General features: G+C 26.8%; 1 protein-coding gene across 4 annotated transcripts; it reads left to right on the forward strand.

Annotated features, from left to right (window-relative positions):
• Positions 1 to 17,039: 17,039 nt before the first annotated feature.
• On the forward strand, positions 17,040 to 45,388 carry LOC145840805 (DNA-directed RNA polymerase, mitochondrial-like). Of its 4 annotated transcripts, none has more exons than XM_082948178.1 (30): positions 17,040 to 17,144; positions 18,586 to 18,891; positions 20,742 to 20,918; positions 21,657 to 21,773; positions 22,595 to 22,696; positions 23,010 to 23,144; positions 23,405 to 23,503; positions 23,623 to 23,703; positions 23,822 to 23,887; positions 24,269 to 24,334; positions 24,943 to 25,005; positions 25,649 to 25,869; positions 26,238 to 26,386; positions 27,385 to 27,588; positions 29,110 to 29,286; positions 29,706 to 29,889; positions 30,818 to 30,989; positions 31,419 to 31,575; positions 32,038 to 32,182; positions 35,337 to 35,474; positions 35,630 to 35,796; positions 36,207 to 36,391; positions 36,824 to 36,972; positions 37,637 to 37,867; positions 38,213 to 38,391; positions 40,666 to 40,810; positions 41,461 to 41,597; positions 42,192 to 42,320; positions 42,507 to 42,614; positions 44,275 to 45,388. In XM_082948178.1, the coding sequence occupies exons 1-30, from the start codon at positions 17,084 to 17,086 to the stop codon at positions 44,438 to 44,440; spliced, it is 4,416 nt and encodes a 1,471-aa protein (XP_082804304.1). In that variant the 5' UTR covers positions 17,040 to 17,083; the 3' UTR covers positions 44,441 to 45,388. The 4 variants fall into 4 exon arrangements, with proteins under 4 accessions (XP_082804304.1, XP_082804379.1, XP_082804452.1 ...); XM_082948253.1 differs by having other exon boundaries at positions 25,652 to 25,869; XM_082948326.1 differs by lacking the exon at positions 23,822 to 23,887.
• Positions 45,389 to 72,089: the final 26,701 nt, after the last annotated feature.

The raw sequence follows: 72,089 nt of genomic DNA on the forward strand, positions 1-72,089 counted from the left end.
TACAAGTATAACTAACAAGTTTAACATTTAAAAAATGAACATTGACAATAAGGTAATATCATGGAAAAATAAAATTTTTTAGTAATAACTTTCTCGTTTTGGTTCGAATAAATAAAGTTATTAATTAAGTTATAATTATCAAAATAAAACCTGTTAAAGTATATTTTTATGAATTTTATAATTTTTTGACGTTTAATGGCATGTTTGCGATGCTCCATTGTGTCAATTATCAACATACTATAAAAGATGTAATATTTATTAATACTCTAAAATAATAATACTAAGATTCTATTGAAGACATCAAGAAATGTTACTGCTTAGTTATTTAAATGGTATTCAAATTTAATAGTTGTTTAGTTTTTTTTCTATGAAACAAAAGCGATGGACCACAATTAAAAGGAAACATAGTAGAACACTATTTGCTCAAAAACTCTTTGTAAAAAGATGTTCCACGGTGTTTAATTAAAGTATTTTAATGTTTGCTTTGTCTATAGATTGAAACCAACAATTTTATTTTCATCAAGTTTTATTTACTAATGCGATCAACGTTTAACGTTTTTAATAAGTTTAAAAAGATATACATGCTAATGACTATAAACTAAATGATTAAGAAAAGAATTTTCGCTTCAATTTAAAACTAAAATAAATCAAACTTATTACTGATCAAACTTATAAAACAACTTTAGCAAGTGTATTAAACGCAATAAAAACAAAAAAATACAATGTTAGTTTTAAATTTTTTATGTGTTTTTTTCAAAATGCTTCATTTACCAAAACTTGGTTCAAATGACTTCATTGGTTGGACTATTGATTGTACGTTATGTTGTTATTAGGTTTTAATTTTAGTATGATTCAGAATCCAGAAGTTTCTGATATTAAGATATTTGAAAACTTGATAAATGTTAATTGGTTTAACTTAAAACGTCACGCTCAAGTAAGCATGTGGCGATCATCTCGTAGAAATACTTGACACTTCTCTGTTACATAGAACGCTTTCATTTTAATCCTTAGTAAAATGTTTAATAGTTTGGTAAATTTTTGACTTTATTATAATTGTATTATAACAAAATTTATACATATAAACTGTTGTTAGGGGCTATTGATAAAACCAACTGAAACCAAAAGCAATCGACAGGTTATTTAGAAGTTTTATAAGTACAACTTGTGTATCTTATTAAAAACATTATGTTTGAAGTATAATGTTATTTATTTTATTTTGGTTTAAACGTAACTTTTTTAATTAACATATTGATAAAATTCAGTTGATCAAAAGTATTATTTAAGCTATCATAACCAAATGCAAAAAATATAATTATCGTAACACTATTTTATTAAAAGTTTATATCTTGCCACAGAACTAAATAGAAAAAAATATTTTATTCATACTGTTCTGAAAGATTAAAGCATTTATATCTTGTTTTTGTGTAATTAAATAAGTAACTGTTTGTTTTAACAAAAATATTGCTCAATTTATTGTAAAGTAAAGAAATAATTTTAACAAGAAAAGAGGTGCAAATTAAGTAATCTATTTATTAAATTGTTTCAGTGGATAAAGATTACAACATTGTCAAAGGTTTTATTAAACTAAAAATAAATTTGTAACTAAAGTAGAAACGAATAAAGTTAATTTACGAAAATCACATTAAAATAAAATATTTGTTTTAAAGATCACTTAAGGATTATAGTGAAAATGAAACTTATATAAGACTTTTCTAATTTACAAATTTATTGTTTCCTTTGTTTTATTTCTTTAAAGAATACTTTGCTTTTACAGTACTACTGTTAATTGTAAACAAAACCATTTCCATAAAACTATTTTTGTCATTTTCGCTTGCTTATTTGCTGTTAAGTCTTCATAATTGCCACAGCCTTTCAGGGTGGTAGAATAATTTAAAATAATTTAGAATTTATACTGACTAAGTGTTTTACTATGAACATTTGGGTTAATTTGGAAATTTTTTTATCTAAGTCAACTTTTTATATGTTTGAAACTTTTTTTGAATAGTTTAAGTTTTTGTATTAAGTATTTAGATTTTAGATGATAATTTGACATAACAAAGCCTACTAAAACAGATATTTATCAGAATTTGTTCTTATAAAAATTCATTATCACATTATCAATTCAGACTAGATTTTTGTCTATCAAGTAGAAGTTATTATTTAAAGATTAAAATCTATTATTTAATATTTCTAATGTAAAGGCAGGAATTTTTTAAGTAGCCATTGATATTAAGTTACTGGTTATAAAATTTAATTCCTACATACGTGACTTGAACAAGTTTTGTTTTATTTATAAAATATTCAAAAAAAATAACAATATTAAACTTAATTTTCCTGTCAGACAAATTAAAGTCTTGATTTCTTAAAATTAAAATTTCATTACAAAAAAAATATTTACCAAACATTGTAAACTGTTTTTGATAGTTTTTTAATTAAAACTAGTTAGAAATTTTTATAACAGGATTTCCCAAACTTTTTTTCAAAAGGCCCTTTTTGAAAAAATTAACAAAGCTTTGGCCCACCCCAAAAGATTTCTCATAATACTAATTTTAAAAATGCCCTAGGGCCTTGTTTTTTACTTTTTATCATCATCTCCAGAATATCTAGAATAATACTCAATTTATAGTTTGTGGCTCCCATTTTTACTGCTTATGGCCCCTAAATTTCCTGAAATTCCTCCACTATATTTACATGGTTCTCTCAAGGCATGATAATCTAAATAATCTCAATGCAGTTTTTTTTATCTAAAAATTTCAGGTAAATAATAAGATTTAGATAAAACTCAGGGATATATTTTTCTAGATCTATAATGAGATTTAGTTTGTCCAGTTTCAATATTTTGATTAAAAAAATTGTTTTATTAATTTTAAAGTGCTTATTTAGAAATGTTTTAGCCTTGCGGCTAGTTATTAAATATTCTTAAAGTTAACATTGTAATTTTTAAATAAACAATAACATTTTTTAGAATTTGAAAAAAAACTCAGGGAAGTTTAAGGTTACTCAGCGAAGATTTTTTGAATCAAAGAGTGGCAACCCTGCATTTAGTATAAATTTTAAAACTAATGGCCTCAGACCCTTTTTTTCTCTTCCTCTTCAACTCAAGAATATCGAGTTTAATTTTAAAATTATCACCTCCTGGACCCCTGTTGCCCCCTTTCTACCTGTATACCCCTTTGCGGTTTTTGGCCCCCAAGGAGGCCACTTGGTCCACTCTGAAAAACCCTGTTTTATAAAAGATGTTTTGAAAATAAATGAACTTATTTTTTACCAGATGACATAAAATACAAGTTGTTGATATTAAGTAAGCTAGGATTGGTTGTTTAAAATGTAAAATTGATAATGTATACAATACAATATATATATATAAGAGTTTAAGCTTTTAAATTAATTGCATTTGATGAATTTAAAGCATGTCTTTGTAAGTACTAAAAAATTCAAACCAATCTAAATAAACAGTAGTACAGTTCTAAACTTCTTTATTATTAATTTTTTTAGCTTTATAACAATGAGTTTATTTTAATAAATTTTAAACATTATTATAAAAATTAACTTAAGCTTTAGGTAAGATAAAACAACTTAAAAAAAGTGTTTATTTTATCTTTATTTTATTAACAGTTAAGTTTAGTTTGTATATGTTCGAAACTTAAAAGATTAAAGTTTTTTTAATATTATGTGTGGGATATAAAATTGATGATTTTGTTTTCTAATATAGTCATTGTATTGCTGGAAAAAAACAAACTGGACAAAAATTTTCAGCTTGATATTCATCTAAAACTTGTTATTTTCTAAAACCTGAACTGAACAATTTTTTGATTTATAAGCTTAAGCTAACTTTCAAAATATGAAACTTCAAGAGTTTAATTTTTAACTTAAAAAAAACTGATAATAAAACTATATAATAAAATATAATAATTAATTACATTGTACAAAAAGAAAATTTATTAAACTACACCTATTAAAAATTTAACGCTTTTTGTGAAGAACTTTTTGTGTTAAAATATTTTAATTATGTAAAAGCAAATATGGTTGTTTTTTAATAGTAAAGTTCAGAAAATTGGAAAATTTATAACACGTTACTGAAAACCATAACAAATCGTTTTAATAGTGTACACTTTGTTTCAAAAATAAATATAACATGTAATCAACTTTTAAAATTTTTAGTTTTAACAATTCGTTTTGAGTTATAAGAAACAGTAAATAGACAAAGTTTAATAAAAAGATGTGGTCTATAATCTACACTTAATATTTAACGGTGAGAAACTTTTATATCATTCTGTATCAAGCAATTTATTTAATTTTTGAGGTTTTCTTTTTATATATATTTTTAATTTTTCCTTTTAGTTTTTAATTTACTCTTTTTATACGTAATTTATAATTAATAAAAACAAATAAATATAATTTATTAATGTTTTTATATTTACAGTAATATTGTTAATAGTTCTTGTTTATATAATGTTAATAACAAACATACTTTTTTATATAATATTATCAGCTTTTATAAGTGAAAAAGTGTATTAAAGATTTTTTCTTTTAAAAGTTAGCTTCAGCTAATAAATTGAAAACTGTCCTGTTCAGGTTTTAGCAAATAACTAATTTTAGTCTAATACCAAGCTGAAAATTTCTGTCTAGTATTAAAACAACTATGTTTTCTAATAACTGAACATTTTAAACTTAAGTAAAACCTAAACAGGCTTATTTTCATTTTTGCTTTTCCATGTTCACTTATTTCTATTTTTTATGGCTTAAAATGTGATTTTGTTACTTTATTGTTAAGTTTTTTTTCTCATAAAATTAAATAGTTTGAAAAAATAGTTTTTTTATTATGTCACAGAATATAATTAGTTATTAAAATTTAGAAATAAGTTAATTAAATTTATTTTATAAGTTTTAAATAACTCTTTTTTATAATAAAATGCCTTATACTTTTACTAGTAAGCCATTAGTTGTTTTTAATTACATTGTTCAGATTATACCTTGATTTTTTAAATTAGGTCATGTTTTAGCTAATCAAGAAAACCCTGAATTTTACCTGTAAGTATAAATTCCTTAATAAACACAAAAATTTCAAGCATTTAACAATTAAATTTAAACTAAATTATAAAGAAAAAAACTTCAAATGTAGAAGTTGTAAATAGTATTTATTGTAACTATGAATACTAATAAGATTGTTTTATGTCAAAATATGTCAATTTTGGCAAATTTAATTAAACAACTATAAAATCTACATTTGAAGTTTTAGTCCATGTTATTAAAGTTTAAACTTACTAGTTATGTTATAAATTTGAATTTTTTGTCCCTGGTAAATTAATTTAAATGTTCTAGTTATATTAAGGGCTTTCTTTATAATCTACAATGCGGCTCATCTTTCATATGTCATTTATGGCTGAAGTTTTTGTATAATTGAAAAGTTTAACTTTTATTTTAAATTATCGATTTAATTACAATTTAAAAATAAAAAGAATTGCTTTGTAATGTGTTTTAAAAATGAATCTTACTTCATAAAACTAAATATATCTTGATAGTGCATTATAGTGGCATCGCGTGGTATTTTTGTTAGGGAGTAAACAGTAAAAAACTATTACAAACTATTTCATGACAAAAATTATACTTTTTTAATAACTATAACTAATTATCAAATAAAAACTATTCTTGTCCTAATCAAGTTACCCCTGCTCGACTGCTCCTGCTCGAATTGCGCCTATCCGAGTTGATCCAGCTTGAATTTTTCTGCTCGAATTGCCCTACTCGAGTTGTTCCTGCTCGCATTGTACCTGCTTGACTGCTCCTGCTCAAGTTGCCCCTGCTCGAATTACGCCTACCCGAGTTCCACTTGTTTGAATTTCGCCTGCTCAAGTTGCGCCTGCTCGAGTTGCTCCTGCTCAAATTGTGCATGCTCGAGTTGCTCCTGCTCGAGTTTTGCATGCTCGAGTTTCTCCTGCTCAAGTTGCTTTACTTGTGTTACTCCTACCTGAGTTTAAGTGAACTTTAATATCACTATAAAGTTTAACGCAATTCTACAAATTTTTGTATTAAAATTTTTCTACATTTAAGGTGCAGCTTCAATATTAAGAAGATATTGAAACTGAAATTAAAAAAAAAAAAGGAAATTTGGCAATAAAATTAATGGAGATCATGTATAAATTTGGCTATATTTTTATATAACTTCATGACTACAGAACTTTTTTTTTCAAGCTTATATAAGATATTTTGTATCACTTTAATAGTCTTTTCCTTAGCTTTTAAAAGAATTTCATTTAATTAAGTTTAGGATAGTACAGCAGAAGCAGGGTACGTTTAAACAGTATTGCCACTTTAAATGGAAACCTGGATAATACTTAAAGGTCTGTAATTTGATAATTTGGGCAAGAAAAACCTGGAAAAACCTAGAATTGGAGAAATTATGAAAAAAAAAACTGGAAAAACCTGGAATTTTGAACAAAATCACTAAAAAAAAATAAACTTCAACAATTTTCACATGTTTAGTCGTTTTGATTCAAAAAATCTATCATAAAATTAAAAAAGATTTTCGTCAATATCAAACATTTTTTTTATTAAAGAACATATTTAAAGTAGCTTTACAGTATCTTTTCAATGTTTTTATACTATTAAACACAGTTTCTTGACTTTAACTTAACTCTAAACTATAAATGGACTCAAAAATGTGTACTTTTAAATATCCTGGAACAAAAATTTAGAAAACCTGGAAAAAAAAAATGGAAAAAACGAGTGGCAACCTAGTTTAAAGCAGAGTCTTTAAAAGCTTAAACTCTCAAACTTTTTGTAAACTTTCTTTTTCTTTTGTTTATTTTAAGGTGGAGCAACAGCTCCAGCGTTTAACGCCATGCAACTCTGTTGGTGTATACTTTTAAATTAAGTTCAATAACAACTCGAGTTAAAACAAATCAACTAATTTGCTAGTTTAATCGTCTCTCAAGGCTGTTTAATACATTTTAAGTAATCAAAATCATTCAAAAAAAATATCATATGTCCTACGACTATTTATTATCAAAAGTGTACAGCGATAGGTAAACTATTGTTTATTATTTTTTTTTATAAAACAGATAATATCTTAAATAAAATGGAATTAAGATCAGGAAGAAGGAAAGGAAGAAATAGCATCAAGAGAGAGCCTGGTGTAAGTAGTTGTTGAAATGTATTATTAAAAAAACTATTGTTTATTCTCTTTTTGCTTTTGTTTTGTATAATATACAATAATAGTTTTAAAAACCTTGTATTTTGCTTTTCAGGTTCAAGATAATTATTTTTTAACAATTATTATGGACTTTTTATATTTACCTGGTTATAACAATCACTAATAGGTGTTTTTTGTTTATAACTAAATTTTTTTCTAAGTTTGATAACATTATTTCTAACTCTGAAAAAAGTTCTGGTAAAAAAGGTTTGCACTTTATGTAGGGGCCAATTCTAAGTTGAGTACAACATAATAAAATTATAACTTGGACAATTGTTTCAACGCTAAAGGTTTTTTGAGTTGTTGTTGGTATTACCAACCTAAAAACAGTAACTAAAACTGTGTTTATAAAGCTTTTCAATGTTGTTTACAATATACTTCTTATGCTATGTTATAAATGTCTTTTTAATTTTAGTTATACTACCTGTATAATTACTTTTCTACTGAAAAAAGTACCTGGCTGAAAGATGCATTTTTCCATGAAACAGCTGTCCAAGGCAAATTTTTATTCTGTTATACTAAATTTATATATTTATGTTTTATTCAATTAGTATTTTCAACTATTTTCTTAGCAAATTTACACACCTTTTAACTACTTCTAACTATCTTAGTCTTAAAAAATACATATCATTCTATCAGAAAAACTACTTTTAAAAATTTAACATTTTACTATTCAAACTACAGTATTTTAGTTTAACTAAAATTTACCAGAATATTCTAAAGACTTAAATCAAACTATATAATTATATTTTTGTTTTACTGTTAAGTTATAGTGCAATTACTGTATTTTCTAAGTTGAATTAGATAAACTAAATATGTCAAGCTATTTTTAAGTAGTAAGGAAAACTTAAAGTACTAAGAATTCATCACTAATTCAAGTAAACTATTTTATTCTTTAATTGTTGTTAACATATATTTATATATATATATATATATATATATGTCATAACTCAAAACTGATCTACAAACTTTACATTTAGGTGCAGGTTTTCAAGCTACAGAAAGCCCTTTAATGTCAAGTTTTTTTTCTTAATCTAATTATTAATTTTTTTATTGTAGGCTTGTTTGTATAATGTTTTTAGACTCTTTCTAAATAGGGGGTAGATCAGTTTTGCAAAAATACTTTTCTGCACGAGTTGTCACTTTTGCACGAATTTAACTACTTTAATTCAAGTTAAAATTAAAGTAAAACTCCAATTGAAAATAAAACAAGTACTAATCAACAAATAAAATTAAAAAGAAAAATTAAAAAAGAAAATAAGTTTAAAATACAGTTTCAAAAAACCTGAACAAAATATTTTTGAAAACCATTTTCTAAATAATTAAAAAGCCACTGAACACCGAAATATAAACTATTTTTAATTTTATTTAAAAATTTGATAACATGATAAACTTTCATAACTAAATTTAAAAATACATACGCAGAGTTTATAGAGATATTAAGTTTTTTTTTTAAATGCAGATTTAAAATAACTTAACTATTTTTTTAACTTTATCAAACATTGCTTGGTTTAATGCTTGTAAGCACTTTTTTTACTCCATAACAACTAAACTGTTCTTAAATGAAGTAGAAAACATAGCATTAGAATCTTTTAGTAGATAAAAGTTTAAATTTTTGGAGTTATTTCAAATTTTTTAGAGTGTAATTTTAAATAAAAGAGAACTATTAAAACTAATAATAAAAATGTTTTGTACAAAAATATTTCATTTGCAAAAAAGGTTATATAAATTAAATCTTTTAGTAGATAAAAGTTGAAAATTTGGGAGTTATTTCAACTTTTTTAGAGTATAATTTTAAATAAAAAGGAACAATTAGAAATAATATTAAAAATCGTTTGTACAAAAATATTTCATTTGTAATATAGGTTATATAATTTATAGTAAGTTTCATTCACCTTTCTTCCAACAATATTACTTCTTTTGAACGAGTAACGCTTCACTAATTACCACGACTGTTATTACTTTTACAAAGCGTTGACAGTTAACGAACTTGGTGTTGCTCACTGTGACTACTTAATTATTAATAAATGATAACAATTATTACAAATCAAAATGGGAGCAACAGGTTATTAATACGTTTAAGCATCAACATCGGATAAACAACTTTAAACTTCCCTAATTAACTATCATTTTAAAATATTATAATGCAATTAACATAGAAATTCTACAATAAAAAGCTTAAAGTTTTTTGTACATATAAACAACACAATAATGAAGATCCCTCATAACATTGAAATATTTTAAATAATCTCTTTAATATGTTTTTTGTCTTAAATAAAAAATATTGCTTAAATAATGTAATTTTATATGATTTTTGAATAATAGTATTAGTGCAATTAAAATTCTCATTTACTATTAGATTTTGATTAAAACAAAAGTCTTACTTTGCCATGTAATAAAAAATAGTAAACTGTAATCTATTATATTTGACAATCTGCTGAATAAATCTTTAAAAACTATTACAGAGCGATGGACAAGTTGTTCCTGCGGTTGATCGAGCTGCTCCAAAAAGGGTCAAAGTTGAGCCGGGATCCCGAAATGCGCGTCAGAAAAACAAGAGGTGCAAAAAGAAGTGCAAAAAACAGAAGATCGGACCGAGAAAGGGAAATGAACCGCAAGTGAAAACTGAAAATGATCTTTCCGCTCGTGCTCGGACACCTCCTGCAAGGTTAATATATATATATATTAAATATTATATTAATAACTATATATATATACTTGATAAATTTTTTAAGCGTATGTTGTTTAACTTGGTTTCCACTTAACAAAGCAACTGTTTTGAAAACTTAACGTTGCTACGCAACATGTTTAGTTGCAACGTTTTTAGCTGAGTGTCCAATGGAACTAAAGTTGGAAAACTTAAGAAATATTTTTACAGACCGAATGCAAATGATGCGGTCAGGCGGGAAACAGTCAACCAGCCTCAGAACGAGCCACAATCGCACCGAGCAGCTGGAAACAATCATGCCAGGTTTTACATTTTTAAACTTTTAACCAGTAAAACGTTAAACCTAGTTGAAACTCACTTGTACAAAAATACTTCTAATTGTTTTCAAAACATTTGAACTGTATATGAGGACTTATATTTACTATGTAAAGCTTGATACTTTTACATAAACTTTATATTTAGAGAAAAATTTTCTGAAAGACTTATTGATGAAAGACTAAGTTAATTGATGTATATGTGTAATGTCTATTATTTAGTACTTATTAATATCAATTACTGTATTTGTTATCTAGTATGATTTGTAATGTAAGCTGTAATCTCTTTACGTCATTTGTAAATTGCTATTCACTTAACACTTAAAAACCTTTAAATGTTTCAGATCACCTGCAGAAAACAATCTGGTGTTTCCTGACCCTCTGAATTACAGTTATCCCTATGGACAAGGGTATCTGTCCATGCTCTACCATGCCCTCATGGCGTCCGTAGGAAGGGAAGGAAGCATGGCCAACTACCTTAGAAACTACCACCTGCTAAACCAAATTGTAACAATGAACTACCACAACAACCCGGGAATTCGCCTCCTCCCCAACAACCGAACTGAAGAACGTAGGGTCTTGTTCGCCCCAATTTTTAGGAGCGTGTGGAGCAAAGGGGGCTTGTAGTTTTCGATTGTGTGTCGTTCAGCCCACTGAGCTCTATTTTAGTGTATACACAATAAATATCTAGAAATGAATTTATAAATTGAGTGTCTTCTTTTTATATATTTATTACTAATAGTTATAGTATTTAAGGTAGTTTATTCCAGTAAAAATATACTAGTAAAGTTGATCCTAAAAATAAAAGTTTTCTCACAGAATATTTAATTGTATGCAATTATTTTATATATAAAATCTCCACACTCATATTCATAAAAGTTTATCTGTAGTCCTAGGCCTTGAGTAGCTACTACCTTCAACTAGGGAAAGTCCCCTTTCTTTGTGCTATGCGCATTGAGCATTTAACTCTTAAGGGTTTTACTGAATTTACCTGACTCATTAGGTTTAACTCAGTAACTATTAAATATGCAATAAGCTCACTATATATAATTTCTTTAATCAAAATTTTTTTCTGAAAAGTGATAAACCACCTAATATATCAGTAAAATAAAACTGCGAAAATAAACACAAAAAACAACACAGATACTTTACAAGCTAAACATTTCTAAATTTTCTTAAAATGCTTGAATGACAAAATCTTAATTGTAAAAGTAAATCTTACTAATATTTTAGAGTCTTAGGTTGTTATGTGCTTCTTGCACAACTATGGCTAAACTGAGCACAATATATTACAATAATACAAACAAACACAAAAATTTATAAAATGAAAGTCATAAAAAAGTTCTTGAATTCAATTAGCGTCTTAAAGTTATTAAATTTTATGTGCCTTCCGCACGGTCATATGGCTAACCAAGCATAAAAACAAAGATTGTTAAATTTTGATATGTGATTTGATAAAAAATCATCAAATGCCCCTTTGCGGTTTTTAAAAAAACAAAATATACATTTTGTTACATATAAAATTCAAAGCTGTATTATGTAAACAATTACACTTAAAACTAATGAATGAGTTTTCCACCATTATTTTTTTTGAAGTGAAAACAATAAAAAAATAATATAAATTAATACAAAGGTTATTTTTATGTTAGAATATTCTAAAAAATCACTTCTAGGTTTGAAAATAAGAAATATTCAATTTTTTGATCTTATTTAAAAGGTTTAAAAACATTTTTATCTTTGGAAATATGTAAAACAATAGAAATTTTCTTGTAGGTATGTTGTTCATATCTGAAACAACATATAAATATTAACATAACACGGTCAGAATATTTTATTATTTTGAAATTACTAATTAAAATAACACCACACAGTCTTTGAAGTCATTTAAACTTTAAAGTCATAATGTTTCTTAGGTTTTAACACAAAAATTTAAGAAAAATTATCAAATACTTTATTTCGAACGGTAACATTTGATAATTTACAAAAATTTTTTTTTCCTTTTTTTGAAGTGAGCATTTTTTGTAATCAGTTTTGTTTTAGACTTTTTATTATTAGCACTATATATGTAATTTTTTTACAATCGTTTTGTAGTTTAAAACATACAATTTGTGTTTTGCACATCTTAAAAAAGAATCTTAAACTTAACAATTTTTAGTTTTTAATCGCAATATTAAGTTGTAGTTAATAGCAATGAAGTGTTTTTTTCGGCATTTTCTTTAACATCAGCATTTAAACGGTGTCTAATACAAAAAAAAATATTTTTATATTTCCAATTATGAAAAAAAAAAATTAATTTCAGAAAAATTCTTGTATTAAAGTTAATAAAAATGACTACTACTTTGTTGTTGTATAAATCATCACTTGCAAAGTTTGCTTAGAAAATCTGCGTTCATCTTTGATATTCTTTCTATACTAAAGTTACTTTTCTACCATAATAGTCTCCAATTTAAAACCACCATGCTAAAAACTATTTTTTGATCAATATTGTTTCAATGTTACATGAAAATTATAAAGAATTTAAATATCTGCTACTTGTATAATATTTGCTAACTTTTTTTGTAAATTCAAATTATGTCATCCAAATGAAACTTTCCAACTGGCGTGTCACCAAGGGTTTTCAATTGTTTAAAAGATAGTTTTTGTTTATTTTTATTTAACATAGATAAACCTAAATATTAATAGGGTAGGTAAAATTACCTATGATGGAACACACTCACTTTTTCCCAGAAAACGTTTGTTGTTGCAAGGGTTGGAGTTTGAAACTGATGTTTTCTTACCATTAAAATAAATTAACAATAATAAAAATTACCATTATGTTTTCAATTTTTATATTGCTATAAATAAAAAATGATTTTTTAAAATTTTTGTATAACAAAAAACATCAGTCAATCTCTATCCTTTGCATCAATAATGTTTTTTGGACAAAAGTTAGAGAGTTAAACTGTATGTTATTTTACCTGCCCAATAAATATTTAAGTTTTAATAATACAAAAAGTATTAGTTTTTACTTTACTGTTAAGAATCAAATTTGAAAATTATAGAGTTGCCACACACTAAGGATAATCAGGATGTCTAGAAATCTTTAGGATGACCCAAGACATTTTAAAATATTGTTGTTTTTATTCTAACTCAGGTTGACCCAGAATGTTTTTTTTTTTAAACAAAGTTCAGGGTAGTGTTAAAAAGATTTCAAAAAATCTCAAAACAACTTTTTCTATATCATGAATGAGGATTAATTGGTCCAGTTTTAATACTTTATTATTTTATATGACAATTTTGTTCAGAACTTGATTTTTATAAAATAATATTGCTTATTTAAATATTTTTTGCCTTGTGGCAAACATTTCACTACTCTTAGTAAAAAAAAATAAGTTTTTGTTTTAGTCTGAAATTAACATTCATCATGTTTAAATTTATTTTTAAAAGAAACAGTTTGAAAGTATATAAGTTTTAATTAGGTAAAAAGAAATCATATTTTATATATTGTAGAAATAGATTATGAAGAAAACTTAATATATATCTAATAAACTTAATATAAAAGCAAGTTAAAAAGTACAATTTAAGTTATAGAGTAACTTAATAATAAATCAAGGGAAAATAATACTGCTCTAAAAAAATACAATAAATAAATATGCTATCAATTAATACTATACATACTTAAAAAACTTTATTACTTGTATAGTGGACTCATCAGCTGTTTTTTTATAATAATAATAAAGGACATAACATATATCATTTAAGTGTTTTAGAATCTCTTTTTATAAAAACTTATATGCCTAAGCTTTGTAAACAAAAGCTAGTTTACAATACTAACTTAAACAAACTGTTATAAGATTTTATTTAATTATTTTTGAATATATATTTTTTTTGGATTACATTAAATACTGCGTTTAATTGCGCAAGTATATTTTGGTGTAATTGTTCTGAAATTTTATACAAATGCTTTCATATTATAGTTTTATTGCTTTTAAATATTTACATTAACTAAATTATGATAATTATGTTTTACTTCAAACATTTTCATAACTTGCTAATCATTATTATTTACGTTTGTATACTTTTAAAACTTGAGTGTACATACCTTATTGTAATATCATTTTACCATCTTAAGTTTTCTATTTACTTACTTTTGCTTAAAAGTGTTGTCTATTTAATTCTTACCAAATTCTTATCTAATCTGGAATTTGAAAAACTCAAAATAGATTAAGATCACTCAGGACAGTTTTTACTTAATCAAAGACTCATTAAGTTTTTGACTCAAATAGTGGTAATCCTGAAATTATTTGTAGCAACAAAAAAGAAAAATCAAAGCAACTAATGTATTTTGAACTAAATTTACAATTCATTTCTTTCCTATTGTGTAATTGTGGTATAAATGATTCAAATCTCATTTTATTTTAAAACTTGTTCAAGTTTTGTTAAGCTATAGAAAAAGTACCTTATATGATAACTTTTTACTAAACATTTTAAAATCAAATAAATTCCTATATGATTTTTTAAACTTTACTTTTTACTTTTGTTTGTATTACTTTAAAAAATGTATTTTCTTTTTTTTTAATTGCTGTGTGCTGTTCTTAAAGATGTCTTAGTCTTAAGTGTTTGTTTCTTAAGTTAATGTATGTTTTCTTCAAATAATATACTAGACATAATTATATTTTAACTAAGTTGAAATTTTTTAATTTTTTCCAACCATTAAAGCTATTCTTATTTAAAAAAAGTTTGAGATAAGTTTTATCAAGAATTTTAATAAATATAAAATGAGATTAAATTAATTAAATTATAATGTAAATTACAGCAGCTGATTGTTTACTTTGGTTTACTTTGATACATCTTTTTTGTCAACCACTGAATTTTGATCTTGCATTTTTACTAAAATACTTTTCAAATTGTAACTCATGATGCTGCACCTCAGTTTTGATTTTTTAGATAAGTCTCAGGATACTTGAAGCTTTTTTTAAAATCTCTGGGCAATTTTTTTTTAGATCTAGAATGGGACTTAGTTGATCCAATTTCAATATTTTGTTGTTTGTATACCCAATTGTGTTCAAAAATATGATTTTGAAATGCTTGTTTAAAAAGTATTTAGCCTTGCAGCTAGTTCTTAACTATTGTTAGAATTTGCATTTTAGTTATTGTTTTATATCTGATATTAATATTTATCATGGTTTAAGTTTATATAACGCAGAAAAAGCTTGGAGATATAAATGTTCAACTATGCATTAAAACGTTTAAATATACTTTATAGTTTTTATAACTTATAAGGTTAACTGAAATTATATTGTTTTATATGTCCTTAATTCATAAATAAAGTTGTGTTTATAACTTAAGAATACTTTTATTGAGTAAAAAAACAAGAAAAAAGTGTTTTTTAATCTTTGAAAACAGTGTTTCTCATAAGTTTAGCAAACATCTAATTCAAAAGCATACAACCTTTTATTTAACTATCATGAAGAGAATGAACATGAGGTATAAGTAGTTTGGGCTAGAACCATTTTTTTTAAATTGAAAAAAGGCTCAGGAAACTCAGGGAAGATTTTGTGACTTATAGAATGGCAACCCTGCACCAGGCTTGCAAAAATGTTAAAGTAAACAGTTTTTTAATTGTCTTAAAATAAGATCTTAAATTTTCTATACATTTTTCATTTGTTATTTTGTTACTTATTTTTTGACATATATAAAGTACTACAAAAAAGTTGATTTTTTCTTATTAACAATTTACAAAAAACATAAATTTTGGTTGGTTAAATAAAATTATATCTATAGTAAAAAAATTAAAAACAGTTTTTTTCAGTATAATCTTATTTCACTTGAAATATTTTTACATAGTAAAAATGCATGTAGTTTTTGGTTTGCAATTGAAAATTAAAAAAAAAAATAAGTAAAATTTTTTCAAGAAATTCTTTCTACATATTATCTGTATGATGATAAAAAATTTAAAAACTATATTTTCTTTATTACATTAAGAAGTAATAAAGTAATTAAAAAAAATGTTTAACTTTGTTATTATTATACATTCCAGTGAACTTGTTTTTTAGGGTCTTTATTAGCAAACTCTTAAATTTTTATTTTGAATAGTTTTTATCTATATATATTTTTTTAAATATACCATCTCACAGCTCCAACATAATTTGAAAATGTATTTTGTTAACATTAGTTATATTAAAAAGGAGTATTAATTTATTTATTATAAAAATGTACTTTAAAAATTTAAAAAACAAAGTTAATACCAATTTTTGTTTTGTTACTACTATCTTATACTCAAACTACTTACTTGAAAGTTTTGACAGATATATGTTTTTCACTGTTAAACAAGAAAAAAAAACTTTTATCCTTTATTTTATATAAAGTTTTATATTATTAAAATAGGTTGCTTAAAAGTTTGTTTGTCACTTAAAATTTTGTTTAATGATTTTTTGGCAATAAAACTTATTAGTATTTGTAAATAAAGTAAACTTTATTTTAAAATGAATAGTGTACTGTTTTGATATTTTTTTTTGCAAAGTGTTTTAGTAATTGTTGCTAACAATTGATTGATTGGTTTAAGAAATAAATTTTTTAGTTTATGTTTTTAAGTTACAATAGATATAAATATAAAAGTTCTTGATTCATAAGTAACTTAGTAATTTTTTATGTGCTTTCCATGTTTGTCTTTTGTTACTCACCAAACTTTCATTTTAATGTAAACTTCTAAATATTAGGTAAAATTTTATTTTTTTTTTGCTTTTTATTTTTCTTGATAAAAATAACTATATTAAATTGATAAATGAATATAAAGACTTAAAGTTTTTTAAACATAATTGTTTTGCAAGTTCTCTATTTATTTATAGCTATATTATATTAGCAGCTAATTTATAATATGATAGTCTATTAACACAGGAATTTTATTAAAATAAATGTTTTTAGACAACAATGTATAAATTGAAAGATGGTTTAAGACTATGTTGTGCCTGTTCTAAATCCAAGTTCAATGGTAAGTCAAAATTTGTTCTAAAATGATTGTTTAGATATTTTATAAGTTATTGATTGTGTTTCTAGCAAAATACATAGTGTATAAATGTTATGTACAAACTTATTGAGAGTTAGGAATTTTTCATTAAGGGCATAGGAGGGTTAACACTCATTTTTGAAATTTAATCTAATTTTATGAAGTTTTTACTAAGCTACAAGATGCTTTTTACAGATTTATAAAATTCAAAAATTTTTTTGAGATATAGCCAGTTAAAGTTGAAGGCAACAGTAGGATCCTTATGGGAAGCGCTTAGTAAACACTAATAGCTTAGTAAAAACCATATAAAATAAGATTAAATTTCAAAATAAAAAAGGTATTTACCTCCCTATGCACTTAACTTTTTCTTAAAAGAATAATTTTTTAGTTATATAATAAATTGTAGTTTATTTGTTTAAAAAGATAAACTTAAGCTTATAAATGAAACCTTAAAGTACGAACTATAATCAGATTACAATTGAGTAGGCTTTAATTATTTAATTAGTGATTTTTTTTGCACATTCCATGCGGAACTTATAAATTTTTTTATCTCTTATTGTAAAAGTTACTAAAAATTAAAAACAGTAAAATGCAACTGGTAGCTTAGTTGTCCAATAAAAAAAATCTTAAATAAAGTTTATATACTTTCTATCGCTATAATAGAAAAATAATCTTGTTTTTGTTGTTGCATTCATTTTATATCTTCTTAATCGCCTTAAGCTTTAAAATGTAGTAAAATGCTTGTAACTTAGTAAATATAAAAAGATAAAGTTATATATATATATATAGCACATTTTTATCATATGAGTATAAATGTTTAGTTAAATTAAATTATCATATTTATGTCATAAAGGGAGGGCATTAAGAGACCAAGTTTTTTATAAGTTGGCCTTATTTTTCTGTCTTATAACCATCAGAAATTTTTGTTGCTAAAAATTTTTCTATTTAGTTTATGAGGTTTATGAAAATTTTAATATAGTGAGATTTAGTAGATTCCTTGTTGAGTGCTTAATGGCCCTAAATGACTATTTCAATAAAGTTTAATTAAATCCTTATTTTTTACATAGCAATCTTCTTTAAACTTTTACCTAAAGTCAATAAATAATATTTAAGTTTTTCTACTAAAATAATTTTCGAAAAAATATTTTACATAAAATCCAATTCTTTCAAATTTTTTAGTTAAGGTTTTAGTTTATCAACACTTTAAAAGTTTTAACAACACAAAAATGTTTTAACTACAATGTTTTTTAAATTAAATTTTTAGGTCTCTAGCACAAATGTAAGCAGATAAGTGTTTTTCCCATATGGCTTTAAAAAATTAGCAAACAGTATTTTCATAGATTTGAATTAAATAACCTATTCAAACCTGTTAAATTTTATATTATTTTTAAACAATCTTTTAATTTTTTTAACACACCTCTAACAGGCCAAATCAGAACAACAAACAAGCTGCATAACCACCTCGGAAGGAGGAAGCTGCATTTCTCAACAGCGGCGTGCCAGTTCAGTGCTAAAAAGAACGAGAAACTGCTGAAAAAGAAGAACCCCGACGACACTTTCGACAACATCGACTTCAACCACCAGTTCCAAGACGTTGAAACGAGCAACTACAAGTTTGGCAACAGGAGAGACAAGTACACGGATGCTTTCAGTTACAAAAATGACAGAAGAGATTTGAACTTTCGGCCTTCGAAGTTTTCGAGGAACTGGAATGCCAACAAAAATGATCAAGGTACTGATTAGAGATGTTTTTTTACATTGTTTTAATTTACTCAAACTTAGACTCGCTGTGTTCAAAAATGTATTTCAAAATCAGTAAGTTTATTTGTTTTTAACAAATTTATTAACTCACGTAGTCAGGGTTGCCACATGGTCAGGAAAATTCAGGAAAAATAAAAAAAAATAACAAAAGTTGGGGGTTTTGCAAAAAAGTCATGAAATTTGATAGAGTTTAAAAAAAAAGTCAGATTTTATCAGTTTAAATTTACAAAATTCCTTATTTTCCAAAACCTTCAAATGGTAAAAATTAATTAAAAAATAAATCCTTTAAAGTCAGAAAAAAATTCCAACATTTTCCTAGAAGTTTACAAAATTATTTAATTTCTAATGCCTTCATCGGGTATAAATTAGTAAAATATCCTTTAATAAAACTGCAAAGTTTTTCTATTAACATATTGAACAAGTACCCTACTTGAACAAGCAGATTTTGTAAGTTTTTTAGTATTGATGATCTGTAGCAAGGACACTTCAATAGTGAAACTGATATATACACAAAAGTTTATCTAGCATAATTTTAGAATTTAAGTGTTTTTTGTTTAAGTAAATAATTGAGTTCTTAACAGTTACACAGTTAGTTTAGTTTTTTATGTAACAAGTTAATGTGTATACTCTACTTCTTTATAAATTTTTCAAACTTGTTTAAATTTATAAGATAAGTTATAAGAGAGGTGTATGCCAAGAATAAGTTTACTTATTATTTGTATTTTTTGTAGAATAACTTAAATTTCAAATGAATAAGAGTATATTTATTTGTTACAAATTTTATACTAAATGATTCAAGGAACATTTTATACAAAATATATATAGTTTACTCTTTTATGTACTTTTTTAAAGTATATTCTTTTTTAATGGATTTTTAATTTAAGGATTTTATATTAAATAGTTTGGTAGTATTTTATTAAACTTAGTTGTGAAAATAAACTTTGTTTATTTAGTTGTGAAAATAAACAAAGTTTATTTAGTTGTGTAACTTCGTTATTAATTGTAAAATATATTCCTTATATGTAGTTTCGTTTAATTAGATACATTTATGCTAGGAAATGCTTAAAAATTGTGTCTTTTTTCAGACAATCTGTGTTTATAAGGTAATAGTTCAAGTATTTTGCTGATAGAGCTGTTTATTGCAAATACATAAATCATACACAGATGGTTCAAGTGATGTAATGGAAGTTTGATGATTGAATTCAGCAAAAAAACTGTTTTAACCTTTAATAAAACTAGATTGAAAGCTTTATATAGTTTTAAGTGTTAGGTTAGGTAATTTAGAATAAATTAAATTTAAGAGTTTTATTTATTAAAGTCAGGAAAATTTTGGTAAAACGCCAGGAAAAGTCAGGAAATTTGTCTCAGCTCGATCTGTGGCAACCATGCTTAGTGTTCTAATATTCATGATTGTTTTTTTTTCCTTAAACTGCCTTACTTAGTAGTTGTTTTTTATGTTTTTGACAAGTAAGCTACACTCTTTTATCCATAGCAAAAAATTAAACAGTTGTTAAACTAAATAATGAGACTCCTTTATCTTTTTAAAATATGCTTGTTAACTTTTGCACAATTTCTTTTTGCTTTTTATTAGAAACAATTAAATCTTGTACTTTTTTTTGTGTTCAATAAAGATTTTAGCATTTTAATATTTAAATTTCTCAAATCTTCCTTTTGGTTTGTCATTTATTATTGGTTATTTTTTGTCTTTATCTTGATAGCTTAATATAAGAAATAAGTATGAGTGTGAAATAAAAACCTTTTTTGATTTTCTTAAGTATAATAATTTTTAATGTATGGAATTAACTAAACCTAAACACACAGCTTTTCGATTCGACACAAAGGAAAGTAGTAAATCATTCAACAAGAAGGCTCCTGACAACACTTTTGAAAATATTGAGTTTAGCCAGAACTTTTCAAACAAAAACAAGTTTGATATGGAAAGGAACGGGTCTACGGATCTCCCAGCTTACAGGAACAATTTTAACAGTGTGGACAGAGGTTTGGAATTTCATTTAATTTTGTTCTTTTACTTAATATTATAATCTTTGTTGTTATTGTTATTCCAAGTTAATTTTTTTAAGTTATTTTTTTCAAAATGTAAGATCACCTCGTACAAATTGTTCATTAAAAAAAGTAAAAAGAATAAGAACGTTTTAAAGTAGTTGATATGGTAAAAGGCTTAAATTTTCTTTTGTGTTTCTGTTGTTAGCCACTTGATAAAAGTATAAACGATATAAAAGTAAAAAGAGTTTTTTTTGTAAACACATAGTAAGTTTTGAAATTTTCAACCATAATTAATAAAAGTATCAAATATTTACAATTTTTTTTCAAAATTATCATAAATCACCTATTATTATATGTTTTGGTTTTAAACATACAGCTTTGATTATTGTTATTATTATTGTTGTTATATTGATTTCAAAACTTAGCTATAAATTTAAACTTCTACTAAAACTCAGTCTTAGTATTAAAATTTGATTTGTTTTGTTTCTAAAGTAAAAATTTTCAGTAATTATTTGGTTTTATTTTAACTTAATTGTTTAAATGCTATATCCATGACTGTCACATATATTTTTTTAGATTTGTTTAAGCACTGACGAGGTCTTTGACCAAAACTTAGTTTGTAAAATAAATTTTTGAAAGAATAAATATAAATCACCCATCATTTTAATTTAACGACCAAAAATGATTTTAAGTCTTCATTTTAAATAACAAGAGTTTTCAATATGATTTTAGATACATTTAAAAGAGGCGCCATGACAAATTATGAACATGGAGCTGATGAAAACAATTTTAACATAAATACTGATGAAAACAAAATGGCTTCTTTTGAGGCAATGTTTAGGGGATCAGGTAAAGAGTTTGAAAAATTATATAATTATGATAAAATAAAATTAGAAAACAAAATAACAATTATTATAGTTGTGTGAAAAAGATTATCAAAATGATTGTTATTAGTTTTATGTTTGTTCGACTTAGTTCTATCAATATTATTGCCCGAGTGTAAAACTATATACAATACTTGAAAATTTGAGTTTGTACCTGCAAATGCAAAATTAGTTTTAATAACATAAATAACTTGAGTCTTGTCAATATGTTATAACCATATTAACTAGTTTTTCTTCACAAATTACATTTAAATTTAGCAAGTATAACATACAAGAAGCCATGCTCAATCTATAAAATTTAATATCAGATGATGTAAAAATAAAAATAAAAAATTGTCTAATTTTTTGTTTAAGTTAAAGTTTTAAGTTTTTGTTTGATTTTTTTATTTGTTGAAGTTATTTCATAACAAAGCTACGTAAGTTATGTAAATTTTAATATTCAAGTTAAAAAGATGTTACACTTTTGTTTCAGGAAATTATCAACTATTAAAACATGTTCACAAGTGTTTTTATTTTTATAAGTTCACCACAACACTTTAAAACAGTATTTGTTATTATAGGTTTACTTTAAGTGTTTTAAGATCTAATTCATTGTTTATTCATGGATTAACTTATACCTAAAAACTAAATCATAATCACTAATCAACCTTATTAATTTAAAACAATTATTGGTTTTTAATAAGAAGCTTAACTAAGTCTGGATGTCTTAACATAATGTTAATAATAAAAATATAATATTAACTAAAGTACATAAATTAATTGTGCAATTTAAAACAAAAATAATAGGAAAAGATGATAGCAGCAGATTACCTTATGAAGAACTAAATATTGGTGAAAGACCAAACAAAAACTATGTTTCGTTCACAAACTCTGAGACTAATAATTCAGGTACTTAAAAATGATTAAGAAAAACATGTAGTTTGTTTGGTAAAATATACACTTAAAAGTATTATGAAACCTTTGTAAAATTAAAAGCATATAAAGTTTTGAATTGCTCAGTTAAGAAAATGCTTAATCATTTTAAAATGAAATGCATTTAACATTAAAAACATTAGTAATTACTCAAAGTTGATTAATTTGTTTAACTGACTTCTTATTCTGGAAATTTTACTTAACTTTTGTGTAATTGCATGTGTAAGAGTATTTTTTATAAAATCAACTAAGCAACTACACCAAAAGAAAACATTTTCTTTCATTTTAGATTTGAATCAAACAGAAAAACACAAATTCCCAAAAAAAGCGTTTGATTTTGAAAGCGGAGCATTCAAGTCTACCAATATAGACCTAGATAGTAAAGAAGACAATTTTTTATTTTCTAGTATTTATTCCAAATCAGGTGATAATTTTTATCGTCTTGTCTTAAATTTTGTAAAGCTCTGATTTTAATGCTTATTAGCGTCATTATTGGATTTTGTTATTATGTTTATTGTCATTATGTTATTGTAATTATGCATAACTACCAGTACTGTTAACAACCTAAATTTTGTTTATTTTTTAACTACTGTTTACTGTTGTGAATTGTTAGTTCTAAATAAAACTTAAATAATTCGTTTTATAAACTTAAAGACTATTTTTTAAAGTTTACAAAATTATTAGATTCTCACCAAAAAGAGAAAGAAACTTTTGAAGAACCAGATTCCGTTTTAACTAAACCTTCAATAAAAGAAGAATCTTTTGTGAATAATTTTAGCTCAGGTAATTAAATTGACAGTAGTTTGTTTAAAGATATCTGAATTTCTATAATTTTTTAGTACTTGAGCGCAGTATTGCAAATAAACAGTTATATATCATAATAACGAAAAGCTGTTTTTTAGATTCGTTTTTCACCAAGGCTGCCGGCACCAGTAATTTCGATAAAATTGAATATCCTGTCTATGACAACTCTTCTACTTCAGGTAATTGTAAATAAATATTTTAAAACTTTAAGGTTACTGCATAGTTGATTCTTAATCTGATTTTTAATAATCCACGTTTTACACTTCAGACTGTTATTTAAACTTAAAAAATTATTAGAGAAGAAAATTTTGGAAGTGCCAGACCCTGTTTTAACTAAAGAATCTTTTAATGTTTTCAGTTCAGGTAGTTTAATTAACAGTAGTAGTAGTAATATATCCTAAGGTATGAAAGATGATAATAATTTAATAGCATTTAGTAATAATGTATCCTACCTGCTGAAAAATACACTGCATTATTATTGTAATTGTTTCAGCGATAGTTTACTTTAAAAATTTTCTATGTCTGCACGGCACAGTTTATTGATTAATAATTTTTGTTTGGTGGTGTTTTACACGTAAGTGACGTGTAATACTTGAACGTAATTTTATTACAAATACTGTTTTTTGAAGAAGCTCATAATTAATTACTAAATATTTTTGAGTGGTATTTCATAAGTTTGTGATGAATTTTACTTGTTTATCTTTTAAATTATCTAAATGTATTTAAAAAATACTGTTTTTCCAGATTCGTTTTCCAAAAAAGATGCTCCTAGTACTCAATACCCTGTTTATAATAACTCTACCAGCTCAGGTTATTAGAAGTATAAAATAAAATAACTTAAAATTTTTTTAGTTTTTGTGCATTTAGTTCAAGTTTGTCTTTATTTTTGTTTATAAATATGCTTTTGATTATTTGATATGTTTCTCCTTCATTTTTTTCAACCTGAGTTTTATTGATTTAAGCATTTTATTTTGTTTAAATCATTAAAATTTAGTATAAAAAAATATTTAAATTATTTAAAATGTAAACTTGTTTTACAGTTAGATCCACAAAATTCTTTTTTTCTTTTAAAATTTATCTAAAAGTAGAAAGCAATTTCGCATCAAAAGTATTAGACAAAGAACTTTTGTGTTAATAACAAACTTTACATTCAATGATTTCCTAAAATTTTTAGTTTGTTAAATTAAAAGGTCGTATTAATAGTCTCATCTCGTTTCACTCTAAGCATCAATCAGAATTTAATTTATGTTATCCGAATTTTTTTTTTAAGAGAAACTTGATGTAAATATTTTTATTATGAGAATGCTTAATTAAAAAACAGTGTCAAATACTTTTTACTTTTTATAAATATTCGATGTGGATCATTATGTTGTAAGTTTTAAACAATGTAAGTTTTCTAATTATTATCTTTTTAATAGGTCCTGAAAGAAGTTTTGAAAACAATGACAAAGAGTCTTCGTTTGAAAATTTGTGTTCCTCAGGTAATAGAAAAGAAACTATTGTAAACTTTATTAACACTAAATTCTTTTTGAACTAGTTTATATTTTACTTACATTTGAACTTTTTTTCTATTTTAATATGGACTTGATTATTTTACTTAATTTATTTAATAAATCATTTGAACTACTTTTGTTTTTGTAACTAGATTTAATTTAAGATAAAATATAGATTACATTTGAGGACTTTATTGCAACTTGTTGTAAACCTTAATACTATTCTAATTATTTAGTAGTTCAAGGCTATTATTGTAACATTAAACACTTTAACTTTCTTCATCTAATTTTGTTAAGTTTTGTGCAAAAACGTTTAGAATTTTATACAACTAGATTAAAACAAGTATACTATCAAAATCCATCCGCGTTTAAAATCCATCGGTTTGTTCTATAATTTACGTAATTTATTTTATATATTTTTTAAATTAATTTTTTATTTATTTTTCACTATCACTGTTACCCCTAACCCTTACCCTCGATCGGTAAGCTGTTCTTGATTTTGATCGCAGGTAGATTTTGAGCATGTCCCATTAAAATAAGCTACATTATAGCTGCTCTGTATTTAAAGCAAGAATCCGTCAGGATTCCTGAGTTTAAACATCGCTTGAATAAAAATGTATTAATTTTCCAGTAGCTTCTGATTTCGCATCGCACAAGCAAAACGTCGTTGATCAAGCTAGTGTACAGGAAAAGATGAAAGAACGCGAGCAGAACCTGCAGAAGATGAGATCGCAGCAAGACATGAACGTCTCCTACATAAACGTGTGCATAGAGGCCGGTTTCATATACGAGTGCTTGAACTTTGTCAGCAGGCAAGTCGGAGAGGGTAACACTGCCATCTGTGACAAGAAGGTTTGTAGAGTTATGGATAATTAAATTTTTATGAACTTATATAAGTGTTCGTATAAGCTTTACAACAGTATAACTTTTAAGTACAAAATGTGTTTTTTTACTTTATTTAATATGGATTTGTTTTGTCAATTTTGAATACTTACCAAATATGTAAAAGATTTATGTCTTTTTGTATAAAATTTGATTTTTAGTTCGATAAAGAGCGGAGTGTTAAAATGAATTTTAACATCAATTTTTGATTGTTTTAATTTTTTACTTATTTGTACAGCACATTCACATTCAAACTTTTTAAAACAGAAAATGACCTACTAATAGCTCAAGCATTTAAATTTTTTTTTACTAATTGAAAAAACACATTATATTTACAGACATACGAGAAGATAATGCGTAAGATAAGCGAAATAAACGAAAGTTCGATGAAAAAACTGATGATGAACAAAATATTGAAAATAATGGAGAACGCAGAATGCGGTGCTTCTAATTTGTGCAGGATGTACCAAGTTGCCATCATACAACAGTTAGTTTGTTACATGTTTTTAATATAAATCATTGTATGATTTATTTGAAAGTTATTCTATATAAGAGAAGCGAAATAAAACAGTAGTTGAGAAGTTGTAATAATTTTAAAGAATAGTTATAATTAGAACTTGGTACTTCTAATTTGTGCAGGATGTACCAAATTGCTATAATACAACAGTTAGTTTATACATTTTTGAACAAAGTTAAAAGAAAAATGAATATGTAATAAAGCAAGATTTGTATTATTACTCTTATAATAAGTAAATTATATAAAGAAGTAGATCAAATCGGTCTAGGACACAGTCAATTTTTTATTTGTGTTTTTTTTTTCTTCCATCAACAGTTACAAAAAATCAATTTCTATTTGTTTACATAAGTTCACTGAAGACGGACTGTTATCTGAAACCGTTTTGAACTAAAGTATGCAATAAACTTGTAGTTATTTTGTAAGTATTAACATATTATTTAAAACATCATTTGATTTTTTGTAAGTGTTAAAGCTAAATAGTTCTACCAAATTGCCATCATGCAACAGTTGGATAAAGTTTTATATTCGTAAGAAATGTTAAAATAAATATTTAAGTTAAAATAAACGGATATCGATTAAATTTATACTTAAAAAAGTTAAAGTAGTTTTTACTTTTAAATTATTACATAGTTAATGGTAATACTATAGTTTTATGATATTTATTTAAAATTAAAGTACAAAAAAGTTTAGACCAAGGCAAAGTACAGCAAAATGCTTAAAACTACATAATTTAATTAATGAACGGATTAAATATACAGTTAATTAATTAACACATAATATATATTTCGTAATCAAGAAACCATAAAACTTTAATCTTAACTATACTGTGCTGTTTGCATAAAAATTGACATAGATTGTTTTAATGAATTCTAAAATATTTAAGAGTAAATTAAAATTAACTTAAAACACAGATTGCAATACAAGTGATAAAAAAATAATGTTCAGTAAAATAATAATTTAATAAACAGATCACAGTTCAACACGGAATCCAAAGAAGAAATTGACGATATAATAAACAATCACTTGCAAACTGACAATTTGAATGCAGAAGTGTTGAGACTCCCAATAAAACTGAGGCGTAATTTCAATAAAGCATATTTCAATTGTTCGGGAGTTGAATTGGAAAGTTGTTCTGATGAAAATGAAAGTTTAGAAGCTACAGGCGGGCAAAAGTAAATAATTAAAGTTATTTAATTATTGAAAGTAATACAAAAAATAAGTGATTAACTTACAAATTGTATATGAATTTAAATGTTTAAAACAAACATATTACAGTTTATTGATTTAACAAAAATAATGAACAGTGCAATTAACATTTATATACAAAATGGTTGAAACATTATTGTAAAAAGCATGTAAGAGTATAAAATAAAATTTAACCTATAAAATTAATTAAAGTATTAAACACTCTTTTTTTTACTGTGTTACTTCCAATATTGACTATTAAAAGCTCGGTCTACCATGAGCACCACACTATTTTATCATTTTCTGTTCTACCGAGACAATCAGTTAAAACATAAAATTTAATAAATAATTGTAAGTAAAGAGTAAAATTTTATAACTCTAAACTAGTTTTTTTGAAATTTACTATTTGATAAAAGCATGATCAATGTTTTCATAAGTATTAATTTATTAAAAATCAGTAATCAATTAGATGTACTATAAAAACTTCAAATGTACAAGGAACAATATAGATTAAACAAATTTGTGGGTTGAATATAAAATAAACAAATAAGTAGATACTTTTTTTGAATAAATACTCCAAACTTCAAATATACTTTCAACAAATATATTTTGTTTTTATGATGAGTGTTTTTTTTTAGGATTTTTCTTAAAGAGTCATTTGTAAACTTAAGTGGCTTTATAAATTTCTGTATTAGGCATAATGTAGGTATATTAAGATAAAAATTTCCTAGGTACGCACTTTTGCGCTGTGTTTAAAGTGTCTACCTATTTGGCTGGTTATTGTACTTAAAAAAAGTACAGATTTTTTTTTATATATAGTTAATTCCATTTTAAATTAAAACAAAAACGGCTTTTAGCTTCGAAACACACACACAAATTATATTAAGAGAATATTTTGATATCAAGTTTAATTTATCTTCTACTTAAAAATAAAGTGACTAGTGTTTTTCAAACAGATTATTTTATAAAATAAAATCATTAATTTAAAAACTAATTTTAGCTCCAATGCATACGTATTATATGATCCCAGGTTAAAAATGCCGTTAGAAAAATAAATTAAAATTTATCTATAGATAAAGCATCTTCTAAATACAATGATGCCACTTATCCTGGAAACCTTTGAAATTCTGAAATTTGACAATTCAGGCAAAAAAACCTGGAAAAACCTTGAGTTTTAAAAATTTTCACATGGGTAGTAGTGAAATGTGGATTTTACTCAAAAAATCTATTATATAAATAGTTTCCTCATCATCAACATTTTTTTTAGTAAAAAGCATATTCAAACTAGCTTTACAGTATCTTCTCAATTTTTTTATATTATTTAACACAGTTTCTTACCTTAAACACTTAACTTTAAACTGAAAATAGACACAAAAATGTGTACTTTTAAAAACCTGAAAGAAATTTGGAAAACCTGAAAAAAAAAATTGAAAAAGCGATTGGCAACCCTGTAAATAGAGTCACAATCGTTTCAATCTACTATATAACAAAGTATTTTTTTTTTTCAGTTCTGAATCGTACAAGCAATACGAATCCGGTTTCGACCAGCAGCACGAATGCGAACAGAGGGGAGTCGTCCGCGTGCCCAACATACTGAAGAGAAAATCCATGATTGTGACGTCACAACTGCAAATACTGAACGACCTTCACGAAAAATGGAGGTGGCAGCTCCTGTGCCATTTCAGGTTGCTGTATATATATATATATTTATATTTAATTGTAATCTAAGTAAATTTTGATTTTTCAGGTCGAATAGTTGAATATATTGTCATTAGCTGTTTGTTTATATATTTGTGTAATTTAAGTAAATTTTGTATTTTGTAAAAAACTGCATCCTATATATGTTACAAATATTTCATTTCAAAATAACGCAATTTATGTTTTTGAGTGCATTTGTTTTTATTTTATGAAAATATTATATTCTTACTTGTAAAGACTAGTTTTTGAGTTTAAGTAATTTTATAAATATGTTTCATTTACTAAAATGTCAAAATTGAAAGTAAAATGAAATAAAAAAAAACTCTTAGTTTTGTACCTTTTGAAGTGTTATAGTCATAGTATAATTAAGGCGTGCATTTTACATATATGACGTTTTTCCCAACAGACAAAAAAGAATAGAGTTGGTTGAGAATTGGCGGAGACCAAGCAAGATAACGAAACGCAACATTGCTCCATTCATGTATTTGTTAGATGACGAATCTTACGTTGATTGCATGCTTTATTGTATGCAGTGTCTCCCGAAAGCTGGTAACATCACGTTACTACTGTGTGCTGAACTGGGAGAAATGGTAAATTGAGTTTTATATTAATAATTTTCATAAAATTATTTTGTAAAGTTTGTAAAATCACATTACTACTATGTGATGAACTTGTAGAAATGGTTTCATGACATATTGTTTTATTTATTTTTTTTAGTGAATGTTTTAATGAACATTTAAGTAAGCGTATAAATAAGACCAAAATAAACACATGTTTTTTAAATTACAATGATCACCCAAAAATGTTATAAACTATATTTACCCTACTATTTGGAATATAAAATTTTGCTTAAAGTTACTGGGAAAATGAAACTTATAATATATTTTTAGCTGTATAAAAATGAGTCTAATTTAGGGTTTCCAATTTAAAGGCGAGTTTGACTATCAGGGGACAATAACCAGTAAGGTGGCGAAAAAATAAGTTCATAACTAATGTGTAAAGGAGTGTTATTTAATAAAAGGAGACACTTATTTTTAGGTTTCTGCTAAGGGGCGATTATGAAAATGAGTTATGAAAAAAGTTTAGTTGTTTATATGAGCCTCAATTATCACTTTAAATAACTTATGTGAAAATATATTTTCACACTGATATTCTAGCAAAGAAAGATATAAAGTTATTAATTTGCAGTATATTAGGTTATTACAGTTTTGAACCAATACTGAATAAAAATGATTTGTATTTACACTAAATTTCAACCATATTAACAGATCTTCAAGCAAAGCAGGGTAGTAAACAGCAACTTATTTAAGTTGAATTGTATTAGATTATTATAATTTTGAATCAATACTGAATAAAAATAATTTGTATTTACACTAAATTTCAACCATATTAACAGATCTTCAAGCAAAGCAGGGTAGTAAACAGCAACTTATTTAAGTTGCATTATATTAGATAATTACAATTTTGAATCAATACTGAATAAAAATAATTTATACGAAAGTTCAACCATATTAACAGATCTTCAAGCAAAGCAGGGTGGTAAACAGCGGATCAACGGAAAAGTACAAGTCGTATTTGAACAAGCTCGCCAATAAAACTGGTAACGAGTATAATGCACGAGAATTGTGGGAAATAACGAGTAAAAATAACGACTGGAGCGAAATTGACGAAAGCACTTGGTGGGCGCAAGGTATTAAAAATTTTTCTTGATATTTAGAAAAACTAAGTCCATTTTTTATGTTTGATTTTTGGTTTCTTTGGCTTGTTTTAGTTTCCTCTGCACATTAAGTTATCATCTATTTATTAAAGGTTAATTTAAAGCTTGAGAAATCTAGTATCATAATTTGTTTTTAGTGTATTATAGTCTATGGTCATTTTTTATTTTCGATATATAGAACTAGTAGGTTGAACAACCAAACCTATTGCATTTCAGGATGGAACGTTTTAATCCAATATGCTTATTTTTTATTTCCAATGTTTCAAAAAGCGGCTTAATTGTTAAATTTTATTTAGGACTAAAATTTTAGTTGGGATGTGTAAATATATTTATAAATAAATACTTTATACTTAAGTACGCTCATTTTATATCGTCAGTATTTGAAGAATAAATTGTTATTAGGATGGAAGTTTCAGTTGGGAATAGAGTTACTGGAAATGATGGTTTACAGGCTCACCACTAACAACGATGTGATGACAATGGGTAAAAAATATGAAACCAATGACAATGAGTACTACCATGACGAGAACAATGAAGTGCCTTCTGCATATTTTAAAAAGTTTATTTTTTTAAGTTAAATATAGTGTATCGATATGAAAAATATTATGGTATGGTTTGCTAAAAACCAAATTAAGAATTTTTTTGAGTTTGAATTTTATTTATAATAATTATCATAATCAAATACTCTTTACTTAAATTATGTACAGCTAATTGAAAAAAGTTAATGAACTTTGTTAATTTAGCATTTAAAAAGCGGCTTATAGGCTGTTAACTGTTGCTATTTCTATGTAATTTTCAGTTACAGAGTTATTTTTTTAAGTAATCTTTATCTTTTCATCTTATTCAACTTTTTATAACATTTAAAAAAAATCTTACACAATAGAACACCCTACTTTTTCTACTTATATGAATTCAATGCATATCTTAATAAGCATACAAAACTTTTAGTAAATAAAATAAAAATAGTTAATAATATAAAAATAAATATAAATTATTTAAAAAATAATTATCTTAAACACAGATGGATCCCTGCCGTATACAATTCGTACCAGCAGTGGTCTTCAGATTCGGGAAAACCCCGAATTCAATCCACGACGATCCCCCACCCCATGTACGTGAAGTTGCGACAATTGACCACCGATACTCTTCCGTTCCAAGTTGATCAGGTTATTGCTTGTTTATTTTTATTTATTCTTTTAGTTATCATTTTTTAAGTTAAGACAATTGACTAAGGATATTTTCCAAGTTGATAAGGTTGTTGTTTTTGTTGTGTTTTTATTTCAAATGTTTGTCAAATTTATACAACTTACTACTGATACACTTCTGTTCCAAATTGACTGGTTGAATTATATAATTGAAATTTTCTGTTTGTTATTTACGTAAAGTAAAGACAATTGATACCTAAGCAAGTATTATCTTGATTTTTGCATTTTTTAAACTATTTGATAAAAAGTTTATGTCAAATTGCGACAATTAATAACTTAAATGTCGCTGAATGAATTCGGTTAGTTTTCTTTATTAATTAGCTTTATATAGAATTAGTGTATTGTTTACGTCAAGTTTAGACAAGTGGCTACTTTTTATTTAATTTAAAAAGTTTTAGTAAAACCATTTGGTATTTAAATGATAATTGTTTTAAAAAAGTTTATGCTTATATTTTCTTCATTGATTTAACTGTTAAAAAGTGGATGTAGAGTTTATAATTTTTTTAAGAAATCATATAAACTATATGTTTTTTAAATTTATATGTTTTTCATTTTTTTAATTACATGCTGTATTAAAAATAAAGTGTTCAAGTTTTTTCTCTTCATTTTTGTTGAAAAAGTCAGTTTTGTAAAATGAAAAGGTATTTTTTTTGCTTAACTAAAAACGCAATGTGCTTAATTTATATTTCCTGCATTGTGGAGTTACTACTGACGAACAGTAAAACTATTAAGCAGCGTTCAAATACTTTTATGTAGTAAAGTATTTAATTTTTTTATTTGTTATGCCCAATTGAACAGCAAGTCGCTGTCTTCTGCTTTTGCAACGGTTTTTGTGAAACTGGCTATTAATATGATTATTTTCTTCTCATTTGCTGAAAGTTTGATGAGTAAAAACAAAATTAATAAAAAGTGTTTAATGTGTTTTGTGTTAAATAACTTTGTTTTTAAAATTAGTTTTTATACTTTGTTGTGTTACTTGGAAAAATGTTAATTATTAAAACGTTGCGATAAAAGACCGTTTTTTAGTGTTATAAATTTATGTATAATATTGAGTCTTTTCAATAAACCTCCCGTGTTTTGAAGAAATTACTGACGTAACATATAAAAAAAATATATAAACCTCCGCTTAAGTATGTCTCAAGTTAAAAACTTTTTATAATATATAGTTGCCCATTTCTAATTTGTCTTAGATCATAATTTTAATTTGTCACAACGGTTTATGTATAGCTTAACTTATTTTTTAAAGCCTTCGTTACTGTTTATCTATAAGATTTATCTTAATAATAAATTAACTTAGATATTCAACTATATGAAAATAAAGGTCGTCATCTTTTTTGCAACGGTATATGTTAAACCGTTTAATTTTTTGCTTACAGTCTAGTTTGCCAATCAGCTTTACCCGAGAAAAAGATTAACAAGTAAAACATGTACTTAATGCTTGTATGAATGTGTAAGTAGATATTGATGTATAATTTTATTTTAACTGTATAATGTTTTAGAGTACTTTAAATACGTGTTTTATTTGTTTTATATGAGACATTCTTTCGAGTTTTGTTTGTAATAAAATTTGGTAATAAGAAGTATGAAAACCCTTAGGTAATTATTTTCTAAGTAGCTGGAAAACCAATTATGTTTAAATAGGTTCAAAAGACAAAAATAAGTTAAACATTAAAAATGTAACAAACGTATTTTTTGCATAAAGCTTAAGACCAGTTTGTGTAATTTTTGAGTAAATAACTAAATAAATATTTTAATTTTTTACTATTAAAAATTTGCATAACAACTTCATAGTATTTTAATAAAATATTTATATACTATATTTTAATACTAATTACTGTGTTTTAAAGTTGTTATAAAGTTATATACTAATTATGCAATGTAACTACACATATAAAATAAATCATTTTAAAGTTGTTTTCAGTTAAAAGTTGAAAAATATCAAGATATAATCATACCGTTAACAGAATGTTTCAAGTTTTGTATTTGGAACTTGGAAGTCATTAGTGACGCAACATAAACTAAAGTGTTGAAAGCGCGCTCAAACACATTTACAAATTGAAAGCAATATATTAGTATTTATAGAATAAGATTATTACAGTGTTTTGTTTTGTATTTGTAACGGTTAGTTTTAAACAGTGGTTTTATTTATTCTTGGAAGTTGATCTTTTGAGAAGTTGTTTTAAAAAGACAGTCTAGCAGTATTTATAACATCTAATGTTTTTGTTAAACATTTTTTATTTAAAGAGTAATACATTTTTCTAATTTTAATTAAACATTTTTATATAATAGTTTTTGTTCTATAGTTTGTATTTCTTATACACGCTAATAGTTTTCATAAATTTTTAATATATTTAATTTTCAGCTATCTTTAAATATTGTAACTTGTAGTTTTAATCTTACTTACTAATCATTAAACCCTGTGTACATCGAAGATGTTATAGCAAATAAGCAAGTATTTCAAAAGTAAGATAAAGAAATATTCCTATGAAGTTTTTTTTTATATTATTACAACTACAAGTGTTCTAATTCTATATAACTTTAATTGTTGCTTTTAATTTAAGAGCGATCATTAAAAATTTTCTTTTAAATCCTCATCATTTCAGTTAACAATGACTACGCCCTGTGTTAGAAAAATATATATAAAAAAATATATTATACTTAAAAAACTTTTCTAATTTTTTACTCTTCAATGCTGTATAACTCTTACAACAAAAATAAATATTTTCTTTTATAAAAACACTCAAATGGTATGATACCAAAAAATTTACTACATATTTATAAAAATTTCCATTTTATGCTATTATATAGTTCTGAATACTATTTTTCCGAATTAGTAATTTTTATTTGATATTACTATAGTTTTAATTTATTGTTTAAACATTAACACTAATGCTTAATTTTTTTCAGTATTTATTTATATTTTTGCTCACTTTAAATTCTAACATTTGAATTACTTGAATATTTCAAGTAATTTTAAATAATAACTTCACGTACAATAATTGAAAAATTACTTTTTTCAATTATTAATATCACAGTAATATAATCATAACATTCAACTTGTTTGTTTTTTACTTTTTAAATTGTTTAATTTAATAAAACTATCTTAACATTTCAGTTACCAATGACAACGCCTTGTGTTCCGTGGACATCCGAGCCTTGGAGTTCTCAGGGCGGGGGATTTTTGCACTTTCCCACCAAATTCGTCAGGATGCCGCCGCCCGTGGCTGCCAAGCAACAAAGTGACGTCACTAAGGTTTATTATATGGTTACTTGAAAAAAATAAATAATGTCTTGTTATAGGTCTTTTATAAAGTTTGACAAAAGTATTGATAAAAACAAAAAATCACAAATAAAAGATTTGAGAAACTTAAACATAATATTATTTTCACTGTTGATATTCTCTAATAGGTATGTGATGCTATGAACGTAATTAGCGGAGTGGCTTGGCAACTGAACAAGAAAATATTCGACATTCAGCTGGACATATTTCGAAATGGGGGAAACACAAAATTAGCAATTCCCCCGCCAAAACCCGACCACGTGGTTTCGTTTGTACAGGAGTCCAATAAAGAGAGGTTTGACACTAATTTATGGTATAAAACGTTTAACTTTAGTTATAAGCCCACCAAGAGTATACTATTGGTAAATGTATCTAAATTTCAAAATTTTGCCCTAAAATAGTTATTTTACTATTAATTCATATTGTCAAAGTTTGTTTAACTACAAAGTTATATCACAAGAACTCAACTGAGCACAGTTGATAAGATACTTTATTTAAAATTTGTAAATAAACTAAACATTTATAAATCACGCATTATAGTTACCTTAAAACATGATAAATCATCCAAACAATGGCAGCACACTTTTTAAGACTTACTATTTTAAATATTAGTTTTGCAAGTTTTCAGACCAGCTGATGACATTATATTTTATACTAAGTTGTAATATTTACCTATAATTCTCTCTAAAATGTTATCAATAACAGATGGCGGATCAACGAGGAACGCAGGAAACGTCGCAAGGAGGAAGCCGAGATGCACTCTCTACACTGCAACTCGCTGTTCAAATTCTCAATAGCTCACATGTACCAGGATCAGACGCTTTATCTCCCCCACTCACTTGATTTCAGGGGCAGGGCGTATCCCGTGCCCCCGCATTTCAATTACATGGGTGAGAGTTTGTTTGATATATTTGTTCGACTATAAGGTAATAGTTAACTTTAAGTTAGTTGTTTTTCCTACCTCACCCCTTTCAAGTTATAATGATCTGTTATTAATTGTTTTACTTTGTGTTTATATATAAAAATAAAGTAATTAATTTCAAGTTATAATGATAAATTATTTATTATTTTTACTTTATGCTGCTATATTTCAAAAAGCTTATTGAAAAAATCAAAAATGTTTATTATAAAAGCAGGTTAATTAAATAGCCAGTTCAATTTAGAAGTTTCAGTTAATCCAAAACAGATTTAAAAAAATATTAAAATTTTTTTTTTAGCCTGCCAAGAGATTATAATATAATGTTTACTGATTCTTTACCTTAGTTTATTATTCACAAAGTCTTCTTTATGTCTCAACATATATATTTTTTTCTAACCACAAGGCGGAGACGAGAGCAGGGCATTGTTCAAGTTCAAGGAGAAAAGGAAGTTGGGAAAGCGCGGTTTTGATTGGCTGAAAATTCACGTGGTGAATCTTACGGATATTAAAAAGCGGGAAAGCAACCAGGCGAGATTGAAGTATGCTGATGAGGTTTGTTTATTTATTATTTAATTTTTATATTATTGTAATGATTAAAAGCAACTAGACAGTACTTGAGCTTGCAGAATTAGTTTTTAATTATAATGATTTTATATATTTTTTTGTCTGTTGAAAGCAACCATATTAGACTGGAATATGCTAATAACGTTTGTGATAAATTTAAATTATAAACTATATTTGATATATTTATGGTATAAATAATTTGACTTTTTTTGTAAACGAACTTGAAACAGGTTAGTTTTGTTAACGTATTAAAATAGTACTGCCAGCAAATTTTGAATATTATACAATTTTCATCTAAATCAAAGAATATTTCTTTTTTGTTCATTCATCAGATTTGACCACTTGGTGACAGCGTATTAAAAAAAAGTTATTAAATTATAAAATAAATAATAGTTATTTACATTTAGGGAATGGATAATATCTTAAAGAGTCCCCATCAACGCACAGTTTGTGGCATTAAATTAAAAAAAATCTAAAACAATCACTGCCACAAATAATAAAAGTAATTATAACAATAAAATAACTTATGAAAAATATTCTGAAATCATCCAAATCCCCATCAAGGCAAACAAATAACTATAATAAAACAACCACTAATTATGTATAATAACAATACATAGTAAATAATAAAATCAATTTTAATTTCATTCAGATTATGGATGATATCCTCAAATCAGCCGAATCCCCGTCAACGCACACTTGGTGGCAGCAGTTTGACTCACCATGGCAACTGTTGAGCGCTTGCATGGAAATCAGCGAAGCGTTAAAATTTGAAGGCGGCGTGGAGAACTTCCAATCGGATCTGGCCATCTACCAGGACGGAAGCTGCAACGGGTTGCAGCATTACGCCGCAATGGGCAGAGATACTGAAGGCGCTAAGCAGGTCAGTTTTGATATCTTATCAAAATAAAAACATTTTAAGTTATTTGTTATTGATTAAACCTTACTTTATTCAATATTTAACTTTTTGTGTATAATTTAAAAATTTTAGCTAATTTCAGCCACATCGGTTAGTCAAGGTAGTAGTGATTTTGCACAAGTATCCATATGTTAGATATTATAGTGAAGTAGTTAACATTAAAATAAATAAGTATATGCCTAAAGTTTTTTAACAAATATTGCTTTTATTCTAACCATCAGGTCATAAGACATATAATATTAACTACTAATGAATAAGTAAAAGTTAAAACAGATATATGTGTTCATAAATAAATGATATCAAACACAGGTCAACTTATCTCCAGCGGACAAGCCGCAGGACATCTACTCGCGAGTGGCCGAGAACGTGGAGCGGTTCAGGCAACAAGATGCAGAAGACGGAATCCACATCGCTCAGGTGCTGGAAGGTTTCGTCACCAGGAAGGTTGTCAAGCAGACCGTCATGACAACAGTGTATGGCGTTACTAGGTGAGTAGTCGTGACCACATTGTATGGGGTTACTATGTGAGTAGTCATGACCACATTGTATGGCGTTACTAGGTGAGTAGTCATGACGACAGTGTATGGAGTTACTAGGTGAGTAGTCATGACCATAGTGTATGGATCAGGGTTGCCACTCGGTCAGGAAATCAGGAAAAGTCAGGAAAAAATAAAAAAAATGACAAAAGTCAGGAAAAAATGTGGGGTTTTGAAAAAAAGTCAGGACAAGTCTGGAAATTTCATAAAATTAAAAAAAAGTCAGATTTTGTCAGTTTGAATTTACAAAATACCTTGTTTTCCAAAGCCTTAAAATGGTAAAAATTAATTAAAAGTCCTTTAAAGTCAGAAATAAATTTTAAAACTTTCCTAGAAATTTACAAAAATATTTAGTATTATTTCCAATGCCTTCATCTGGTATAAATTAGTAAAATATCCTTTAGAAAACAGCAAAAATTTTCTATTAACATATTGAACAAGTACCCTACTTGAACAAGCAGATTTTGTAAGCTTTTTAGTATTGATGATCTATAGCAAGGACACTTCCATAGTGAAACTGTGATATATAAGCAAAAGTTTATCTAGCATAATTTTAGAATCAAAGTGTTTTTTGTTTAAATAATTGAGTTATTTATAACTAAGCAGTTAGTTTAGTATTTTATGTAACAAGTTAATGTGTATACTGAAGCGGAATTAAGACCAGATGAAGGAAACCATATCTTAATTAGATGAAGAGGTTGAAGTGCTAATAAAAAACGGAGAAAATAAATTTTAGTACATACATTTAAAAAAAAAGTATTTGATTTAGTTCTTTATTGTTTTAATGTTTTAACTGTAAAAGTTTGTTACTGTTTTAAGGAAAAAGTTGTTAAAAGTTCCTTATATGACGTTTGTTTATCTTGATACATTTATGCTAGGAAATGCTAAAAAATTGTGTCTTTTTTCAGACAAGCTGTGTTTATAAGGTAATAATACAAGTATTTTGCTGATAGAGCTGTTTATTACAAACATCAATCATACACAGATGGTTTAAGTGATGTACTGGAAGTTTGATGATAGAATTCAGCAAAAAACTGTTGTTTTTGACCTATATTAAAACTTATTATTTATTAAAAAAATAGATTGAAAGCTTTATATAGTTTCAAGTTTTAGGTTATGTATTTTAGTATAAGTTTAATTTAAGAGTTTTATTTAGAAAAGTCAAAATTTTTGTAAAAAGTCAGGAAAAAGTCAGGAAATTTTTCTCAGTTTGATCAGTGGCAACCATGATGGATTCACTAGGTGAGTGGTCATGACAACAGTGTATGGCGTTACTATATGAGTAGTCATGACGACAGTGTATGGATTCACTAGGTGAGTAGTCATGACAACAGTGTATGGCGTCACTAGGTGAGTGGTCATGACAACAGTGTATGGCGTTACTATATGAGTAGTCATGACGACAGTGTATGGATTCACTAGGTGAGTAGTCATGACCACAGTGTATGGCGTTACTAGGTGAGTAGTCATGACGACAGTGTATGGCGTTTCTATATGAGTAGTCATGACAACAGTGTATGGCGTCACTAGGTGAGTAGTCATGACAACAGTGTATGGCGTCACTAGGTGAGTAGTCATAACGACAGTATACGGCGTTACCAGGTGATTTGAAAAAATCATTGTGTTTTTATAACAGTGTTCCTAAAAGGGGTGATATTTTCCCATTTATAGTAATTTTAGTGAGGCAGAAAGTAACTTATAATTTTTTTGCACTGATAAAGATTTACTTTTTAGCTTATTATTTTACTAATTAAAGCTTGCATTTTAATATTTTACCCACAAGATAAGACCTAAATGTTCATTGGAGTGGGTGTTACACAAGGCTATAACTAGAAAGGGAGCTAAAAGTAAAAGGGTAATTAATTTATGAACTTATGCGATATATAAAAAAGAGTTTAGAAACTTATAGTCTAATCCTGGGTATTTCGGAATCATTTTCATAATCGACCCTTAAATAATAATTGAAAATAATCTCTCCTTATACTAAGTTACAGCATTTTTCTTTTTAACTGTTCTTTTATTTTACCAACTCATCTCTACATATTGCCCACTGATAGCCAAAATTGCCCCTAAAAAGACAATATCGCCACTTTGGAAAACCCTGGTCTAAGACATAGTCTTAAAACGTGGTTTTTGCAACTAGTATAACTTAATTAACATCAGCTAAGTGGTGAATTACAACATTGTAGTTCAAACTTGACAACGTTGTAATGTCTAACTTTTTAGATACGGTGGTTCAGAGCAAGTGTTGCGTCAGTTGTCAAACTTGGAAAAGTTTCCGCAACAGCACGCTTCGAAAGCAAGCATGTACGTGGTGAGCCTCATATTTCGCGGGTTGGATGTTATGTTCACTTCTGCTAGCGAAATTAAAGTTAGTTTATGTTAGTAATACTAAATAAAAGATTTTATGTACATATTCAGCATACATATTTTGTGGGAAACGGGTCTAAATTGCACGAGGGAACAAAATTGCACGAAGACGATTTTGCATCAAGGGTCAATTTTGCACGAGAGTAAAAAAAATACAGAAAAAAAAATGATTAAAAAAAAATAACGGATTGAGCGTAAGGGTTAAGCGTAGCAGTGATAGTAAAAATATAATAAATTAAAAAAATAAATAAGTTAAATTAAAAAAAAAATTAAATAAAAACAACCGTGCAAAAGTATATTCGTTTTGTCCCCTCGTTCAATTTTGTACGCTCGTGAAATTTAGACAGCTACCCTATTTTGTGGGCTAGATGTTGTTTTCACTTCTAATTTTAAGATTAAAGTTGTAAAATTCAGAAGTATAAGTAGATAAATATTCTAAATGTTTATTTTTACAAAAACAATTTTTATAGTTGTTAATTTGTATGAATTTACGTAAATTTTAATAGTTACCAACAGTATCTTAAAGTACAATTATTATATTTTCAATTAACGCAAACCGTGTCAAAAAAAAACAAGCCAATTTTGTACCGCACAGAAATGGTTTGATGGTGAAGGTGTTAAATTTATTTTAATTAATGTTTTTCCACACAGAAATGGTTCCAGGAAATGGCGGGTTTGATGGCGAAAGGAGGGCAGACTGTACAATGGACAACTCCGCTTGGTTTGAATGTCAAGCAGGATTATTACGAAAATAAAAAAGAAAAGAGAATTGACAGTCAACTCACCAGGTTTGATTTATATTTAATAACTTGTAATTTAATTATTTAAGTCTAAAAACAATTAAAAAAAATTCAAGGCTCACAATTTTTAGTTGCAATCAAATGTAATCAAAAACCATTAATTATTTCAAATAAGAGATTTGTAACATTAAAAAAACATTTTTGTATAGTCAAAAAAGACCATTAACTATTGAAATAAGATTTCTAGAGATGCTATATATGAACATTTTAAGGTTTTAAATCTCAACGGGTAGTTATTACTTTTTCCTTGATAAAACTTTTATACAGGGGTTCTTTCCCTTTACTAAAACTTAAACCCTACTAGCTCTTATTTAAATCTTCACTTTTATTCTCTCATTTATAACCCATTGTCTTTTGCTTGTTATTTGTAGACATTTACTTAAAATCCTTGATATATTTACCCTAAATTTACAAAAGCCTTTGATATCTTAACATTTACTCATACTTTAAAAGCTGACAAAATTGTTTAAAATACTACAAAATATATAACATTAAACTATCTCTGATTGTAAAAGTGTGTTAGCTTACAAAACAGTTTTTTTATCTATAACTGTACATGAAAACGAAATCTTTTCCCAACAGGATGGTAATAAAATCTCGATCAGATGACAAGAAGCCAGATTTGAGAAAGCAGAGAAACGCTTTCCCGCCAAATTTTGTGCATTCATTGGACGCCACTCACATGATGCTGACCGCATTAGAATGCAATAAGTTAGTTGATCTATTTTATTATCTGTTTCTCCCGCGAAATTTACAGTGAAATAAGTACGTTGTTTTATTTTATATTTTATTGTTTCCCATTAAAGTGCAATAAACTGTATTATATATTTTTGTGCACAAATGCACTATCAATACTCTTACATGATATTAACTTTAAAAATTGATAATTTATTACAGGCAAGGTTTGGAATTTGCAGCGGTTCACGATTGTTTCTGGACTCACGCTTGCGATGTTGATCAGATGAATGAAATTTGCAGAGATCAATTCGTTCAATTGTATAACAGGTGAAATAGATGTAAAATATTTGTGATGTAGATCACGCCATTATGATCTGCATAGCTTTATTTGTTTAACACTTAATAGGTAGCTAAAATATTTTAACTGAAAAAGTTAAACATTTTTATACTCTTAGGCCTCCTTTAAAATAAATAACAATCATAAAAAGTTGACTTGATTATCAATACACATTGTTTTTGTGATATAAAAATTTATATCTATATGTCTTAAGGCCATAGTGGGGGGGGGTAAAACATTTTTTTTACAAAAATTAACTTAGGCTTTTATATGAAAGCTTTAAATACAAACTAAAAGCCAGTTTTTATAGAACTCAAAAATATCATTTAACTTTTGAGATATTTTATTTTTAGTAAAAAGTTTCCGATACAAATGTATGAACCGCAACTTTTTCGGGGTCAATTTTCTCGGAAATTTTAAGATTCACTAAAACTCTATCTCCTTCATTTTTCAAGCAATTTTCTTCAAATTTTCAGGAAATGTTCCTTATATTAAAGGAAAAAAAGGTTACTTATGAATTTAAATAATTTTTAAAAAATATAATTTTTATTTCAAAAAATAATATTTCTACAAAAAAATTTTTTAATTCCAAAGTAACTTTTTTTTTTGTTATTGTATTAAGATTAGAATGTGAAAGTTTGAAGAAGATTGCTTGAAAAATGTAGGAGGAGGTAGATTTTAAATAAAATATCTTTATTTGCTGTTTTAGTTTTCCCTTCCCATAGGGAACCTATTACGCGGCCCGAATTTGACTGGTTATATCTCAAAAAATAATTCGATTTTTTTTAAATGATAAAAAGCATATTGAAGCTTAGAAAAAACTCTATAAAATAAGATCAACTTGTATAAAACATGGCTTACCTCCCCTATGGCCTTAAAAAGTGTTATAATAATCAAGATACTATTTATTCGCCTTTCACATAGTTGCTATAAATTATTGATATTTCAACATTTTTGAAAGTCTCAGTATATTAAGATTTTTTTTTAAACTCAAGCTAACTCAGGGTAGTTTTGTTTATTAAAAAAATCTCAGGTTATTCTTTAGAATTTTAAAAAATCTCAGAACAAAATTTTATTCTAGGCCTAAATAGGGTTTAGTTAATCCAGTTCTAATACTTTTTTATTCTATATAACTAATTTTGTTCAATAACTTGTTTTTTATTGATTTTGAAATGCTTATTCTTTTTTAGCCTTGCTTCTAGCTTTTTACTACTCTTAAAAATAGCATTGTAGCTTTTGTTTTGTTTTTAAAATATAAAAATTAAACTATGCATTACTAAGTTTTAATATACTTTATAATTTTTGTTATTTTTCTAAAGTTCAATAAAATTTTATTTTTTTAATGTCCAAAATTCATAGATAAAGTTGGTTTTTGTAATTTATAAATACTTGTTCTTAGTAAAATAAGCTACAAAACTAGTATAGACTAGTGTTGACTTACTTTTCAAATATTTAAATTATCCAGGACAGTTATCGGCAAGCCTTTATTAAATCAAGCTAAACATATAAAACACAGTAAAATTTGTCAGAATTTGTTCAAAATATAAAGTAAAGGTTTGATTAAACTGACGTTAAATGTATTTCAGAGTTAGATAAACTAAGAAAAACTTACAAATTTGTTTATTTAGTTGATAATTTTATATTTTACAGACCCATATTAGAGAACCTGGTGAAGGATTTCCAAACTCAACTCGACGAAAATCCCCTGAACTGCGAGGAAACGGAAGCGAAGTTGCGGGACTTGCTGAAGAGGATTCCGAGGCGAGGAGATTTCGATTTGGAACTGGTCAAGCAGTCCGAGTTCTTTTTCTGTTGAGGGACTTTTTTGATGTTTTGGCGGTAAAACGAGTTTTGTGAATGGAAAGTTGAGAGGATATGTTTTGAGTTTTCGCTCCAATTTAAATAAGTTATATGTTTTTGTAATATATCAATACCTTTTATTTCTAAGTTTTCACACACTCTTATATATATAGGTTTTAAAAAGATTGAAAGTTTTAAGAGATTGTTTTTTTTTAATTTAAAGATACAGTTTTGACCTTAAAAATTGTTTAATGGCTCAGTTCGTTTATTTTGTGAAATAGAGAGTCTTATTGAATAAGGAATATTTAGATAAATTGTGCGAGATTAAGATAATGAAAATAAATTTATACTTTATTTGTTTCAATTAATTTAATGTGCTTACGTTTATGTTGCCATAAAAACATCACTAAAAAAAATTTCAAATTGTAGTTTTCTGAACCTAGTTTTTCTTGTTCTTAAGGCAAACGTTTTGATCTTTTCAATTTTGTGGCAGGCACAAAATTTTGTATATTTTATATAAAGGCACATTTATGACTTTTATTTTAATTTTTTTTTGAAAAATCATACATTTTAGAAGCTTTTGAACTGTTGATTAATTACTTTTAATTTGTTTAAGTTTGTTTAATTGATGCGAAACCTAGATATTTTTATCAATTCTAGGTAAATCAATTAGATATTTAAACTAGAAAATTTACACTTTTTGTGTTGTAGACTTTTGTTTAAATATTTAATACTAGGTACATTTTTAAATACAAAATGAACCGTACAAAGAAAGTAGTGCAGAAAAAGATGTGTTTTCATTCTTTTTTTACCTTTTTGTTATATTAATGTTCTAGGTAATTTGTTTAGTCTTTTAAAGTTTTTGTAGATAAATGTTTTAGTGTTTATGTGTGTTTTTCTTTAATATATATATACGTTTTATTTTAAATGCTGGTGAATTAAGTTTTACAATAAAACCAGCAGTTAGTAGCCATATACATTCTAAAAAGTTGTTTCAAAAATTTGCTTTCAAAATTTTTATTAAATTAATTATATTTCTGATAAGATTGTAATTTTTAATTGCTTGAAACATTTTTCTATCACAAAAATGAAATAAAGGTTTGACATTAAAAATTGAATTTATTTTACTTAAGTATTAGTTTTAAAAGTGTTTATGTAGCATACAAAGTACTTTTGTTGAATTTCTTAAACGTTTTTACAACAATGCAGGGTTGCTACTTTACCTGACACCATGAAAAACCTGAAATTTGACAGTTTAGGCAAAAATAGCCTGGAAAAACCTGGAATTTTGATCAAAAAACCTGGAAATTTTAATAATTGTAACATGTTCATTAGTTTAATTTCGATTTGACACAAAAAATCTATCATGTAAATAAGATTTTTTGTCATCATCAACAATTTTTTTATTAAAAACACATTTACAGTAACTTTACAGTATCTTTTCAATATTTCTATAAAATTTAACACAGTTTCATATATATAAATTAACTAAATCTAAAAATAGACCCAAAAATGTGTACTTTTAAAAACCTGGAAGAAATTAAAAAAAAAAGAGTGGCAACCCTGATAATAGTAAAATATTTTATCACTTAAAAGTTTTTATTTAGTTATAAGTTATTGCATAGAAATTTAAAGCGTTTTAATTTTGACAAACATTAATTTTCATAACAAGGTAAAATGAAGCTTTATTAAATTTGAGTGACTTCCGAATGATCAGTAACTAATTGATTATTATTACAGTTATGACATAAACTAGATTATATTTAATTAAATACATGTGATTAAAACCGCATTGATTAATGCATGTCTGCATACATTATTGCACATAACTTTCTATGAGAAAATAACTCAAGTTACATAAAGGTTCACTTTAGCTACATTCATCAAGTACTAAGTTTAAATTAAAAACAAAATTACCAGTCTTACATAATTAAGAAGTCTAAAAAAAATTTAGTAATAACAATGATTTTTTGCTTATTATCAATTTAGTTTTGACCATATTATTAATTCTTAAAACCGTGAAAGTGAAGAAAATTTTAAAACAAAAATATTTCAATTTTTGACCTAATTTTTTATTTAGTAATTGAACTGTTTAAATCGTATTGAAATGAAATTTAAAAGAACATTTAAGACAGGGTTTTCTAAACTATTTTTCATGAGGCCCTCATTAAAGAAATTAAAAAAGCTTCGTTATCAAAAAATTTCCCTTATGTACACCTAAGACCATTTTTTTTGCTTTCAACATCAAGTGCAAAATATCTAGTGTAAGTTTCAATTTATGTCCCCCTGTGGCCCACTGCTCAAAAACCCCCTTTGCTACTTATGACCCCATGAGTTTCTTTAATTACCCCAAGGGCGCCACATGGCTTATTTTGGAAAACTCTGATTTAGATTAAGTTATATTACAAATGATAAGTTAAAAACTTTTATTTTTCTGCTTCAAAAGCTCTGTTACCAAAAATCCAATCAGTTTTTGCAGTTCAGGTTAAAAAAACCCTTCATGAACTTATTAATTAATTGCTAGAAAAAAACTTTTTATTATCTAATTTTTACTACTTATTTCTTAAGACTGGTATTTTTTTGAACAAAGCGAAAAACTGCTCTAAAATTCTTGGTTAAAGGACCTGGGTACTCAAAAATACCTCTCGGTTATCGAGCTGCATACCCAACTTTAATAAAAATTTTAATGAGCAAAAAATAAAATTACAGTCAAAATTTAAACTCTAAAACGAAAAAGTCAATGAAAAACGATACTATTAAATTTATAACATTTTAGAATTTCCTGAATGAAAATAAAGAAAAGTCATATAAAACTACTTTACAGTTTTTATCGAAAAAAAAAAAAATTTTTTTAAACTCAAAGTTTTATAATTTTTTTCTGTAATTTAACAACCTTTAATTTTGTCAAATGTTTTTTAAACAGCTTTAAAAATGTTGCTTGAAAATAAATAAAAGAAGTATTATGCCTAAAAAACAATATTCTGTAAACTATTTTTGTCTTTCACATGTCTGTGCTTAAGCGAAGAACAAAACATCAAAGGTTTCTCTGATATTTTTTGATTTAATATTTTAAAAAGTTTCCTTGAGTTTTTAAAAAGATTATTATTAAAGTAAACGGCAAACCAACAATTTTAACGTTTCAAACAATTTATCTTATTCTCAAAATCTCTAGGTCATACCCAAAAATATTAATAAGGAAATTACTTTAAGTGTATTAATACACACTTTGTTAAATTATCTCTTTACTTTAATTCAAAATTTTAGTAGCCTATAACCCAAAAAAAAAGTATAAAAAAGTCTTATAAGGAAAAGCTTAAGTTTCATCTAACTATAGCTGAGACTAGGTTTGATTTTATAATCATGACCGACGACCGCTTGCCAACCCATTGTAAAGTACTAAAAAGGATAAACATAAAAGTTTACTAATAAATATAAAAATAAACATTTTAAAATTCCTATTGTTATTCCTATTGGTTATTGATTCCTATTGGTTATTGTCGCTATTTACTAAGTATTAAAGTTAAAAACTTTGATTTTGTTTTAGTTTTCATTGGTTGAGAAAGTATAAATAAATGTGTTAACATTTTTTTGTTTTCAAACTTATCCACTAGTCGTTAACTTAAAAAACTGTAAAATACTGTATCATTGTAAACAACAGAAGTTAGTAAAGAGATAACTTGCTAAAACAATAGATTAAGTAAGTAAGTTACTTTATTTTTTTAAGTATACTTAATTTAGTTATGTTTAACCTAAAATTATAGAAGTAGTAATTTCTGTTGGAAACTTAATATACCAGTTTCAGGAAACATTTTTCCTGGCTAGTTTTAATAATGATAACAATTACAAGTATTTTCAAGAACAATATAAAACTTATTGCAGAAAAAGTACTAAGTATAGTATATCTAAAAACTATTGATCTAAACTGATTCTAAAACAATATAGTTAAAGTTTACAAAGTTTTAATTTAAAATATTACTAATTAAACTAATTTCATTTTAAAATATATTTTTATTACCTATTTGCTATAACAGTTAAAAAGTACTATAGAATAGTTTTTTTTTTAATTTTTTTGTTAACTAATATTTTTCATTTGATTTTAAACAAAAAATTGTTTTTAATTGACTTTGCTCTATACTGTTTTACTATTGCTGCATCACAAACATTAATAAACAAAAAGGGTAGAAGTGTTGTAAAAACCATGGTTTTGTTAATTTAAAAACTTACTAAGGGTCTTGTTTTCATATGAAGGTCGGTGAAATGCCATAATTAAGGATTTCTCACATGTATAACAAGTATAAGAAGTATTATTTGACCATTTGCTAAAAGTCTTTGTTGCAACTATGCTGGTTTGTTAAAGCTATTTCCTGATGTAGAGCAACAAACTAAAATTTTATAAATTAAAACGGTGTTTATACCATTATTCGTTAAATTTTCTCAGAAAAACTAACACTAGCAAGTCATCAAAAGCTAAACCTTTAAAGTCACTCATTGTTAACGAACCTTGCGTTGCAACCGGTAGATGTTATTTAGAAACTGCATGTTTGTAATTATGTTTTTTTATCTAAAAAATTTTTTTAGTGTTATACCTTAGTGACTAATAATTAAACGAGAATTTCAAACTTTTCTAACCTAATTAAGCACAATATTTTTAATAATATTGGTCATTTTGTTGCTTCTAAAAATTGTTATAGTGAATTAGTAGTAATATTAAGTTACTTAAAAAAAACGAATTTTAAAAAACAAACAATTTTTTTCTGCATAAACTAAAGTGTTAAAATATTTTTAGACTTTTTAATATGCTTTGTTTTCTGAAGTTAATACTGAAATTAAACTTTTTTTTTTCCACTTAATCATTTTGATTAAAAACAAATTTTAAGTTTTTTAACTTTGTATATTTCACTTATTACTTAAATTTGTGAAAGAATATTGAAACTTTTATTAAATAACCTGAAGTATACAAGTATAAGAGGTAGTAAAACTTTTTTTAAGTTTTAACTTTTTCAACTAAAATTGAATTTATTTTTTATTAATTTTTAGTCTTGTAAAGGTCCTTACTACAAAAAAAAATTTAAAGCAAAAATTAATTTTGAAATAAATTTTGTATATAAGCTTTTATAAAGGAAACCAATAAGTTTCTTCTACTTTAGTCTTTATTTTTTCTGTTTTTAAACCTAAACTTTGTTTTTGTTTTATAAACTTATTCAACAAACATGTCTCTTTTTAGATTTTACAATGCGAATCCACAAAATATCTTTAACCATCTCACTCAGTTTTGTTTCTCTGCACTGTAAAGCGCGTTATGACGTCACGCATCAAAAAAACACTAAAATTTTACAGAGAACAAGTATGTATTCAAAATTGTTCTCGTTAGAAATCAAACATTTCCTGTAATTCTTATTACAACTTGGTCAAAATAAATTTTAACAGCTGTTTACTAAACGGCTTCACATAGATATTTCAGTGTCGAGCAAACTTTGGTCGGATTTTTTGCTCGATGTTTATACACATAATTTCTAAATTAATTCTGAAAAATTCAAAATTTCAACAAGTATCTCTAAAACTTTTTGTATCAATTAGTTTTAATATGTTAATAAGAGAAAAAAATATATTTATAAGCAGTTTAGAAACTCTATTCAGTTTTATTCACTTTATTGAATTCCGAAAAAAAAACAAACAGTATTAATTCCGACTCTATGGGATTACGGGTCACCATTGAATTACATATGGTATCAACCTACTACCTATATGTAAAGCTAAATTTGAATAATCTTGCTTGAAAGCCTCATAAATCCTTAAACAAAAAAGTAATGGACATAAGTACACAAGTTAGATTTTAGTCAATCCAAACACTTGATAAAAAAATGCAAATGAATCAATTTTTGAACATAATATGAAAAAACTTGAAATAACAAAATGGTAAACTAATTGGGATTTGAAAATTCATAGTGTTTATATACTTTTGGAAGTTTTTTTTGTGAAACTGTTTATGTTTTATGAGCGTTAAAACATAAAATGCTGAATGAATTAAATCAAACGCTTAAAATACCATATTATAAAGGTTTTTTATCTAGTTGATAATTTACAGTTGCTTAATGTAGCTATTTAAAAATAAAATTAAGCGTTTTTTAACAAAGATTCAAGGGAAACAAGTTCACTGGAATATTTAATAACAGTAAAAAATAACACAAAAATATGTGTTAGTGTAATAAAGAATGAATACTGTTTAATTTGTAATTTAATTCATAAACGTAACTGATTGTATTAAAACGTAAAATTACTAGAAAAAATCAACTGAAATCTAGAAAAAGAGTTTTAAAAAACCATAATCTAATAGAACATATGTAAATTTTGTTTGTTACTAAATATAGGTATTATAATTTTTTTTAAGTATCATAAAGTTTTTACGCACCAATTTTTTAATTTATATTCTTAAACGACTTTCATCTTTTTTCATTAAACAAAAAATACAATGGTTTTTATTTTATTTAAATTATACTTATGCTAAATAATAAACGTAAATTTATAATATTCAAAAAGTAAATCATTTTGTGTATTTTAAAATTTCTAATGGTGTCAAACAGAGAGTTATTGTGAGAACATTTACTAACTTTAACACTTATATACTAGTAATTATAGCATGTATTTAAAAATTATATTTTTAGATTAATGATACTTTAAAAAATGTGCTAAGATTAAACCAATTTTTTTGATATAAGTAATTACACTTATAATTATTAGTTTGTTTAAATTTATAAACATTTTTAAACAGTTCGTTTTGCACTGCATGTTTAGAACTTGCATAAGTTAATATGTAATACCTATAAGTTATGACTTAATACCTTATACGGCTTTCTGGATGAAATAATAACTTACCTTTTTTTGATTACAAATTTAACAAATGTTTGCTAGTTATCAACTACGTTTACTGCTCTTAGTTTTTTTACTAACAGTTCTACTGACAAAACACTAAGTAGATTATAAAAAATGTGTGTGTTATTTTTTAGTTTGAAATAGAGGCAAAAGGTTTTTTTTTCAAATAAATTGCAAACAATGTTTTTTGATTGTTGACAAGAGTAAAAAATACTGAACTCTACTAATAATAGAATTAGTATTTTCAAAGAAATATTAAGACCTTAGTACAATAAATTACTGAAAAAAATTTCCGTGCTAAATGTAATCTTGTCTTTACTCGACTTAACAAACTTTGTAGAACAGAGTTTCCCACTTTTCTTTTTCAAAAGGCCTTTTTTTATAAAACGTTAAAAGCTATAGCCCCCATAGCCAAGATTTCTAAAAAATACCTTTACATAAGCATTTTTTGCTCTTCATCATTAACCCCAGAGTATCTAGCGTAAGTTTTAAAGTATGACCTCATTGTCCCCCTGTGACCAATTTTTTCCTCATGACCTCTTTTGGCCCCTTTGCTACTTATCGCCCCTTAAAACTACGTAATATTCTCCAAGGGACCCACGCTGGGAAACCATATTGTAGATTATTTGTAAAGATTAGTAGTTTAGCAAATCAACTGATATCTGTTTTCCTTTAGAACAACATTTTAAAATTCTTAAAAAAACTGTTATATTTTAGATTAATTGACCACTAGTGAAGTACACTAAATTCGTAAAATAAATCGGTTCAGCTGAAGGAAAGTTTTAATGTCTCATATTTGCAGAAACATTTTACATTTATCAAAACTTTTATGCTTGTTGATAAGCTTATAGATTATAGAAACTTAGAAATGAACATTTTTCAAAATTAAAATTTTCTGTTTCTTTTGTAGTTCAGGTCTAGAAATCAATACTTTGAGTAAACAGAAAAGAATCTTAAAGCTTATTTAGGAATTTAGCCGGTGGCTAAAGTAATATTAACAAATACTAGACAATCAAGTAATATAGGAACTTTGAGTTAGAGTTGGTCAATGATATAAATTTGAACTTTTTTTGTTTATTTTATGGTAAAAAGTGTTTTTATTTAAAATTTAAAAAAAATATTTCAACAGAGTTTGTTTAACATTATGTAAATTAGACTAAAAAAAAAGAAAACAGTTAATCTAAAGTTTTAAAAAAAGAAAGATTTGTAGTAAAAGAGACTTTTAAATTTTTTTTAAACACTTTCTATAAGGAAACTGTGAAACTTTTGAATATGATCGCTTACATTTCAAATTTGCTGTAATTTTTTTGAAATGTATATCTTGATATTTGTTTATAAATTTAAAAAATAAGTTTGGTATGAAAACTCCCCTTCTTAATTTGTTTCATTTAATAGTAGTTTATACAATAAAAGGAAGATACCCTTAAAAAGTTTTCAAGAAGTATTTTAAAAATATTATCATTTTAATTTTAAGTAATTTAAAACGGGCGAAAACTATACAGCAACAAATCAATATGATGTATATATAAGATCTTATGTTTATGTGAATTCTACTTAAGTTTTCTGTTTTATTTACTATTTTTTTAATGCATGTTAAAGTTTTTTATTTCGATCATAATATTATGTTACAACGTCTCATTTTACAATTTTTTATTTTTTTAAATACTTTATTTTATTACATCAGTATGCTAATGAGTATATTTAATATCCTAACAAAAATATCAGATTACAAATGCTTAAAGCTATTTCACACGTATTATAATGAGCTAGTTTTAAATATTGTTTGATTATTTAGACTACTATTGTGTATAGTTACAAGCTTTTGTTAACAAACAGAATTGCTTTATTAAAATTCAATATGAGTCTGTAAAACGTATAAATATTGTAATTAAAAACTAACAATAACTTAAAGCAATTAGTAAACTAACAAAGAACAGAAAATTGCTAAGTTTTATAAAAATATGTACAATATAACTGATGAATTATCATTAAATATTGTTTTAAATTTTTCAACATCTAAATTAAAATAGAGAATACTTTAAAATAAAATATCTGGAAAACAACTTATTTTAGCATTTAATAATTTGTCAGCTGTATTTTTTAATTCAAAATGTTACCTGTAATATTTTGCGTAAAACTAAAAAAAAAATAAAAAATAATATATTTTCCTTTAAAAAATTTAGTTTCTTCTTTCCGTAATTTCATGTTGTATTAATAGAATAACTTATAAACTTGGATTTCTTTAATATACTTAAAATTAATTTACTCTAAGACGCCCTGCTATAATTTTTCTTGGTTGAAAAACTAAGTTCACTGTTAACAAAATAATATATATCTTAACTTTAAACAATTTTAATTTAAATCAGTTTTTATTACAAAAACAATCTAAAAAAAACTACACTATTATAAACTACAATATTAAAATTAATTTCTAAAGTTCATGTAATACATAAGTAAAAGAAAATTAATTTTATTATTAGGTAAACTACTTTTTAATAAAGAGAAACGATATTAAACCCCTAAAACTTTAAAAACGTGCATAGAAAATCATTAACTAAAAAATTTTAGAAATTAGAATATTAAGCTTAGTTTAACATTTAGCACTAATATTTAATTATCATTCAAATCACTTTTTAAAACTACAACTGATCTTGATCGAAAACAAAATGATATGTTTTCCAAAAACTCAGCATATGCGCTGCTTCTAGATCTTCGTAACTTCTCGCACTGTGTCTTTGAGCACACCCATGTACTGTCGAAGCTTGTTTTTTCACCGAACAGCACTTTTCTTCCGGCACACTCACCGCTACCTCGTGACTTCTTGCCGCGTTGTTTCGTTTACTTGCAGAAACTACTTGAACTACGGACGAACTAGGTACGTTGTTTTGTTGTTCAACAACAACAGGACTCCGAAGCACATTATCTTTCCCATCTAAATTGTTACTTCTTTTAGCAGCCGACAGCTTCGCATTGACACCATTCTTTTTTGGGTTCAAGACAGTTGTTGCTTCTTGTTCGGCAGCTTCTCGATTTTCTGCTGATGTAGGTCCGTGTTTTCGTTGCTTACAATCTACCTCGTTTTTTCTCTGTTCACCACTTGTTTTTGCAGCACTTCCTTTTTTGCAAAAATCGTCCATTTTTAGCTGCACTTTAGTTAGGTTTGTCGTTTCTAAAGACTGCGGTTTAGTCCGAGCTTTCTTCTTGTAAACCTCAGAAATTTTTTCTCGTGCGTTTATGTTACTAGCTCGACGAACAAATCCATCATATTTTATCTTTTTGGTTGCAGAAATCGTTTTTTGTTCACTTTGCATCTTACATACTGCATTTGCTGACTTAATAAACTGCATACTACTTTTTGGGCTTTTTATTTTCTTTGAACTCTCAACTGTATTTTTCATATGTTCCTTGTCAGACTTTTTAAGCTTCAAATTGTTGTCAAAGAACTTCAATTGCTTAATACTGCGAGTCTTCTTCTTGTACACCTCAGAAATTCTTTTCGTTGCATTGATATTACTAGCTCGACGAACAAATCCATCACCCTTTACACTTTTGGACTCAACAATGTTTTGTACGCTTTTCAAATCACTGGAAGCACTTACTGGCTTTAGACACTGGATATTATTTTTTACCATTTGCTTTCTATTGACCTTTTGACTGCCTTCTTCATTTGCTTTTCGGCAGATTTCTTAAGGACAAGATTGTTATCAAACAACTCAAGTCGCTTTATTCCAAAATCTTCTATCACAGGTTTTCTTGATCTGTAAGAAATAACGTTTTTGTTTTAATACTTTTGGTAAGTGATGATAACTTTTAATAAATAGTATGAATTATAAGTTTTTTCTTAATTTAAAGGACCAAATATTTTGAGCATTTTTTGTCGTTTAAAATCTATTTTGACACTGTTTTAACTTTTCAGTACAGCTCTTACAAACTAATCTGTTATACAATGTACTATTTAATTGGTGCAAAAATAAATTTCCGAGCAAGTTGAATAAGTTCTAAAATTATTTTAAATCTATTACAGTGTAAAGAGTAACTCCTTCTGGAATTGAGTGTACTTACAAAAAGGTAAAATATTTGAAACGAGTATAAACATATAAATTAAAATAAGCTAAAGCTTAATAATTCTCCACCTATTCAGCTTGTTTAAAGAAAAATAAACTTAAGGTAAAACAAAGCTCAAATGAGGGAGTCTATATAAGTAACAAAACAGCATAAAAAATTGTAATAAACTGGATGTAATAATAAAATTCAACTGGCCTTAACCAAAGAAAAAGCTTTAACAAATTAACGAAAAACAACAGAATAATATAACTGTAATACTATAAAAATAAAACATTACAATTAAATTCTACACAGCTAAAAATATCCAATTTATCGTGAATCCATTCTGTCTTTGTTAATATCACCAATTTGGATCTGGGACATTACAGTCTTTTAAGTTACGCAGAGCAAGTGGTACTTTCTTTTTTATGGAAACCATAAGAGTAGTATTGTGCTCTTCCTCAAAAAACAAAATCATCTCGCAGGTTTCGTCCATATATAATATCAGCTGGGGATACTTTACAGTCGCTGTCAGGGGTATTTCTCAACTGAAACATTGTCCTTAAAAACCTATCGCTATCTAGGCTACCTGATTCAGCAATATTGGACTTTAGGAGTCTTTTTGCTTGCTTTACACCGATTTCTGTACTTTCATTTAACATTGATAGTATGCTGAAGCTACTCGATGTGTATAATTCCAGGTTTAATATTTTTCTTTGTTTAACTAGATAAAAATTTTGGTTCCTTATCAATTTATAACTCCCCAGGTACTCCAAATCTAGGAAATAAGACTTGTAGGCACTTAATCAAATCACACAAACCTGCTTAAGATGTTCTGCTGAATGTTGAAATTCTTTCTGTCCAACCTGACAATATGTCGCCTACTGATAGAAAATAATCTGCAAATATATTTTTCTTGCAAGGACTTCTAGGAGAATTAGATAACTTTTTTTGCTAACGATGGTCGAGAAAAAAAGTTTTGGTTGCAGCTTTGACAATTTTTGCAAATTGATTCAACGTCCTGTCTAATCCCAGGCCAGAAGACAATCTGTTGGCAAAAGCATGCATTGATGTTACACCTTGGTGCGCTGAATGTAACTTATAAAGAACACAAAGTCGTAAACTTAAAGGCACCACTAAATCCATCATTCACGTACAAAGCGCCACTGTATCTAAAATATGCTGAAAAAATTATTCATGTTTCAAACTTAAACTTTCTTCGATACACCTTAAAACTCTTGAAAGTAATTTGTCTTTTAACGTTTATTCTACAATTTCTTCCCAACTGATTGCGATTGAACGGCGTACTTAACTATTTTATGAAGAAATAAGAAGTGAGTCGTTAATCAAGTCACCATCTTGAGAGTTCATTTCACTTGACAAGATAGGATAAGGTGATGCAGCGTTTGCAGTGGCTTATGATCTGTAACAACCACAAGATCTTTGCAGCCCTTTGTAAACTACTTTGTCTGCTCTAACGACCAAGCAATGGCGAGCGATTTTCCTTTAATCGTAGCATAATTCATTTCTGCTACACTTAAAAACCTTAAAACTGCAAGTGTCACCTTCTATCAGTAGAGCAGTAGTCTTGAAGTTGGCGATTGTAATTGCGGTTTTTCTGCATGAGAAGGTAGCCTTAGCCTTGCTTCGACCAGCTAGGTCATAGACATGTCAACTTTTCAAGATCAAAATTTATTACCGCTTCCTATTGCATCAACACTCATTTGTTTTGACTCATTAAATGCTAGATTCAAACTTTCTGTCTAAATTAATTTGTATTTTGGGCTGAAAGTCTCTAAAAGGTTCCATAGCTTTACGAAGTTAGGCATAGATGGACACTTGATTTATAAACCAGCTCAGTATATCTATGGCAGACTTTGTGTTGGGAGTTTCCGAATTAAGTCCAAGTACTTTAAATAATTCTATGCGTTCATTTGAAATTCTGAAACATGCAAAATCAACTAACTTCTGGCGGAATTGGAACTTTTTTGGACTAAGGATTATGCCTTCTCTTCCAACTTTTGGCAAAAAATCTATTGTTCTCAACTAGTGACACTCTAATTCAGAATCATATAAAAACAAAATCATATAAAAACAGAATCATCTACACACCTTTCCTTTCTATCAAAATCAGATAAGATAGCTGAAAAACGACGATTGTAATCATCACCAGACAAAACAACGCCTTGAGGTACACCAGTATAACGAAACTTACTAATCCGAATGATAAATACTGTGGATTACTATCACTTTTTCTCGACGGAACTCCATGATATCCGTTTCTAGCATCTGTTACAGTCTTGAATGCTCCTTTTGGAGTTCTGCATGCCAACTTAAACGGAGTTTCTAAAGCACATGTCTCTTTCTTGCAATATTTGTTAAGAGGTGAGAGATTTACAGTTCTTCTAGGTGACCCATCTTCTTTCCTTGTGATAACCATACGATGACACCAGATTACAGGTCAACCAAATAGGACACGTTCCAAAACACCTAACTTCTCATTCCTTATGAGATCCAATTTAACCTGTTTTTGTCAATAATTTGGTACTCGTGCCGGAGTATGAAAAGCACGAAGTTGAGCATTTTTCTCCAAATGAATTTTAAGTGGGGGCTGAATGGCTTGGTTAAGTAGTTTATGCGGCCATATATTAAACGTATAAGCTGCATATCTATGCAGAAGCCACTTTGGCATCTTACTCACATTTTCACTTGTAGCTTTGAAGGGAAGCTTGTAAAGTTTATTTGAAATTTTGCTTCTGATTGATTACAATATATTAAAAATTATTACAGACAAAGTACTTAGTGTAGTATATTTAAAAACTATTGATCTACAACAAAACAGTTAAGGCATACGGTGTTTCAAATTAAACTAATTTTATTTAAATTTATATTTATATTATATATTTGCTTAAATAGCTAGTGTTACTATAGAACAAAAAAGTTATTGTATTTATTTAACCAGTTATAATATGATATATGATATATTTGAACAAAAATAAATTCTAAATGACTTTTTTCTATACTGTTTTAGCATTTTGTTGCGTCACAAATATAAACAAGAGTGAATAAAAAGGATAAAAAGTTTTGTAAAAACCATGATTTTGTTAATTTAAAAACATACTAAGGGTCTTGTTTTCATACGAAGGTCGGTGAAATGCCATAATTAAGGATTTCTCACATGTATAACGAGTATTAGAAGTATTATTTGACCACTTGCTTAATGTCATTATGGCAACTACGCTAGTTTGTTAAGGCTATTTCCTGATCTAAAGCAACTAAAGTGTTATAAATTAAAACGGTGTTCATACCATTATTCGTTAAGTTGTCTTAAAACTAACATTAGCAAGTTATCAAAAGCTAAAACTTAAAGTTACTCATTATTTATCAAGGTTGCAACCAGTCAATGTTTTTTGCAAATTATATTGCTGTGTCTTTTTTAATCTACAGTACGTTAAGATGAAGTGTTTTTTTTACTAAACAGTACTTTTTCAAATTCACAATAGAAACTTTTCTAATTTTAAAGCTGTTTGAGTTATAATTAAACTAGAATCACAAATATTTCAAAGCTAGTTAAGCACAATATTTTTAATAATATTGGTCATTTTGTTGCTTTTAAAAATTGTTATGGTGAATTAGTTGTAATATTAAGTTAATTAACAAAAAAAAATAATAAAAAACAAACAATTTTTACTGCATAAACTTAAGTGTCAAAATATTTTTTGATTTTTTTATTAAATAAAGCTTCGTTTTCTAAAGTTAATACTGAATTTTAACTTTTTTTTCCACTTAATCATTTTGATTAAAAACAAATTTTAAGTTTATTAACTTTGTATATTTCACTTATTACTTAAATTTGTGAAAGAACATTGAAACTTTTATTAAACAACCTGAAGTGTACAAGTATAAGAGGAGTAGTAAAACTGATGAAAGATTTTAACTTTTTGAACTAAAGTTGAATTTTTTTTTATCAATTTTTAGTCTTGTAAAGGTCATTAGTACAAAAAAAATTTAAAGCATAAATTAATTTTGAAATAAATATTGTATAAATGCTTTTATTAAGGAAACCAATAAGTTTCTTCTACTTGAGTCTTTATTGTGTCTGTTTTTAAACGTAAACTTTTTTTATTCAACTTATTCAATAAACATGTCTTTATTTAGATTTTACAATGCAAATCCACAAAATCTTGTTAACCATCTCACTCACTGTGAAGCGCGTTATGACGTCACGTGTGAAAAAAACACTAAAAATTTACAGAGAACAAGTATGTCTTCAAAAGTACCAACACTTACAATCACACTTGCCTGTAATTCTTATTACAACTTGGTCAAACTAAATTTTAACAGCTGTTTACTGAACAGCTTAACATAAACATTTCAGTGTTCCATAATATTAAAACGACTTGTATTTAGGATGTTTATACAAATAATTTCTACTTTAACTCTGAAATATTCAAAATTTCAACAAGTGTCTCTAAAGCTTTTTGCAACAGTGAGTTTTTATATGTTAATAAAATAAAAAAAATAATTTTATAAGCAGTTTAGAAACTCTATTTAGTTTTATTCACTTTGTTGAATTCCGAAAAAAAAAAAACGGTAACGATTCCGACTCTATGGGGTTACGAGTCACCATTGAATTACATATGGTAACAACTTACTACCTATATGTAAAGCTAAATTTGAATAATCTCGCTTAAAAGCCTCATAAAACTTCAAAAAAAAAGAGTAATGGACATAAGTTAACAAGTAAAATTTTAGTCAATCCAAACACTTCAATATAAAAAAACACCAATAAATTAATGTTTAAACATAAGATGGTAAAACTTGAAATAACAAAATGGTAAACTAATTGGGGCTTGAAAATTCATAGTGTATATATACTTTTGAAAATTTGACTATGTGGAGCTGTTTATATTTTATGAGCAGTGAAACATAAAACTCTGAATAAATTAAATTAAACGGCTTAAAATACCATATTATAAAGGTTTGTTTGATAAAATACAGTTATTTAATGTAGCTATTCAAAAATAAAATCTTAAGCGTTTTTAACAAAGATCCTCAGACAAGACTTCCTTCTCAAAAAACTACCTTTAAATAAGCCTTTTTTTGCTCTTCATCACCAACCCAAGAAGATCTAGCGTAAATTTTTCCTCATGGCTTCCTTTGGCACATTTGCTAGTTGTCGCCTCTTAAATTTATGTAATACCCTCCAAGTAACCCACTCTGGGAAACCATGTTGTAGATTATTTGTAAAGGAGTAATATTATTTGTATTTACAACTGATAAATTTTTTTCTGTAGAAGAGCATCTTAACATTATTAAAAAGCTGTTACATTTTAGATCTACTAACCACAAGTGAAGTACATTAAACAAAAAAAGAAGTCGGTTTAGCTGAAGGAAAGGTTTAACGTCTCATATTTGCAGAAACATTTTAAATTTATCAAAACTTGTAGTTATGTTTCTTTATAAGCTTATAAGTTATAGAAACTTAGAAAGGCAAAAATATTGAAAAAAAAAAACATTTTTTAAAATGAAAAGTTTCTGGTTTTTATGTAGTTCAGGTGCAAAAACCAAGCTGTGAACAGAAAAAAAACTTTCTGTTTTTATATTTAATAATATTTTTTTAAATTTTTAGTAAAGGATTGCAAAAATAGTTGATTTTACAAGTAACACATGTCAATTTGACAAACATAACAAAAGCTAGCTAGGAATTAGAAATTTATAGGCGTAATTTTTGAATGTTTTAGTGACTTAAAGTAGAAACATTAAAAATATTTAGGAAGAAGAACAGTTTAGATTTTTTAATCTTAAAACTTAATGACGAACTGTATGCGTTATTGTCTCATTATCCTTAAAAATTATAAAATGAGACTAGCAATAAGCAATTGCTTTTACTTGAGACTTGTTTTATATATAATAATAATGAATAAACAAACAAAAATCGTGATAAACCAAGACACAAAACAAAACTTTAAATTAAATAAGTAAAATGTAAATAGTAAAAATTGTAAAAAAAAATATAGTCTAACAGTTTGTACACGCTTTTTTTGCATATAAAACATTTGTATATTTTTGAATTAACACAGTTTAAAATCATTCTAAGATGCGCCTAGGATCAGATCGCTAACATACATCTTTGTTTCTTTAAATTTTGCCTTAAGTTATGTTTCAGTGTTTCATAGTATTAGTAAGTGCATGTATCAGTTTACGACTCACTAACATTTTTTTGATTAATTCAAGTAGGAAAAATACACTTAGTGTAAACACCGCTGATTTAAAAAATTGCTTTACAGTAAGACATTCTTCTTGTTGCCAATGCATGCCTAAACGTTGTATTAGCTTATTAAATAAAAACCTTAACAGACAAAGTTTCTCAAATTTACAGATGCTAATTTTTATTATTTTACACACTTAAACCATCAACATTAAAATTTGTCATTCACAATTTCTAAGTTAACAAAAACACAAACTAGTTTAACTCTAATTGTCAGTGTTGATCAGCAGCCATGAAAGCACATATTAGTAAAACGCGTCAAACTAGATTATTTTTGTATCAAAAATTTTATTCTAGTGGTAATTTCATCAATTTTTTCAGTTTTTTAAGGTTTTAAATATAAAATTACAAAATTTATATTACAAACTTTGAATTTTCGGCAGTGCTAAAATAATTATTCCATTTAAAATATTACTGTAGTTTTACTCTATTTAAGTTTTCTGTTTTTTTTACTCTTTTTTATTATGCATATAAAAGTGTTTCACTTCGATCTTAATAATATGTTACAACGTCTCATTTTACAATATATTATCTTTTTAAATAATTTATTTTATTGCATCAGTTTGCTAATGAATATATTTGGTATCCTAACAAAAATATCAGATTACAAATGCTTAATGCTATTTCACATATACATTATAATGAGCTAGTTTTTAAATATAGTTTGATAATTAAGATTACTATTGTGTATAGTTACAAGCTTTTGTTAACAAAACAGATTTGCTAAAATAAAATTCAATATGAGTCTGTAAAAGGTATAAATATTATAATTAAAAACTAACAATAACTTAAAGCAATTAGTGAATTATCAAAGAACAGAAAATTGCTAAGTTTTATAACAATTTGTACAATATAACTTATGAATTATCATTAAATATTGTTTTAAAATTTTCAACATCTACTTTAAAATAAAAAACACTTTAAAATTGAATATCTGGACAATAACTTTTTTAAGCATTTAATGATTTGTCAGCTGTATTTTTTAATTCAAAATGTTACCTGTAATATTTTGTGTAAAACTTAAAAAAAAATAAAAAATAACATATTTTCCTTTAAAAAATTTAGTTTCTTCTTTCCGTAATTTCATGTTGTATAAATAGAACTAACTTATAAACTTGGATTTTTTAATATACTTCAAAATAATTTACTATAAGACGCCCTGCTATAATTTTTCTTGGTTCAAAAACCAAGTTCACTGTTAACAAAATAATATATATCTTAACTAAAAACAATTTTAATTGAAATCAGTTTTTATTACGAAAACGATCTAAATCATTCTAAAACTACACTATTAGAAAATACAGTATTAAAATTATTTTCTGAAATTCATGTAATACATAAGTAAAATAAACTTAATTAAGTTAGTAGGTAAACTATTTTTTAATAAAGAGAAACGATGTTGAACTCCCTAAAATTTAAAAATGTGCATAGAAAACTATTAACTAAACAATTTAAGAAAATAGCAATTACATTTAGCACTAGTATTAATTATCATTCAAACCACTTTTGAAAACTACAATTGAGCTTGATTGAAAACAAAAGGATTTATTTTCATAAAACTCAGTATATACGCTGCTTCTAGATATTCGTAACTCCTTGCACTGTGCCTTTGAGCACACCCATGTACTGTCGAAGCTTGTTTTTTCACCGAACAGCACTTTTCTTCCGGCACACTCACCGCTACCTCGTGACTTCTTGCCGCGTTGTTTCGTTTACTTGCAGAAACTACTTGAACTACGGACGAACTAGGTACGTTGTTTTGTTGTTCAACAACAACAGGACTCCGAAGCACATTATCTTTCCCATCTAAATTGTTACTTCTTTTAGCAGCCGACAGCTTCGCATTGACACCATTCTTTTTTGGGTTCCAGACAGTTGTTGCTTCTTGTTCGGCAGCTTCTCCATTTTCTGCTGATGTAGGTCCGTGTTTTCGTTGCTTACAATCTACCTCGTTCTTTCTCTGTTCACCACTTGTTTTTGCAGCACTTCCTTTTCTGCGAAAATCGTCCATTTTGAGCTGCATTTTAGATTGATTTAGCGTTTTAGACTGCGGTTTAATTCGAGTTCGCTTGTTGTACATATCAGAAATTTTCCTCGTTGCGTTGATGTTACTGACTCGACGAAGAAATCTATCATCTTTTATCTTTTTCGTAGGAGAAATCTTTTTTTGTTCACTTTTCATCTTACATAAAGCATTTGCTGACTTAATACACTGCATCTGCATACTACTTTTTGGGCTTTTTGTTTTCTTTGAACTCTCAACTGTTTTTTTCATATGTTTCTTGTCAGACTTTTTGAGCTTCAAATTGTTGTCAAACAACTTCAATCGCTTTATACTGTGAGTTCGCTTGTTGTACACCTCAGAAATTCTTTTTGTTGCATTGATGTTACTAGCTCGACGAACAAATCCATCACCCTTTACATTTTTGGATTCAACAATGTATTGTATGCTTTTCAAATCACTGGAAGCACTTGCTGGCTTAAGACACTGCATATTATTTTTTACCTCTTGGCTTTCTTTAGACCTCTTGATTGCCTTCTTCATTTGGTTTCCGGCTGATTTCTTAAGGACAAGGTTGTTATCAAACAACTCAAGTCGCTTTATTCCAAAATCTTCTATCACAGGTTTTCTTGATCTGTAAGAAATAACATTTTTGTTTTAATGTTTTTGAAAAGTAATGAAAGCTTGTTAAATAATAGTATGAATTATATATATTTTTTAATTTGTTCAAGGACCAAATTTTGAGCATTTTATTGTCGCTCAAAAAACTGATTTCAAAATGTTTTAGCTTTTCAGTACAACTCTTACAAACTAATCTGTCTTACAACGTACTTTTCGATTGGTAATTTACTGTTAAGATCATTTTCCGAGAAACTAAAATAAGTTTTAAATTTCGTTAGTGATAAGAATAACTCCTATTTGAATTTAGTAAGTTTTTACAAGAATGTAAAATATTTTTAAGAAGAACGTAGAAACTAAAATGAGCTAAAGCTTAATAATTTTACATCCTTTCAGCTCATTTAAGGAAAAATAAACTTAAGATAAAACAAAGCTCAAATGAGGGAATCTAGATAGGTAAAAATAGCACTGAAAATTGAAATAGATTGGATATAAAAATATATAATTGGCTTTAACCTAAGAAAACGCTTTAAAAAATTAACGAAAAACGACTAAATAATATAATTGTAATACTACAAAAAAAACACTACAAACAATTTCTAAAAAACTAAACATATCCAATTTAACGTGAATCTAGTATGTCTTTCTTAATATCACCAATTCGGACCTGGGACATTATTTTTTTTTATATTACATAGAGCAAGTGATACTTTCTTTTTTGTGGGAACTATAGGAGCATTAGTGTATTCTTCCTCAACATTCTTATGATCCCAATTAGCTTTATTTGTCTTATTATTTCTGGTATCATTCGGGTCACCTGAAAACATTGTAGGCGAATCAGGAGATTGATGACTTGCATTGTCCTCATGTGAGCTAGGTTGATCTTAACGCCAACCATAGAATGCCCTTGCATTTTTATTCGTTGACATTTGTTTGTAAAACCTAAACAACTTTCTATTCTTCAGCATTAGCCATCAATTCTCACCAAAAATTGATTATGTGGAAGCATCTCCATTACAACCCCACTCCTGTCCCATTTACCGGGATGATTGTTGCTCTAGTTCTGCAGTAGACACCTACTGCCAACGTACAAAGGTCACAACTTCCTAGCTTTGTGGTTGATAGCTTCTGAAATTTTAAACGAATATTGTACGCACTGCATCTTCTTTTAATTTCCATGCTTAATTTTTTTTTCTTCATACAAGTCGCACCAAACCTAGAAAACTTGTCAAGCTTGTTTAAAGAACAAAACTATCTCGCAGCTTTTGTCCTTATACAATTTAGCTGGGGATACTTTATTGTCGCTGTCAGGGGTATTTCTCAACTGAAGCATTGCATTTAAAAACCTATTGCTATCTAGATTCAGTAAAATTGGACCTTAGGAGTCTTTATGCTTGCTTTACATCGACTTCTGCTCTTTCATTTGACCTTGGATAGTATGCTGAAGCTACTAGATGTGTATAGTTTTATGTTTTAAAAAATCCTTTTTTTGAACTAGACAAAAATTCTGGCCCACCATCAATCGATATCTCTCCAGGTCCTCAAAATTTAGAAAACAAGTCTCGTACCACGCGAACCTGCTTGAGACCAGCAAACTGAATAAACTCTGAAAATATCTTGTTGAAAGAACTTGTAGAAAGATCAGCTAACTCTTGTGGTAACGATAGTTGATAAGGAAAGTTTTGGTTGTAGCTTTGAAACTTTTCTCGAATTGATTCAATGTCCTGTGTAATCCCAGGCCAGAAGACAATCTGTTGGGTACAAGCTTGCATTAATGATACACTTTAATGCGCTGAATGTAACTTATTGAGAACACAAGGTCGTAAACTTGAAGGCACGACTACTCTGTTCTTGTAAAGTATAGCTCCATCACTCACGTACTAAGTACAATTGTATCTAAAATACACTGACAAAAGTTATTCACATTTCAAACTTCGACCTTCTTTGATACACTTATAAACTAATGAAAGTAGTTAGTCATTTAACGTTTTTTTACACTTTCTTTCCAACTGATTGTGAATGAACGGTGTACTTAATTACTTTATGAAGCAATAAGAAGTGATTCGTTAGTCAAGTCACCATTATGTAATTCAATTCACTTGACAAGATAGGATAAGGTGATGCAGCGTCTGTAGCTAAACTAGTTTTACCAGACATGTACTGTACTTTAAAAAGCTATGGGAGTGTGCGTTGTTTCAGTCTAAATATTCGAGTGTTATAATTTCGTTTAAAGCAAGATCACCAAAACCTTTACTAGTGGGATATGGTCCGTAACAGCTAAAAGATCTTTGCAGCCCTTAGTAAATTACTTTGTCTGCTCTAACGACCAAGCAATGGCAAGCGACTTTCCTTTAGTGTAGGGGTGGGCAACGTTTTTAAATCAATTGGCCGGATCCGAAAAAAATTAGTCTTTTGCAGTCCGGAGCGTTTCTAGTTAGTGATTTACCGGATCCAGCCAAATAATGACTTTTTAGATCCGAATCCTACTGGATACTAATTTTAAGTCGAGATCCGGATCCGGTCGGATTCTAATTAAAATAAAAGTTTCGGGTCCGGCCGGAGTCTAAATTTATGTATACAGTTGGTCACTTGGTAAACAACACTTGGTACCAATTAACAAAGGTATGTATGTAAAATATCGTACTTTAAAAAGCATTTTGAATAGGGTAGTTTGACAAGAACATATTCTAACTAAGTTGGAACAACACAAAGTATTACGACAAAATGTTGTATTTATAAGTACAGATTGTTATAAAAAAGTTTTTTACCTTGTTTTAAAGTCAAATTCTTACTGTTTTGTTTTGTAAAAATATGATAAAAAGTTTTATAACTGCTTTGTAATATTGATCCTTTGCTGGCCTGTCACTTGGCTCGCGGGCCTGATCCCACTAAAGTTTAAAAATCGGTCGGGGACCGGTCATTTTCACTCTACAGGCCGGATCCGGTCCGCGGGTTGCACGTTGCCTACCCTTACTTTAATGGTATCATAATTCTTTTCTGCTCCATTTAAAAATTTTGAACTTGCAAGTGTCATTTTCCAACCAGTGGAGCAGCAGTCTGGTAGTCGGCGATTGCAATTGCAGTGTTTCTGCATGAGAAGGTAGCATTAGCCTTGCCTCGACCAGTTAGGTCTTAGACATGTCAACTTTCCAATATCAAAAATTTGTACACCGCTTCTTATTGCATCAACAATCATTTGATTTTCACTCATTATATGCTTCATTCAAATTTTCTATCTAAATTAATTTGTATTTTGGGCTGAAAGTCTCTAAAAGGTTCCATAGCTTTATAAAGTTAGGCATAGTTGGATACTTGTTCAATTAGACCAAACCAGCTCCGTATATCTTTGGTGTTGGGAGTTTCCGAATTGAGTCCAAATACTTTAAAAATAATTCTATGCGTTCATTTGAAATTGTGAAACATGCAAAATCAACTAACTTCTGGCGGAATTGGAACTAATTTGGACTAAAGATTATGCCTTCTCTTCCAACTTTTGGCAAAAAATCTATTGTTCTCAACCAGTGACACTATAATTCAGAATCATATAAATACAAAATCATATAAATACAGAATCATCTACACACCTTCCCTTTCTATCAAAATCAGATAAGATAGCTGAAAAACGACGATTGTAACCATCACCAGACAAAACAACGCCTTTGAGTACACCAGTATAACGAAACTTACTAATCGGAGTGATAAATACTGTGGATTACTATCACTTTTTCTCGAGGAACTCCATGATATCCGTTCCTAGCATCTGTTACAGTCTTGAATGTTCCTTTTGGAGTTCTGTGTGCCAACTTAAACGAAGTTTCTGAAGCACATGTCTCTTTCTTTCAATATTTGTTAAGAGGTGAGAGATTTACAGTTCTTCTTAATGACCCATCTTGTTTCCTTGTGATAACCATGTGATGACACCAGATTACAGGTTCATCAAATAGGACACGTACCAAAACACCTAAATTCTCATTCCTTATGAAAACCACTTTAACCTGTTTTTGTCAATGAATTGGTAGTCGTGCCGGGGTATGAAAAGCACGAGGTTTAGAATTTTTCTCCAAATGAATTTTAAGTGGGGGCCGAATCACTTGGTTAAGTGATGCGGCCATATATTAAACGTAGTAGCTCTTTATCTTTACAGAAGCCACTTACGCATCTTACTCACATTTCACTTGTAGTCTTGAACGGAAGCTTGCAAAGTTTATCTGAAACTTTGCTTCTGATTGAGAAACTGCCGGTTACCTCGTGTGAATTGAGTTTATTTTGATCTTTTTCTTTCAAATTTGCAACATCTTTAGAATGCTTATGAGGCAGCTGAGAACCAATAGTTCGAAAATCTCTATTAATGATTAGAAGTTTAACCATTGTTTCATACTAGAGAAAAAAAAAACCCAGTCACTGATTCACTGACATAAATAGTTTTATTGAAGCTGACTACCTCCATTTTCGGATACATTCCACTAACAGTAGCTCTGAAAGCGCCTAATTTTTTTAATTGGAATTTTGTTAGCAGCCCGATTAGTGATTGATACAGGAAGTAGGTCATTCTTACCAAAACCGCCATCTTGAAATTTTTTCCAACCCCAAAAATTTGATTGTGCACCAGTCTCAGCTAACGTACTAACCATACAAGCTTATTTGTGCCGTTTTTAGTGATTTTATTTGATGCACGTGAATGGTCGAACGTCTTTGCTCTACGCAAATTTCTCTTGTCAAAAATAAGGTTGTTCAACATAATTCGTTTATTAGCGTGTAATGACATTACTTGTGTATTTTGTTGCATTAAACAGGAGCTATCATCATGGGTTTGAACAGCATTAACTTTCTTTGACTGGCAGCGCCATCAACAAATCAATATCTGAAAGGTTTATTTTAAGTTCCTTTTTCTTTGAATGGATAAAACAACTTTTACAGCGCTGGCAAGGTACATATTGGGACTTATCCCCTACATTAGTATACTGCTTTTTCTGTTGTTAAAACGAAGCTACGCTGAACTTTTCGAGTTCTCTGTTGCATGTCTGCCTATTCACTTACTTTCAATAAAGGAAATTATCTCAAACGATGACCTGGACAAGATATTTTAAGTGCTTATAAATTCTCTTCTAACAACTTCGTCACCTACACCTGCAAGCATAACATCTTAAATTCCTTTTTCTGTATAACTTGTAACATTGCTTTCCACGTTCACACTCACTGACTGTAGTGAAATTACAAGTTTCTGCCTTACTTCGAAAACCGGTTGCAAATGTTCTCAAAGGTTCATCAAAGTCTTGATGTAACCTCACCAGTTCTGCTCTTTTGACACCAACTGTAATTTGTATGACTGCTACTGAAACCATCAATTTAGCTATCAATCTAGGATCATTTGTCAACATAAGATCACCAGGTTTGTCATGCGCACATTAAAACAGCTGTATGCTTGCATTCTGGCTGCTATGCTTAAACCAATTTTGAATGACTCAAACCTACAAATTAATGCAAGTCATGCTTCTTGGCTGAACCCACTGTCCATTCTTGGCCGAATCAGTTAAGATCACTTAGCATTGATACATTTTTTAACGAACAAGAAATCTTTTCATAGTCAACTTTATGTAGGTCCAGAAGCCTGCAAACTAGCTCACATGGTTCATATGGCGTTTGGTAGCTGCAATCTTGAATTGGGCATTTTATCACAATCACAATAATAAATAAATAACAAATACATTTCACTTAAAGAATAACTCCTTGTTTAATTAAGTGAATTTAATAATAATATAAAATATCTGAAACAACTATAAACATATAAACTAAAATGAGCTAAAGCTTAATAATTTTACACAGTGTTTCTAAAACATGTATAAAGTTTAACAAACCTGTAGACGTATCCTTGTGGGCTCACGTATCTGTGCTTATAGTTACCGTTGTTACGCTTTTCCCGGTAAGCCGTCCACCCAGGTTGTCCGAAAGCGTGGTCGACTTGTGCTTGTGGAAACTGGGTCATTTTCTGTTAACAATGTTTGAAAATTGTATTAAGGTACCAAATGAAACAAAATAGTTCAAGCAACTTTATAACTGATATTATAGTTTTAGATGTTAGTTTTTAAATGGCACACTTTTATCTGAAACTTTGTATTTATGCTACTTGTAATTACTGAGAATGAAATTTTTAGTAAAACTAAACTAAAGAATGATTAGTTGTAACTGAGGAAACTAAAGCTTAAAATAGTGTTGAAACATATTTATAAACAAATGATGTTGTTTTTAAAACTTTGCTAAAATATTATGTTTGATACAAGTGAACTAATATACTTTTACTATAGCAACAATACAACATTTCTTCTAATGTTCAAATTAAATACAATAAGTTTTTATTTTACTATGAGTAAAGTGTTTAAAATAATTGTTGTAGAAGTAATAATTTATGTGTATTTTAGTATCATAAAAGTCTTTAAGTTTATCTAAAATTGATTATTCTTTTCATTATAAAAACAGTGATTTTAATAGCTAAGTTAAAGGTAGACTGCAGTAAAGAATATAAAAAAAAATACATTTTTTTAGTTTCAATAATAATATAGTTTCAATATAAGATCATTACCATTTTAATTCTACCCCTATTAAAGTTTATTTCAAATTTAGACCCTTAATCTAAATCTACCTTACTCAATTTTTAACAATCATATAGTTACAATATACTTTAAAAATCTAATCAAACTTGAATTAATCTTAATTAAATTTTAGTCAGTAAAATTTAAGCATACTATTGTAGCAGGATGAGTACTACTAAAAAGTACAAACTAAAATGTCTATAAAAAACAGTGATTGACTACAGAAATAAACTTTTAATTAAATTCTTCCATGCTTTACAAAAGTTTTTACAACTTTTATATAGAAATTAAAAAAAAAAAATTTATGTTTCCAAAAAATCTAATTTCTTAAAAATTAAGATACTTTTTAGAGTTCCTTTCTAAATGTTTTTTAAAACAGTTTGCATTATAAATTTAAATTTGTTAGCTATAAATATATATAACATAAAAACATAAACTGAATTGTATTTCTGATATTTTTACAAAAAAATGCCATTTAATTGAACAAATAGAATGGATATTATTAGTTACAAAAAATTTTTTTATTTTTTTTATTATCAACAAAAATAATTTAAGTGAAAATTCATTTTACAAGAAATTATAAAAATAGACTCACAGCAGGAGGCGACCAGGATCCTCTTCTCCATGGGTTGTACCTTTGTGGTTGCCTAGCAACAGTCATCTTCTTAGCAGCCATTTTTATTTTTTATAATTTGCCTTTTATACAAGTCTACTTGGGTACAAATTATGGTTAGAGATTTGTAATGAATTAAATTTCATATAAACTAAACTGGTTTTTGTTTACAGTGTTGACGCAGTTTAAGATTGAAAAGTATAATTAAGACTGATAATTATAACAATGAAAAAATTGTAAAAAGTCTACAGAGTTTTTTTTATTAAGTCTACTTAAATAATTTTAAAACCTAACTAAATATCAGTGATTTTTAAGTGTTTGAATAATACTGAATTTTTCAATTTTTTAATAAACTCAGCCTGGTCTTTTACCTAAAAATAAAAAAAAAACATGGTAAATTTGTTTTATTTTTTCTAGAACTTTCTTTAGATGCGTATGTGTATTTTAAATATATTTTAAGTAAAGTCATAAACAATTTTGTTAATACCAAAAGCAAAAAAAAAATTTTAAAGCCAATTTTTGGTAAAATAATAGTTTTCATAATACAACATAAACAAAATATAATTTATATGTTAAAAATCCTTTGTAAGACTTTATGTTATTTTAAAATATAAATTAAATAGACAACAATTATTTTTTTAGGTTTTTAAATTGCTTTTT

The sequence above is a fragment of the Thalia democratica genome, chromosome 1 (genome assembly GCF_965202585.1).
Source record: "Thalia democratica chromosome 1, ktThaDemo2.hap1.1, whole genome shotgun sequence".
NCBI lineage: Eukaryota > Metazoa > Chordata > Thaliacea > Salpida > Salpidae > Thalia > Thalia democratica.

Bases quoted from the DNA above. Each gene is read 5' to 3' on its own strand.
- LOC145840805 (XM_082948178.1), top strand. From the start codon at position 17,084: ATGTATAAATTGAAAGATGGTTTAAGACTATGTTGTGCCTGTTCTAAA. The intron at 22,697-23,009 runs GTACTTAAAAAT...CTTTCATTTTAG, and splicing joins CTCTGAGACTAATAATTCAG to ATTTGAATCAAACAGAAAAA. The intron at 35,475-35,629 runs GTTTATTATATG...ATTCTCTAATAG, and splicing joins AACAAAGTGACGTCACTAAG to GTATGTGATGCTATGAACGT.